At 48.9% G+C, this 72,089-nt stretch overlaps 1 long non-coding RNA gene across 2 annotated transcripts; it reads right to left on the bottom strand.

Moving 5' to 3' along the window:
- Positions 1-22,556: 22,556 nt before the first annotated feature.
- On the bottom strand, positions 22,557-66,220 carry LOC148137678 (uncharacterized). 2 transcript variants are annotated; one of them, XR_015754162.1, is made up of 4 exons: positions 66,099-66,220; positions 65,046-65,149; positions 32,743-33,013; positions 22,557-22,665 (listed from the first exon to the last, which is right to left on the bottom strand). It is a non-coding gene; the product is annotated as an uncharacterized LOC148137678 (long non-coding RNA). The 2 variants fall into 2 exon arrangements; XR_015754161.1 differs by lacking the exon at positions 22,557-22,665 and having other exon boundaries at positions 32,712-33,013.
- Positions 66,221-72,089: the final 5,869 nt, after the last annotated feature.

The following is a 72,089-nucleotide window of genomic DNA, read 5'->3' as shown; positions in this document are numbered from 1 at the left end:
AGTTAATGCATATTGACATATCCTTTCTAACAATGTCAATATGCTCCCGACTTACTATCAGGCTAACACTATTTGGTTTCAGACTGACAGCAGAAAGGGCTGTGGGAGTTCTTGTTTATCAATCTGAAAAAGGTAGCCCACAGGTTCAGCAGGTAATAAAGAAGGCAAATGAAATGCTGGCATTTATTACAGAGGGAATGGAGTCTAAAAATAGGCAGGTCTCGCTAAAACTATGCAAGGTACAAGTCAGACCACACCTCGAATATTATGAACAGTGTGAGTGCCCGAAGGAAAGATGTTGTCGCATTGGAGGCAGTCCAGAGAAGGGTCACTCGGCTGATCCTGGGAATGAAGGGATTTTCTAACGAGAAGAGGTGGAGTAGGTTGAGGTTGAACGCATTGAAGTTTAGATAATGAGAGAGAAATGGAATGAATCATCCAAGATTCTGAGGGTCTCTGATCGGGCAGATGCTGGGAAGTTAGAAAATAGAACAGTAGAGCACAGCAACAGGTCCTTCAGCCCACCACGTCTATGCTGTCCATGATGCTATTCTAAATCATACCATCTGCCTGCACATGGGTCCACAACCCTCTATTCTCTGCCCGTTCATGTCTAAATGCCACTTCAAAACTTTACTCACATTTCTGTTTCTATGACCTTGCTTGGCAACTTCCACTCTCTGTTAAAAAAAAACTTGCCTCACAAATATCATTTAAACTTTCTCTTTCTCACCTTAAATCTCTGCGCTCTAGTATTTGAAAGTTACACATTGGAAAAGAGATTCTGACTATCCACATTATCTATCCCTGTCCTAATGTTATATCCCTGTACCTGATCGCCTGTCTGCCTCTGATACTCTCACAAAGCAATCCAACTTTGTTTAATCTCCTCTTAACACCTAAGACACTCTTAAAAACATAACACAGGTAACGTGCTGATAAACCACTTTTGTATCCTGTCCAAAGACTCCACATCCTTCCTGTTTTGTGGAGATGAGAACTGCGCACAGTACTTCAAATGTGACCAAACAAGCATTTGATGCAATTACAGCATCAAATGCAAACGACTTCACCCAACGTTGTGACCGATGAAGGCCAGTGCTCCATTTGCTTTCCTTCCCATCTGAAACACTTCTGTTGCCATTTTCTGGGAATTACTGACTTGCACCAAGATCCTTCTGCATATCAATATCCCTCAGTATGCTAACTTTCTTCTTGAATTTGACATCAGCTCACACTTGTCCAGATTAAACTCAATTTGCTATTTCTGTCTACACTCCAACTGTTCTGTAAACTCCTGCTGATTTTAATGAATCAGGGAAACAAGGGTTTTGTGGAAAAGGCAGGAAAGTAGAGTTGAACAGTATCAGATCAGTCATGATCCGATTGAAGGGCAGAGCATACCCAATTGGCCAAATGGCCTCATTCCCTTCCTACATCTCATGGTCTGAAGCACAAACTCAATATGTCCTGCATAATATTATGGATCTCTGCTCACAAAACTCCTTTATAATGGGATTATTGGATATTTATTAGTACACAGCTTTTGATCTACAAATATGATATGATGTTACAGAAAACCATCTCACATACAATCCAGGATTCTATCCATTACAGCACTGATACTCATTGCTGTATCAGTCGGCATGGAGACCACTGTCACACACAGTTACTGTACTGCCCTTGTCATAAGTACATTCAGTGTCCTGACTGTAACCATATTGACATTCCCATCACTGGTTAGTGCCTACAAAAGAACTCCTGCTAATGGTTGCTGCTGCTTGTTTATTCTCAGCTCCACTTTTCATATTCAGTTTCATATGACTGTCTCATTAATGCATTAACCTCATCCTTCCTTCACAACTTGTTGGGTTTTTGCCTAGTCTGCCGATTGGAACTAGAATGGGTTGGGATATCTGCTCAGCATGGATGGGTTGGCTCGAAGGGTCGGTTTCCATGCTGCACATCTCTCTGACTCTATGGCTCTATCCCAACAAACCTTCAGCATTCACTCCCAGCATGGTCATTCAGCAGCTAACAGATAGTTCCATCATATCTGTTCACTGTCATTCCATCTGCCTTATGGCGAATACCGGGAGTCATTCCTCAGTAGTGGGGAGTTTGAACAGATGCGTAGAGGTTACAGAGATAGGGAGGCTTATAGGGACTCGAGGATGTTAGAGTTAAACAGAGTTACATCTGGTCAAGAATGTCAGCGGGACAAAGGGGTTTGGGGATTGGAGGAATTTACAGAGATAGAGGGAGCTAGATTAGATTCTGGAGATAGGGAATAGGGATGGAGAAAGGAAGAGGTAGGCAGGCTGAGAGGGACAGATAGGGTGCTGTTTCATCTAGGAGAGTATTGTGTATACTAACAGAGATATGGAAGGTTGTCGTGACTGAAGATGTTTACAGATATAAGGCGGTTTCTAGGCTCTGGAGGCTACATAGATCGGAAGGCAATGGAGAATGCCAGGTTACTGGGTTGGAGACAGTTACACAAATGGGGGCGTTGCACAAACTGAAAGAGGTTCCTGTGGTCGCGAGGGGTATGGTGTCGGGAATGAGGGTGAAATTTAACAAGATAAAGATCAAAGAATTGGAGAAGGATAAGCAGATTATAAATGTTTTCACAGCTGAGGAAGTGTTGTAGGAACTGGAGAAGATTACCTCGGTAGGGACCGATGGAGAGGTTAAAGTCAAATACAGTGACATGGAGGGTGGTATTGGTGGGAGATGCTTACAGGGATAGACAGGACTGTCAGGGTTTACAGGCATGAAGGAATTTAGTATCGACTGCAGAAGTTTAGGAATTAGGGTGTTAGGGATTGGAGAACCTGACAGAGACAGAGATAGAGAGAATGGTGTGGAGATTCCAAACAGAGGACGCATTATTGGGACTGGAGAATATTACAGAGATCACTAACACAGCATGGGCCAGGATTGATGCCTGCGATCCTCCTTGCTGTTGCATTGAGGACCAGTACAGCAAAGGTGAAAGCAGGACCCTCACAAGATGGTGGAAATGAAGCCTACAATGTTGCTGTTCCTTGCCCAGCTCTGTATCCATGTCCTGTCTTCCGTGTCTGAATATAGAAGTCTACTACTTCCACCCTGTACTGTTTACTGTGAGCGATCTTACCGGCTGTAGGATTTACTGAAGGCTCCAGATCTCCCTCTCCATCTCTCTCTGGCTAACTAACCAGCTTCAATGAGGCGATGGATGAGACAGGAGTTAGGAACATCCTGATTACCTGCACGAGACAGAAATAGCCAGAATGGGAAATTAGACTGATGTAGTGAGGATAACACATGCAGAGTGGCACTGAGTCCAGCAGAGATCTCGGAAATCCCAGTCTCCATCCCTTGCCTGAAGGCGCTGGAGGTGGTGAGGGCAAAGGCCTGAACAATGTTACAAAGCCAGTACTAATTGCTGCAACTAGAGCTGTTTGCTGAGGTCGGGATGGGCATCTGTATTTTCATTGATTCATTCATGGCCTGAGGATGTCAGCGAATGGACCAGCATACATTACCCCAGTGCTAATTGCCCAGAGGCAGCTCAGAGTCAGCCATATTGCTGTGGGTCTGGAGTCACATATAAGCCAGACCAGGCAAGAATGCCAGATGTGCCTCTCTAATGGACATACGTGAACAAGTTGGTTTTTACAAGATAATCAACAATGCTTATACGGTGGCCTCGCTAATATCCTGTACAGATACACCATGACATCCCAACTTCTACTCTCAATGCTCTGCCCAATGAAGGGTAACCATCTCAAACGCCTGCTTCACCAGCCTGTCTAGCTGTGACGCTACTTTCAAAAAACTGTGTACCTGCGTCCCTGGGTCATTGATTGACAACAGTACCCAGGGCCCAAACATTAATTGTACAAGTCTAGCCTGGTCTGCTTTACTACAATACAACATCTTGCATTTCTCCATCTGCTATTCCTAACCTCACTGGTCCAGCAGTAGTGTTGATTCCATTTTACTCTTCGATAACCCTCTTCACTGTCCACATTATCACCAATTTCAATCTCACACACAAACTTGCTAACCATGACTCCTGTATTATCATCCAAACTGTTTATATAAAGGATGCACAACAGTGACCCGGCACCGAACCCCATGGCACACCGTTGGTCACAGGCCTGCAGTTTGAGCAGCAACCCTCTATGAACACGCTCCGTCTCCTACCGTCAATCTGTTTTGTATCTAGTTAGTGAGCGCTCCCTGGCTATGTCTGATCTAAACTTACTATCCAGTCTGCCATGCAGAACCTTGTCAAAGGCCTTGATAAAGTTCATGTGGACATCATGTCCTGCTCTGCTTTGACCTCTCACTTGTCTATCTCCACACTCACATTTGAGGCATGATTTACCATGCACAAAGGCATGCTGACGATTGTTAATCTGTCCTTACCTTTCCAAAGGCATGATGATCGTTTCTCTCAAATCTCCGCCAACAACTTACCACCCCTGCATCAGTCTCACTGGTCTGTAGTGGCTGTTGATGATGCAAATATCTCTGTGAGGGGCCCTGCAATTTTCTCCCTCGCTTCTCACAAGGCGCTGGGATACATCTGATCATGTCCCAAGGTTTTATCTAACTTCTTGCATTTTAAGATATCCAGCATCTCCTGTTCTCCAATGTGCTCTCTTTTCAATCCCTATGTATTTTCCCAGGTTCCAGAGCTTCCATGTCTTTCTCCGTAGTAAATCCGAACACAAAATATTTGTTCAGTATCTCCCCCATTAGCAGTGATTCCACACAGACAGCCTCATTGACCTTTCAGGGGCCCTATTCTCTCTCAAGCTAATTTTTAGCCCTTTGTTGAAACTTGTCAAAATGCTTCTGAAGTGTCAAATATCCCTCTACCGCAACTAGCCTCCCCCACCCTTATCTATTCTGCCATTTAAGGTCACACCGAAATATAGAATCCAACAGATTGAAAAATATTCCTCTTTTATAAAATCATGCGTCTCCCATTGTTTCTAAGCATCCAGTTATCATTTATTGTCATATCCTTTATAAAACATTCCAGCACGTTCCCGACTTACTGTCAGGCTAACACTATTTGGTTTCAGACTGACAACAGAAAGGGTTGAGGGAGTTCTTGTTTATCAATCTGAAAAAAGGTAGCTCGCAGGGTCAGCAGGTAATAGAGAAGGCAAAGCAAATGCTGGCATTTATTACAGAGGGAATGGAGTTTAAAAATAAGGAGGTCTTGCTGAAACGATGCCAGGTACAAGTCAGACCACACCGAGATTATAATGAACAGTATGCATGCCCTAAGTAAAGACATTCTTTTATTGGAGGCAGACCAGGGAAGCTTCACTCGGCTGATCCTGGAGATGGCGGGATATTCCAATGAGAAGAGGTGGAGTAGATTGACCTTGAACCCATTGGGGATTTGAAGAATGGGAGAGAAATTGAATGAAACATCCATGATTCGGAGGGGCTTTGACAGGCTAGATGTCGTTAAGTTAGAAACGAGAACAATACAGCACAGTAATAGGCCCTTCAGCCCACCATGGCTGTGCTGACCATGATGCAATTCTAAACTAATCCCATCTGCCTGCACATGGTTTATATCCGTCTTTCTCTGCCTGTTCATCTTTCTGTCTAAATGCCACTTCAAAACTTTGCTCTCGTTGCCACCTCTCCCTCCTCCTAAGCAGCTTCCACCCTCTCGGTAAAGAAAACTGGCCTCTTTCATCTCACTTAAAACTTCTCACACTCACCTTAAACCGAGGTGCACTAGTATTTGATATTTCTACATTGGAAGAAGGATTCCAACTATCCACACTATTCACGCCTCTCCTAATGCTATATACCTGTACCCGGTCACCCCTCAGTCTCCGATATTCTCGCAAAACAATCCAACTGTGTCCAACCTCCTTACAGTAAACACATTCTCGACCAGGCAACATTCTGCCAACCCTCTGTTGCAACCTCCTTCCTGTAGTGTGGCGATGAGAATGACATGCAACCTTCCAAACATGGCCGAATGAAGTTTCATTCAGTCACAACATGACATGCAAACGCCTGTACTCAATACTGTGACCAATGAAGGGAAACCTACCATACTCCTCCTTTACCACCACATCCTATTGTGTTGTTATTTTGAGGGAGCTACGGATTTGGATTCAAGGTCATCTGATTATCAATGTGTCCATATAGTCAATTAGTGCACTTCTCTCTTCTATTTGACTTCAGAAATGCATCACTTCACACCTGTCCCGATGAACTTCGATTTGCGATTTCTCTGCCCAGCGTTCCAGCTGATCTGCACACTGCTGCAACCTTTAACACTCTTCCTCACTGTCCACAATTCCCCTAACTATCCCTAATCATTACATGGCTTTCCAAATGTCGTCTGCAAAATACTAAGCAAACTGCTGACCTTTTCATCTGAATCTCAGATATAAATTACACACAGACACCGCAGCACTGATCCTTGTGAAACAGCATTGGCCACAGACGTCCAATCAGAATTGACCACTGCACATGCCTCTGCTTACTATCACCAAGAAAATATTGTATCCAACTTACCAACGGGCATGGATTGTGATTTGATCGTGCAGATCCCCCTTGCTATTTGGAAGCTGTCCATTCAAAATAACTCTATATTTTGATTCCCAGATTAAATCGACTGTCTCACTAATGCACTGACTGCATCCTTTCTTCCCAAAAAACGGGGCCTTGTTTGTTTTTTTGCTGACCCTGCCTAAATCCCTACAATCCCTCAATAATCACATTGCTGTCATGATCATTCTGCAGCCACCCCTCCACAATAACAGTTCAATCATATCTGTTCCCTTCAGTTAATGCTGTCATTCCATCTGCCTTGTTGCAAATGCATGGCGCGTGTCACCGAGAGAGGGCCTTTGAGGGATGGATAGAGGTCACAGAGTGGGAGAAATGTTTGGGGGTGCGACAATGTTGCAGGGTTCAACATAGTTACAGTTGCAACAGAATGTTCACAGGAGAAAGGTTTTTATTGTTTGGAGGAAGTTAGAGAGATAAAGCGTCTTTGATTAGATTCCAGAGATAGGGATGTGTGTCGGGTTGTGGATCATTACATGGTCTATGTTGATCAGGGTGTAGAAACATTCACACGATTCCAGGACGTCGTACACTTAACAATAGTTGTGGGATCTGGAGAATATCACAGTGATAGGGAGGCTGGTATGGACTGGAGAATATTACAGGGAAAGGGAGGGTGGTATGGACTGGAGAATGTTGCAATCACATGGAAGATGATATAGACTGGAGAATGTTGTACGGATAGGGAGGAAGTTGCAGATTGGATAAAGTTAGAAGGAGAGATGATTTTGTGCACTGAAAGGCATGTCAGAGAGTGGTGTGCATGCTGCAAGATCGACAGGGATAAGGAAGCTTGTCGAGATGGGAGGAGAGAGTCGTAGAGAGGCTTGTGAGAGACCAGATTCACTTATGAGCATAGGATGTGCTACAGTGAGTGGATCGTTTTGCAGATATAAACGAGGATACAATGGCCACAAAACAGTCACACCTATACATAGGTATATAGGAACTGAAGGAATTGAAGAGATTACACAGACTGGGAGTGTTGTATGCAGTGGAGGAGATTAAACTGATAGGGATGGTTTTAGAGACTCAACAACGTTAGGAAATAATGGGGGTTGCAATGCTGAGAGCGGGTTTCAGCACGGTGGAGGACACAGACCTGAAGGAGCTTTCACAGATAGCGATGGTTTCGGGTCTGGTGGGGGCTGCAAAGTAATGGGGATTGCAGTGGCTGGGGGCATTTACACAGACAGGGAGAGTATTAGTGGTCGGCAGAATTCACAAAAATGGGTCTGCAGGACACGACAGAAATCAGAAGGGTTGTATCAACTTGATGGTGTACAGGCAGGAAATGTTATGGGGGTTGGAGCAGCTCACCATGACTGAGAGACTCATGGAGACTGGAGATGTTGCAGAAAGATTCCTCTGTTTAATTGTATAGAACTCCACATAAGTCTGTCCTGCTTCTTTCTTTATGTTTCTGAACCGCTGTCGATACACTTCTGGTACTAATCCATAAGCACTTACAATAGCCTTTTTGACATGTGCATAATCTCCTGGCCACTCATGAGACAGCACTGCAAATACCTCATTGGCTCTGCCTAACAGCTTAAACTGAACTAACTTAACCCAGAAGACCTCAGGCCACTCCATCTGTCTATCCAATTTTTCAAATGAATTACAGAGGTCCTTGAATGTACAGTCACAGGTAGATAAGATAGCAAAGAAGGCACTTGGTATGCATTCCTTTATTGGGCAGAGTATTGAGCACAGGAGTTGGGAGGTCATGTTGCGGCTGCACATGACATTGTTAGGCCACTTTTGGAATACCGTGTGCAAGTCTGGTCTCCTTCCTATCAGAACGATATTATGGAACTTGAAAGGGTTCAGAAAAGATTTACAAGAATGTTGCCAGAGTTGAAGTATTTGAGCTGCAGGGAGAGGCTGAATGGGCTAGGGCTGTTTTCCCTGGAGCATCAGAGGTTGAGGGTGACCTTATAGAGGTTTATAAAATTATGAGGGGCGACCTTACAGAGATTTATAAAATCATGAGTGGCATGTATAGGATAAATAAGCAAAGTCTTTTCCCTGGGGTCAAGTGTCCAGAACTAGAGGGCATAGGTTTAGGCTGAGAGGGGAAATATATAAAAGAGACCTAAGGGGCAACTTTTTCACACAGGGGGTGGTACGTGTTTGGAATGAGCTGCCAGAGGAAGTGGTTGAGTCTAGTACAAGTGCAAAACTTAAAAGGCATATGGATGGGTACATGAATAGGAAGGGTTTAGAGGGAGATGGGCTGGGTGCTGATTGGTGCGACTGGATTGTCATGGACAAGTTGGACCAAAGGGTGTGTTTCCATAATGTACATCTCTATGATTCTCTGACTTTAATTGCCAAAGTTTCAAATCACTCCAGGCAGTTAGAGACTGAGATAGAATTGTAAGGTCTTTTGGAGGTTCCACAGATCGGGAGGTTTGTAGGGACTTGATGATGTTGTACATGGAAGTAGAGTTCTCGGGAGTGAAGCTGGGAACAGAGATAGAGAGACACGCAGGGGATTACAGACATATGGTGGCCAGTGGTCTCTGGTGGAAGTTCCATGTAGAGGGATGGTTTTTGGAACTGTTGGACTTTGGAAAGATAGGTAGATTTGGAGTGGCTGGAGGGGTTTACAGATGCATGCAGAAATGTAGTGACTGGAGCATACGGAGATGGTGAGGGCTGGAGGAGATGCAATAATTTGGATAGACTGCAGAAGCTGGAGGTGTTCTCACAGAAAAGGAGAATTGTAGGTATGTAAGGAGTTTACAGAGATAGGGGGTTGGAGCATTCTCAGTAATTAGTGGTTTGGAGCACTGTCCAGACTGGGGGAGGCTTCAGAATAATGGAGGGACAGAGCAAAACGAAGTGGTCCCAAAAATTATAGAACATAAACAGGTCACTTCAGTGCTGTGACACTGAGGGTCATCAGGAGGACAACTGTCTTCATTAAAATGTACAGATCCTCAGGGGAATGGACAGGGTGGATGCAGAAAGGATGCTCAGACAAGGAGACTCTGTTTGACAAAGGTGGAGAAGAGGGAGTTGTCTTTTTCTTCCAATGGCCCAAACCTACTTCAGGTTTGTTCCCACACAGCTGAAAGGAAAGCAATGCGATAACAAAGAGCAAGGTCGGTTGGGACTGCAGGAGATATGAGGTTGGAAGGGCTGGAGGGAGTGAGAGAGAAGGGAGATGTTCAACAGCAAGAAGGGTTTACAGGGAGAGGACACTGTCAGGACTGGAGAACATGACACGCTCTCTCATGAGAGGGAGATAACGATATGGCACAAGGTCAAACACAGCAGGAGGATCCCAAGCTCCATACCTGTCATTTACTCAGGGAGCTGCTCTCACCCAGTCTGGTGCCAAGCTCCACATGCAAACAGCATGAGGTTTCCCAGTTCCTGGTGCTCAGAGCCCAATGCACTCATCCCTGAACCAGTCGGTGAAGTATTTACGCAGTTATATATTCTCCAGCAACACTGTATCCTAGCCGACATAAACTGGTAAATACACATTCTACCAGGCAAAGACCATCTGCACTCAGATTCCCTGGTGATACAATCCTCTGAGTGACAGTCTGCAGAGAACAACAGAATCCACAAATCCCCATTGCATGGGTCAGGGTCAATGACAAAAGTTTCATTCTTACAAAAATGACAACTCCTCAATTCCTGCATCTCACAAAACTGCCATTTAAAAATATTAAAATAAAGAACATTCCAAATGAAGGTTTTGATGAGGTGAGCTCTGGTCAGTAACATAGATCTGGATGTTACGGAGAGTGTTTTCTACCAGAGCACCACCAGGTCAGTGTCAGGCACACAGACAGAACAGGCAAATAGATTCACAACGGAATTCACATCTCCCAGCCTGGCAATTTGAAGCTGTGTTCACCCATTCCGGTAAAGATCTATAGAAACAGGACATCAGAACCAGAAGACTGGAGGTTGGCTATCGTGTTGCTACTATTGAAGGAAGGCAGTAAAGAAAATCCAGGAAACTATAGGCTGTTGAGCCTGACATCGGTGGGCAAGTTGTTGGAGGGAATCGTAAGGGACAGGATGTACATGTATTTGGAAAGGCAAGGACTGATTAGGGATAGTCAACATTGCTTTGTGAGTTGGAAATCTTGTCTCACAAACTTGATTGAGATTTTATAGAGGATTGATGAGGGCAGAGCGGTGGATGTGATCTATATGGACTTCAGTAAGGTGTTCAACAAGATTCCCGATGGGAGACTGGTTAGCAAGGTTAGATCTCACGGAATACAGGGAGAACTAGCCAATTGGTACAGAACTGGCTCAAAGGTAGAAGACAGAGTGTGGTGGGGGAGGGTTGGTTTTCAAACTGGAGGCCTGCGACCAATGGAGTGACAGAAGGATTGGTGCTGGGTCCAATACTTTGCATTATTTACGTAAATAATTTGGATGTGAGCAGAAGAGGTATTGTTTGTAAGTGTTCAGTTGACAACAAAATTGGTGGTGTAATGGTCAGCGAAAGAGGTTACTTCCGATTACAATGGTATCTTGATCAGATGGGCCAATGGGCTGAGAAGTGGCAGATGGAGATTAATTCAGATAAATGCGAGGTGCTGCATTTTACAAAAGCAAATCTTTGCTGGACTTATACACTTAGTGGTAAAGTCTGACGAAGTGTTGCTGAACATAGGGAAATTAGAGTGCAGGTTCATAGCTCCTTGAAAGCAGAGTCGCAGGTAGGTAGGATAGTGAAGAAGGTTTTTGGTATGCTTTCTTTTATTGGTCTGAGTATTGAGTACAGGTGTTGGGAGGTCATGTTGTGGGGGCTGTACAGGACATTGGTTAGGTCACTTTTGGAATATTGTGCCCAATTCTGGTCTCCTTCCTTTCGGAAAGATGTTGTGAAACTTGAAAGCGTTCAGAAAATATTTACAAGGATTTTGCCAGGATTGGAGGGTTTGAGAGATTGAATACGCTGGGGCTGTTTTTCCCGGAGCCTCGAAGGCTGAGGGGTGACCTTATAGATGTTTATAAAATCATGAGGGGCATGGAGAGGGTAAAGAAGCAAAGTCTTTACCCTTGGGTGTGGCAGTCCAGAACTGGGGGGCATCGGTTTATGGTTAGAGGGGAAAGATATAAAAGAGACTAAAAGAGCTTTTTTACCCCCGCAGAGGGTGCTACGTGTATGGAATGAGCTGCCAGAGGAAGTGGTGGAGGCTGATATAAAGACATCTGAATGGGTATATGAATAGGAAGGGTTTGCAAGAATGTTGACCAGAGATGCTGGTAGGTGGGACTAGATTGGATTGGTATATCTGTTCGGCATGGACGGGTTGGACCAAAGGGTCTCTGTGACTCTAAGAGGGGCTGAATGGTCCAATCAAAAATGATCTGTGGTCAAATCATAACTTCCTTCAGGTTCCACAATCTATTCTTGGTTCCATCTCGCAGGCTCTATGAATCCCGCTCCCTCTACACTCCTACAGGGCCCACGTCCATTCCCATGTTTGTACCATCCTCCAGGTTCTGCAGCCCTTCCTGCCTCTGTAACATGGCCCGGACACGACAACTCTTCCTTCTTCTTCAATGTTCCCCAGAAGAGTACGAGAGGCCGGTGGCATTTACAGAGTTCGGGAGGGATATCGGGACTGGAGGATTTTGCAGGCTTTAGAAATATAGGGACTTGAGGAGGTTTCACAGTTTATGAGTGTTATAGGGATTGGAGGAAGTTACAAAGATAGGGATGGTTTCAGATTGGAGGATTCTGCAGAAAAAGAACTTTACATGGTTAAAGGCAGGATACTTAGCAGTGTGCACGAACAGAGGGTTCCTGTGTCCCTGCAGTTACTCCCCAAGTTGAGAGGATGTTAAAAAGGCATACGGTGTGTTGGCTTTCATTCGCGGGGGATTGAGTTTAAGAGTTCCAGGGTTTTGCTGCAGCTCTATAGAGCCCGAGTAACACCACACTTGGAATACTGTGAACAGTTCTGTTCTCCTCATTATAGGAAGGATGTGGAAGCTTTAAAGACAGTGCAGAGGATACTTAACAAGATGCTGCCTGGGATCTTGATCAGATGGACCAATGGGCTGAGAAGTGGCAGATGGAGATTAATTCGGATAAATGCGAGGTGCTGCATTTCGCAAAAGCAAATCTTTGCTGGACTTATACACTTAGTGGTAAGGTCTGACGAAGTGTTGCTGAACATAGGGAAATTGGAGTGCAGGTTCATAGCTCCTTGAAAGCAGAGTCGCAGGTAGGTAGGATAGTGAAGAAGGTGTTTGGTATGCTTTCTTTTTTTGGTCTGAGTATTGAGTACAGATGTTAGGAGGTCATGTTGTGGCATGCCCATTGAAGGTAGGTTGTGGAAGGTCGGGCCTTTCTGATCGGAGTGAAGAAAGAAGAATGGTGACATGATAGAGGTGTACTAGGTAAAGAGAGGCTGAAAATGTGTTGCTGGAAAAGCGCAGCAGGTCAGGCAGCATCCAAGGAGCAGGAGAATCGACGTTTCGGGCGTGAGCCCTTCTTCAGGAATCTTCAGGAAAGAGAGGCATCAATTGCGTGGATAACCAGAGACAACTTCCATTGGCAAAATGGCTATCACAAGGGGACATTTTTTAAGGTAATTGGCGGAAGATTTAGCTCAGATATCAGAGGTAAGTTATTTACACAGAGTGTGGTGGGTGCGTGGAATGGATTGCCAGCCGTGGTAGTAGATTCAGACATATTACGGACATCTAAGCAACTCTTGCATAGGCACAGCGATTATAGCAAAATGTAGGGTATGTAGGTTTGTTTCGTCTTAAGAGTAGGATAAAAGGTCAGCACAATATCGCGCGCTGAAGGGCTTGTACAGGGCTGTCCTATTCTATGTTCTAAATAGCGAGGGTTATGATGGCAGGAAGCGGTTTCGTGAAGCTGTAGAGGATGGGGTCTGAATGAAGAGACACAAAGAGGAGGCGTTGCTGAGGTTGTATGAGGTAACAGAGACAGAGGGTTGTGGAGACTGGAGGTGGTTTCACAGGGAGGGAGGAGCACAGAGCCACAGCAGGTTACAGAAATGTGGAGAGCTGTAGGGCCTACAGGGGTTTCATGGAGCTGGGGAGGTTGGGAGGAATGGATCAGTTTACAGGGATAAGGATGTTGGTAGGATGGGGTGTTTTACACAGACAGGAATGTTTCAGGTGAATGGAGCTGAGTACAGAGATAAAGTGGGTTGTGTAGATTGGAAAAACAAACAGACGTATGGAGGGTAGTCGTGACTGAAGATGTTTATAGATACAGGAAAGCGTAGGTTCTGCAGGTTATTTAGACATGGAGGGTGTGGAATCATACAGATTTTCCAAGTGATAAAGCCAGCAATTTTGGTTGGAGATAGTTTCACAGATTAGGGAGCATTAGTAACCTCCTCCAGTTTGGTCAAAGTGGGAAGGATTGTAGGGGAGCGTGATGTTTACACATGTAACAGCTAGAGAAGATTATGGAAATGAGTAGATGGATGGAGACACTGGAGGAGTTTACATTGACAGGGTGGGTGCTGTCAATGAAAAGATATCACATAGATGGTGGGTCTTGTAGGAGCTGGACTGGAAGAGTCACAGGTATTGGAATGACTTCTGCAGATTGGGATTGTTACAGGGACTGAGAAGATCGTAGTGTCTCCACAGATTGATCGTGTCTTTAAGAATAGAAGAGTTCATGTAGATATGGAAAGCTTCAACCCAATGCATGCAGTCTTCATTTTAAGACCAGAGCCTTATTATCCCTCATCAGCCAAGGATCCCTAAACCTGCCAGGTTTTCCCTTTACCCCAATGGGGCATACTAGCCCTGGATTCTTGAGATCACACTTTGAAAAGCCTCCCATTTGCCAGTTGTTCCTTTTCCTTCAAACAGACCCACCCGATCGATTGGAATCATAATATGGAGGTGCCGGTGTCGGACTGGGGGTGGACAAAGTTAACAATCACCCGACACTCGGTTCCAGTCCAACCGATTTATTTGAAAGCACTAGCTGTCAGAGCACTGCTTTTTCATCAGGTGGTTGTGGAGCACAATCCTAAGGTACAGAATTTATAGCAACAGGATGGCAGTGTCATGGAATATAATATCAAACAAATTTAATTTAAGCCTTTCATCTGTTACAGTGATCACCAGCGCTTCCAAAACGAGTTGGATTATAACTGGGCGTTGTGCAATTTTAAATTCACGGCATTATCGCTGGCCAGATCCTTCAGAATGGCCCCAAACCTGGCCCTGTTCCAGTTTTCCTCTTCAATCTGTGGACCTGCTGATCTTTTTCCATAACTATTTTAAAACGAATACAGTTGTGGGCACTGGACCCAAAGTGCTCTCTGAATGACACTTCAGTCACTTGCCCGACCTCGTTTTCTGAGGGGAGGTCCAGTGTTGCACCTGCCTGAGTAGAGTAGGGCCCTCTGCATATTGAGTTAGGAATCTTCCTTGGACACAGTTGAAACATTGCTCTCCTTCCAGGTCTTTTATACTCGAGGTGGCCCAGTCAATACAGGGAATATTAAAATCTCCAGCCTGCACTCCTCTATTATTCCTATAGTTATCTGCAATCTCTCTACACATCTGCTCCTCTGCTATCTGTTGGGTCTACAACAGTCTACAATACAGTCCCAACAAAGTGACCACCCCTCTTCTTCTTTCTAACTTCTAACCATGTGGAATTTTAAATGAATATATGTTTTAAAAATTGGAATTAACAATCCATAAATAAGTATTGATAAAAATCCAAACACTTGGCCTTCAGAGAAAGACAACAGTTCACTCTCATGTGGTCTGCACGACATACCCACAGCAAAGTGTTTACCTCTCAATTACCCTGTGAAATGGGCGAGCCAGCTGCTTAGCTCAATGGCAGCAAGGGATGGGCAATAAAGGCTAGTCAGCCAGAGACACCCACATCCCATATCTGATTTTTAATAAAAAAACATTCAGATTGGTCCCAGCACAGTTCCAGTGGAACAATGTCCTGGCCAATCACGTTGGTAGATTTATGGACAGGGTTTTAAACTGACAGAGAGGATGCAGGGACAGGCTTCAGGTGAAAGGAGCTTTCCAAATCCTGAGAGAAAATGTGAAGCATCAGAGTAGCATGGGAATGTGACCGAAGACAATAGAAAGAAACAGGATGGGACAAAGTTTAATTAAAAGTGTAGATCAGCAAATCCATTTGTGACAGGAAATTATGGGAACGAGTAAATTATGTTTTTTATTAATGGACAAAGTCTCTGCAATGGGGTAGATGGATTTGTGACACAGAGATAAAAGGGATTTAGACACCAGAGAGATGTGGTTACAGGGCGAACAAAAGGTGGGACATAAATATTCATTGGTTCACAACCTTGTGCAAACTCAGGCAAAATGGACGACGCTAACAATAATGGGTAAGAAAGGCATTACAGAGAAAGCATTTGGTCTCAGATCATGAAATAGAGTCAGTCTGAATGTAAATTCTGGCTACTGCTTGCCAAAGACACAAGCAGCAGAACAGTTTTAGACCACCGAACAGCGTTTCATTGCTCGTCACTGCAATAAATAGGAATTCATTGGAATTTTTAATACAGGCATGGTGAACATTTAGTGAAACGTCAATATTGGCAAAGTCTGGGGCAATCACACTGACAACAGTGATATTGGAAGAGGAGTTCAGAGAATTTTTTTCAGTGTTCCTTAGGATAACACATTGTGCAACTGGCGAGGGTGGTAACTGTCTCAGAGAGACTGTTGCGTGATAAAACTTAGTGACTGAGTAATGTCACCTGGAGAGATCCTCTGGGAAATTGTGATAAAGTGCAGTTTAAAGAAATATAAAGTTTTAAAGTGAATCACAGAAAGGACAACTAGAAACAAAAATAGCCAATTACATGGGTTTGAGAGGAGAACTGACCAAGATAAACAGGCTAAACGGACTGAAATATGTGTCTGGAAATGAACAGTGGAAAACATTTGAAGGAACAGTGTAAAACCCTCAACAAAAGGACATTCCACTGAAACAGACAAAACCTCAGCAAGAAATCCCCACTAATCCCTCACTCAGGACAAAATGGATCATATTAGATTATGAGGCTGAGAAGATCACCACAAAGTACTTAAAATCCTGAAGTGAGAGAGTGTTTTAGGAGTAAGTTTTAAAGGGATTGCAATGGGTCTGCTAGCAGGAGGAGGGCAGTGGGAAGGGGAATCGTTGTCAGGGTTTATTGACATGATAGGAACAGGGAAAGATGACAGAGTTACAAAGAGTGGTCAGGGCCTGAACGGTGTTACAAAGCCAGTATGAATTGCTGCAGCTGTGAGGTGTGTCAGAGGTAAGGAGAGACATACGTATTTTTATTTATTCATTCATGGGATGTGGGTGTCACTGCCTGAACCAGCATTCTTTGATCCCATGCTAATTATCCAGAGATTGTTGGGGCCCTGGTGGATATATTTAATACTTTGCTGGACACAGGTGAAGTGCTGAATGACTGGAGGATTGCTAATGTGGTTCCTTTGTTCAAGAAGGGCAGCAGGGGTAGGCCAGGTAATTACAGAGCAGATAGTCTGACAGCAGAGGAGGGAAATTATTGGGAACAATTGTGAGGATGAATCAACACTTGCAAAGGTAAGGATCAACTCGGCTTAGTCATCACAGATTTGGCAGAGGAAGACGCTGTCTGAGGAATTCAGTTCAGTTTTAATTTTAAATGATGCTTAAGTATATTTATGAAGGCAGTGCAGATGATGTGGTTTACATGAACTTGAATAAGTCCTCTGACAAGATGCAAAATGGAAGGCTGGTCCAAAAGGACTGGGTTCCAAGGCAAGTTGGTAAATTGGATGCAAAATTGGTTGGTAGAATACTTTCTCCAGCGGGTGTACAACAGGGATCTGTGCAGGAACCATTGAACATTATTCACTCGGATGTGAAAGCAGAAGGTATCGTTCGTGGGTTTGCAGATGACATGAAAGATGAGGGTGTTGTTCACAGTGAGGAGGATGGTCTCCGTCTGCAGACCAATGTCGATCGGATGATAATCTAAGCAGAGTTTAGTTCTGATCGAAGTGAGGTAATACTCTGGGGGAGGTACGATAAGCGAAGGACAGATATAATGAACGGTAGGTACTTGCGGAGCACTGAGGAATACAGGGACCTTGGTGGACAAGTCCATATATCCCTGAAGGTGTCAGCACAGGGAGACAGGGTGGGAAAGGCACCTCAACTGGGAGCGGGAGAGGGACCCATATCCTGGTGGGGTGAATTGCTAGAGATGCTTGAGAGGATATAACCTAGCCTGGCAGGGTATTGGATCTTAAATAGACGTAAGGCCAGAAAGAAGATTGAGGCTGGTACACAAGTTAAAGACCGCAATTTCAGCAGACAAGGCATGCAAGAACACAGCAGGGAATGGGGGAAAACTGATTATTAAACTGCATTTATTTCAATGCAAGGGGCCAGACAGCTAAGGAGGAGAAAGTGAGGACTGCAGATGCTGGAGATCAGAGCTGAAAATGTGTTGCTGGAAAAGCACAGCAGGTCAGGCAGCATCCAAGGAACAGGAGAATAGACGTTTCGGGCATAAGCCCTTCTTCAGGCCTAAGCCCTACTTCTTTCCTGAAGAAGGGCTTATGCCCGAAACGCCGATTCTCCTGTTCCTTGGATGCTGCCTAACCTGCTGTGCTTTTCCAGCAACACATTTTAAGCCAGGAAAATGAACTCAAGGCATGGGACTGGGATATTATAGTTATTACAGAAACATAGCTGAAGGAGGGCCAGGACTGGCAGTTCATTGTTTCAAGGTAGAGATGCTACAGGAAGGGGGGGCAAGAGAGGACGTGTGGTGGTGGGTTTTGATTGCATGAATCATTGCAGCAGTACTTAGAGAGGATATTCCTGTGGTATCGCCCAGTGAAGTTATGTTAGTGGAACTGAGAAATAAGAACGGGTCATCTCTTTGATAGATCGGACTGCTGACCCTGAATAATCTGTGGCAGACTGAGGAACAAATATGTCGGGACATCTTAACTATCAACCATAATAATAGGGCTGATAAGGTTTTTAAACTTTCCAAACCTAGACTGGCACTGCCAGTGTTCAGCGTTTGCAAGGGAGAAATTTGGTAATTGTGTTCCAGAAAACTCCCAATCAATATGTAAATAGCCTGAAAAGTGAAAGGGGCAAAACCTGACCTCCAATTGGGAACAGGAGAATCTACAGGATTCCTGATGAAGGGCTTATGCCCGAAATGTCGATTCTCCTGTTCCTTGGATGCTGCCTGACCAGCTTTACCAGAAACACATTTTCAGCTCTGATCTCCAGCATCTGCAGACCTCACTTTCTCCTCCAATTGGGAATCAAGGTAGGGAAAGGGACTGAGATGTGTTTGGGAAAGCATTTTGCCCAAGGGACCACAGTTCTGGTAGTTTGAAAACAGCTTTGGAAAAGGACAGGCCTGGTCCACAAGTGCAAGTTATAAAATGGGGCCTGACCAATCTTGATCGTATTAGACAGGAACTTTCAAAATGGGATTGGGGAAGGGAATTATTTACAGGGAGAGGGAAGTTTGGCAAGTGAGAATATTTTAAACGTGAGATAAACTGATCGATCAGCGCCAGCATGTTCCTGTTTGTGTGCAGCTCAATGCTGAGAGCATTCGGAAACACTGACTGTCTACTGAGGGGCTGGTCAAGGAAAAGAGACACATGTCAGGTATAGCCAGCTGGATCAAGGGAATCCCTGAGGATATACAGGGGCTGTAAGAATACACTGAGTAGAAAACAGGAATGGAGAAAGGCTACATGAAATAGCCTCAGCAGAGAAGGAAAGGGGAATCCAAAAGTGATTGTATCAGCATATTAAGTAACTCGGGACAAAATAGTGTCAATTAAAGATCAATGAGGCCATCGATGTGTGGAACTGCAGGATATTTGCTAAGATCCTAAACATTTTTTTCATTCCAGAACTTACTGTGGAGAAAGACTGGGGAACTCAGGGAACAAGAGTAATACATTAGACCACAATTGGAGTACTCTGCAATTCCAGTCTCTCTGCTACAGGAAGGATGTTGTGAAACTTGAAAGGGCTCAGAAAAGATTAACCAGATATTGCCCGGGTTGTTGCTGAATAAGCTGGGGTTACTGTCACCGGAGAATCGGAGTCGGAGGGATGACCTGACAGAAGTTTATATAAACATGAGGGGTATGGATAGGGTAAGCATTCAAGGTCTTTTCCCAGAGGTGTGGAGTCCAAAACTAGAGGGCATAAGTTTAAGGTTAGAGGTGAATGGTTTACAGAGGGACTGAAGGGACAGCTTCTTCACACACATGGTGATATGTGTATGGAATGAGCTGAGAGAGAAAGTAAGGAGACTGATACAATTACAACATTGAAAAGGTATCTGGATGGGCATCTGAATAGTAAGGGTGTAGACGTATATGGGCCAAGTGCTGGAAAAGGGAATGGATTTATTTAGGTCTTCTGGTAAGCCTGGACGAGTTGGGGACCGAAGGGTCTGTTTCTATGCTGTATATCTCTATGATTTGAAAAGAGTGCATGTTATAGAAGAGGTGGTGCTAGAGGTTTTAAAACAAAAAGCTATGGCAAGTCCCAGAACTTGATCAAGTGTATCACAGGTCACTGTGGGATGCTAGGGAAGAAATTGTGGAGCCCCAAGCAAAGGTATGTGTACTACTGACAGCCATGTGTGATGGGCTGGCAGGCTGGAGAGTGGCATCATGGACAGTGAAGGATGTTTTCTGAGATTACAAAGGGATCTTGATGAAGTGAGTGAATGGGCTGAAAAACTAGAGATGGAATTTAATCTGAATAAATACGAGGTAATGCATTTTGTAAAACAAACAAGGGTAGAGCTCATACAATTAATGTTAAGGCTGCGGTTAGTGTTTTAGAGCAGAGGGACCTCCTAGTTCAGGTACATAAATCTTGAAGTTTGTATCACAGGATGGATAAGACAGTGCTTTGCATGCCTGATTATTGCTCAGTCCATTGAGTGTAGGATTTGGGACGTCACGTTGAGATTGCGCAGACATTTGTGAGGCCTGTTCTGCAATACTCTGTCCAGTTTTGGTCGCCCAGTTAACATGGAGGATATTATTAAGCTGCAGGGCGTTCAGAAGAGATTTACCAGGATATTGCTGGGTATGGAAGGCTTGAGTTCTGAAAAATGGCTGGATAGGCTTAATCTTTTTTCACTGCAGCCTGGAGGTTGAGACATGATGCTATAAAGGTTTATGAAAAAAAAATGAGGTATTTAGATCAATTTTATGGTAGTTGCCTTTTCCTCAGGATAGGGGAGTCTCAAGAGGAGGGGCCACATTTTTAAGGTTAGAGGAGAGAGAGATGTTAAAAAAAAAAGATATGGGGAAATTTGCTACACAGAGGGTGGTTTGAGTGTGGAATGAAATTCCTGAGAAAGGGGTTGATGTGGGTACAATTACAACATTTAAAAGATATTTGGATAAACAGGCGAATAGGGAAGGGTTAGAGTGATATGGGCCATCTTCAGACAGCTGGGAAGAGTTTAGTTTTAGATTATGGTGGGTATCAACTGAAGGGTCAGTTTGCATGCTGTATAGCTCTATGACAAGAATATGGTTTTATTCCATTATTGAAGAATGGATCAGGGCTGGGCCCACTGATGTGCATCATCTACATAAACAATTTGGTTGAAAATAGAGGAGTGATTGTGCGAAAGTTTGTTGATGATCAGATTAATGGTGTCGTGGGCAGTAAATACGGTTATCAAAGGGGATCTTGACCAACTGGGCCAGTGGATCAAGGAATGAAAGATGGAATTTAATTCAGGTGTTGGATTTTGTTAAGACAAACCAGGGAGGACTAATGCAGTTAATGGAAGGACTCTGGCCAGGGTTGTCGAACAGAGAGAGAGAGAGAGAGAGAACAGGGGGTACAAGTTACATTGCTCCTCGGAAGTGGCATACCAGGTGGACAGGGTGGGGAAAGCGACATTTGGCACATTTGCCGACATTGGCCAGCACTTTGTTACATACATTAGATATATTTGTAACATTGTCCTAAATATTTCCCTTGGGCAGAGAGGCCACGGGGTGACCCTAAGAATGGTGAATATCCAAGGGTAGGTGAGTCCAAAACTAGAGGGTATCAACGGGAGGTGAGAAAGCAAGGATTTAAAGAGGGAACTGAGGGGGAACATTATCCACAGAGGACGGTGAATAGACGGAACAGACTGCCTCAGGCACATGGGAGAAACAAGAGCAATTACAGCATGGAAAAGACATTTGAGAGGTACATGGAGAGGAGAAGGTTTGAAGAGCTCAGGGCCAAACGCAGGGAAATGAGACTCGTTCTGTTTAGGTAACATGGGCAGCATTGAGGAGTTGGACCACAGGTTCTGTTTCCGTGCTGTATCACTCTGTATCCAGTTAAAGAGGATTAGAGTGATTAGGATTAAAGCATGTTGTAGACACTGAAGTAAGTTACAGCGATAGGGATGGTAGTCAGGAATGCAGTACGTCTCAAATATGTGGAGGGACTATTGGGAATGGAGCAGGTTACACGGACAACTACTGTTATAGGAGTTAAAATTACTGAAGTAACAGGTGCACAAGCCATGCCATAGATACAGTGTTGCAGAGTAGTGAGTCTTAGTACAGTGTTGGAGGAAGAGAACAGAACAGAAAGATCCCAGGCAGCATTCCCAACCTCTCGTCGGAGGCCTGCTTTAACCTCTGTTGTTCTGATGCTCACTAAGACAGCGCAGGCCTAGATCGATAACTCTGAACTCCCGATGCTGTCTCAGTGCAACTTAAGTTAAAGTAGATGTGGTGATTGAGCATGGGGTGTGTCTATACTGTGCTTCCCATCCAGCACTGTATCTGTATCATGTATTGTTAGCCAATGTTTGCAGCCCTCCCATTGCTCCCTGCTCTGTGCACTGTGAGTGATCTTACCTCACTGCAGGATTTATTGAAAGCTCCAGATCTCCCTTCCCTTTGTCTCTCTGGCTGACCAACCATCTTCAATGAAGTGATGGATGAGACACACAGCAGTTGGGGAGTCTATTGAGTCAGCAACTTCCTGAGTACCTACAGGAGACAGAGAAATAGACAGAATGGGAAATTAGACTGATGCAGTGACGATTACACAAGGAGAATGGAAATGAGCCCAACAGATATCTGGAAAATCCCAAACTCCATCCCTGGCCTGTACTGAAGAGTCTCTCTGTAGTGGAGAATTCTGTTGGCCCAGGATCTGGAGTAGCTGCAAGAGTGAGAGACACAGACAGAGGCAGCAATTAGACCCACACAGTGAGGGATACCACATGGAGAGAGACTGAGTGATATCACTGGATGCTGGAAGACTTCAGGATCACATAATAATGTTGGAAGAATGTGTTTAGCTTCATGTATCAGTGCTCAGGGATGAGCAACCAGTGAGCATGTGAACTGATGGCCTAGTAACATTATTGTTAGGGCATTTATCCAAAACCTCAGCTAATGCTCAGGGGAGGCAGGTTTGAATCCTATCATAAGGTATGGTAGAATTTAAAATCAATAATTTTTAAAATAACAATTAACAATCCATAAACAAATACGAAACCATTGCTGATATACAAAAATCACAATCCCTTAGATTAGATTCCCTCCAGTGTGGAAACAGACCTTTCGACCCAACCAGTCCACGCCATCCCTCCAAAGAGTAACCCACTCAGATCTATCCCCCTCGACCTAATACACCTAACATTATGGGCAATTTAGCATGGCCAATTCGCCTGACCTGCACGTCTTTGGACTGTGGGAGGAAACCGGAGCATCCGGAGGCAATTCATGCAGACACGGGGAGAATGTGCAAACTCCACACAGTCGCCCGCGGCTGGAATCGAACCTGGGACCCTGGTGCTGTGAGGCAGAATTGCTAATCACTGAGCCACCGTGCCACCCACTTGTCCTTTCGACAACGAGGTCTGATCATCCTCACGTGGTCTGGAAGACACACCCACAGCAAAGTGTTTGTCTCTCAATTGCCCTCTGAAATGGCCAAGCAAGCTACTCAGCTCATGGGCAGCTAGGGCTGGGCAATAAAGGCTGGTCAGCCAGAGACACCCACATCCCCTACCTGATTTATAAAAAAATCCATTAGGATGGTCCTATGGAACTGTCCTGGGGACAGTGACCTGGCCAATCATGTCGGTAGGTTTATGGACAGGGCTTTAAACTGGGGCAGGATCCAGGTGAAAGGAGCTTTCCAAATACAAAGAGAAAAGGTGAAGTATGGGAGCAACATGGGAATGTGACTGAAGGCAATCAGAAAGGAACAGGATGGGACAGAGTTTAACTACATCACGGAATGTGCATCAGGGAATAGGCCTGTGACAGGAAATTGTGGGAAAGAGTAACTTATGTTTTTTTTTTGAATGCACGAAGTTTTATCAATAAGGTAGATTGATTTCTGACACCGAGATAAAAAAGATTTAGACACCAGAGCGACATGGTTACAGGGTGAACAAAAGTTGGACATAAATATTCAATGGATCACAAACTTACGGAAACTCAGGCAAAATGGATAATGCGAACAATAATGGGTAAGAAAGGCATCACAGAGAAAGCATTTGGTCTCAGATCATGAAGTAGAGTCAGTCTGAATGTAAATCCTGGCTACTTCTTGCCAAGGACACAAGCAGTAGAACAGTTTTAGCCACCGAACAGTATTCCCTTGCTCATCACTGCGTTACTCAGGAAATCATTGAAATATTTTTTAACAAACACATTGTGATAATTTTGGGAAACTTCAATATCCCCATAATCTGGGACAGTCACACTGACAACAGTGATATTGGAAGAGGATTTCAGAGAATTAGTTTTCAGTGTTTCTTTGAATAACAAATTGTGCAACTGGTGAGGGACATAACTATCTCAGAGCGACCATTGTGTGATAAAACTGTCTTACAAAGATAGGGAGGGTTGTGGAAGATGGAACAGGTGACAGATACAGGGTGGGTTTTAGGAATGGGAGGACTTTACATGGATTTGGAGGAATGCAGGGCATGGTAACAATCACAGGGAGGATTTTGGGAACTCGATCCGAGAGGGGTACGGCTGAGAACAGAAGTGAGCCAAACAGTCAGGACAGGCAGGGACAAGATGGGATTAATAAATTAAGCTTCATTTAAAGTTTGTGCGAAGATTTGTAGCTCGGGTGCTCGTTGTTGTGGTTCTGTTCGCCGAGCTGGAAGTTTTTGTTGCAAACGTTTCGTCCCCTGGCTAGGCGACATCATCAGTGCTTGGGAGCCTCCTGCGAAGCGCTTCTTTGATGTTTCCTCCGGTGTTTATAGTGGCCTGTCCCTGCCGCTTCCGGTTGTCAGTTTCAGCTGTCCGCTGTAGTGGTTGGTATATTGGGTCCAGTTCGATGTGTTTGTTGATAGGGCAAGCCAGACAGAGAACAGCCAGGGAATTCCTAGAGGCATGGCATTCATCCACAAACTCCATCAACAAACATATCGACCTGGACCCAATATACCAACAACTACAGCAGACAGCTGAAACTGACAACCGGAAGCGGCAGGGACAGACCACTATAAACACCGGAGGAAACATCAAAGAAGCGCTTCGCAGGAGGCTCCCAAGCACTGATGATGTCGCCTAGCCAGGGGACGAAACATTTGCAACAAAAACTTCCAGCTCGGCGAACAGAACCATAAGCTGAATTTATTTCAATGCAAGGGGCCTAACAGGGAAGGCAGATTAACTCAGGGCATGGTTAGGAACATGGGACTGGGATCGCATTGCAATTGCAGAAACATGGTTCAGGGATGGGCAGGACTGGCAGCTTAATGTTCCAGGATACAAATGCTACAGGAAGAATAGAAAGGGAGGCAAGAGAGGATAGGGAGTGGCTTTTTTGATAAGGGATAGCTTTACAGCTGTGCCGAGGGAGGATTTTCCCAGAAATACATCCAGGGAAGTTATATGGGTGGAACTGAGAAATAAGAAAGGGATGATCACCTTTCTAGGATTGTATTATGGACCCGCCAAAGTCAAAGGGAAATTGCCAAACAAACTTGTAAGGAGATCTCTGCTATCTGTAAGAATAATAGGGTAGGTATGGTAGGGGATTTGAACTTTCCAAATATTGACTGGGACTGCCATAGTGTTAAAGGTTTAGATGGAGAGGAATTTTTTTAAGAGTGTACAAGACAATTTCCTGATTCAGTATGTGGATGTACCTACTAGAGAAGGTGCAAAACTTGACCTATTCTTAGGAAATAAAACAGGGCAGGTGAGTGAGGTGTCAGTGGGGGAGCACTTTGGGGCCAGCGACCATAATTCTATTTGTTTTAAAATAGTGATGGGAAAGCATAGACCAGATCTAAAAGTTGATGTTCTAAATTGGAGAAAGGCCAATTTTGACGGTATTAGGCAAGAACTTTTGAAAGCTGATTGGAGGCAGATGTTCGCAGGTAAAGGGACGGCTGGAAATGGGAAGCCTTCAGAAATGAGATAACAAGAGTCCAGAGAAAGTATATTCCTGTCAGGGTGAAAGGGAAGGCTGGTAGGTATTGGGAATTCTGGATGATTAAATAAATTGAGTGTTTGGTTCAGAAAAAGAAGGAAGCATATGGCAGGTATAGACAGGATAGATCGAGTGAATCCTTCGAAGAGTATAAAGGAAGAGGGAAATCAGGAGGGCAAACGCGGACATGAGATAGGTCTGACAAATAGAATTAAGGAGAATGCAAAGGATTTTTACAAATATATTAAGGAAAACAGGGTAACAAGGGAGAGAATATGGCCCCACAAAGATCAGCAAGGCGGCCTTTGTGTGGAGCCACAGAAAATGGGGGAGATACTAAATGAATATTTTGCATCAGTATTTACTGTGGAAAAGCATATGGAAGATGTAGACTGTAGGGAAATAGATGGTGACATCTTGCAAAACGTCCAGATTACAGAGGAGGAAGTGCTGGATGTCTTGAAACGGTTAAAGTTGAATAAATCCCCAGGAACTGATCAAGTGTACCCTAGAACTCTGTTGGAAGCTAGAGAAGTGATTCCTGGGCCTCTTGCTGAGATATTTGTATCAATAGTCACAGGTGAGGTGCCAGAAGACTGGAGGTTGGCAAAAGTGGTGCCACTGTTTAAGAAGGGTAGTAAAGACAAGCCAGGGAACGACAGAGCCTGAACTCAGTGGTGGGCAAGTTGTTGGAGGGAATCCTGAGGGACAGGATGTACATGTATTTGGAAAGGCAAGGACTGATTAGGGATAGTCAACATGGCTTTGTACATGGGAAATCATGTCTCAAACTTGATTGAGTTTTTTGAAGAAGTAACAAAAAAGATTGAGGAGGGCAGAGTGATACATGTGATCTATATGGACTTCAGTAAGGCATTCGACTAGGTTCCCCATGGGAGACTGATTAGCAAGGTTAGATCTCACGGAATACAGGGAGAAATAGCCATTTCGATACAGAACTGGCTCAAAGATAAAAGACAGAGGGTGGTGGTGGAGGGTTGTTTTTCAGATGGAGGCCTGTGACCAGTGGAATGCCACAAGGATCGGTGCTGGGCCCTCTACTTTTTGTCATTTACATAAATGATTTGGATGCGAGCAAAAGAGGTATAGTTAGTAAGTTTACAGATGACACCAAAATTGGAGGTGTAGTGGACGGCGAAGAAGGTTACAACAGGATCTGGACCAGATGGGCCAATGCGCTAAGTGGCAGATGGAGTTTAATTCAGATTAATGCGATGTGCTGCATTTTGGGAAAGCAAATTTTAGCAGGACTTATACACGTAATGGTAATGTCCTAGGGAGTGTTGCTGACCAAAGAGACCTTGGAGTGCAAGTTCACAGCTCCTTGAAAGTAGAGTCGCAGGTAGATAGGATAGTGAAGCATACTAGGATTTAGTATGCTTTCCTTTATTGGTCAGAGTACTGAGTACAGGAGTTGGGAGGTCATGTTGCGGCTGTACAGGACATTGGTTAGGCCACTGTTGGAATGTTTTAAACAATTCCGGTCTCCTTCATATCAGAAAGATGTTGTGAAACCTGAAAGGGTTCAGAAAAGGATGTTGCCAGGGTTGAAGGATTTGAGCTACAGGGAGAGGCTGAACAGGCTGGGGCGGTTATCCCTGGAGCTTCGGAGGCTGAGGGGTGACCTTACAGAGGTTTACAAAATTATGAGGGGCATGGATAAGATAGGATAAATAGACAAAGTCTTTTCACTGGGGTCATGGAGTCCAAAACTCGAGGGCATAGATTGAATTTGAGAGGGGAAAGATAAAAAAGAGACCTCAGGGGTAACTTTTTCACGCAGAGGGTGGTACGTATATGGAACGAGCTGCCAGAGGATGTGATGGAGGATGGTACAATTGCAACATTTAAGAGGCATTTGGATGGGCATATGAATGGGAAGGGTTTGGAGGAATATGGGCTGGGTGCTGGCAGGTGGGACTAGATTGGGTTGGGATATCTGGTCGGCATGGATGGGTTGGACAGAAGGGTCTGTTTCTGTGCTGTACATCTCTATGACTCTATCACTCATGGAGGTTATAGAAATAAACTGTGTGGTCGCGTCTGGAAGCGATTAAAGGTATACAATTTTGTAGTTACCGAAGGAAATTACATCAGTCGGGACCAGCAGAGTTTACAAAGACTGAGTGCGTTTTAGAGACAGGAAGAGTTCATAGTCATCATTAGAAATGCAGAAACTAATTTATGAGAGAAGCAGGGTCACTCTGCTTTGTGCCCAGAGACAAGGAGGAGTCTAACAGCTGGTGGAGGTTACTAAGGTACAGAGCTTTTTTGTTGTCGTGACAGGAAGGTGACAGAGATCATGAAGGTAGCAGGAGTTCAAAAAAGTCACAAAGACAGGGAGGTTTTTCAGGTCTGGAAAGGACTACACTGACCAGGATGGCTTAAGAAACTGAAGAATTGTTTTTCTTCAGTTAAGGAGAGATGTGACAGAACCCAGGATTAAAGGCAAAGGCAGAAACTTGGAGAGTTTTACTGACATGAGGAGCTTACAGGGATAAGCAGGATTGTAGGGGCTGATAGAAATAAGGGAAATGGTATCGATGAAACAGACAATGGAGAAACTGACAGACATAGGGAGGGTTCTGTGGAACAGATGAATTTACAGACAAGATGGTGATAATGAAGCCTGAGAATTTTCTCATGTTCCTTGCCCAGCATTGTTCCTACATCATGCCCTCAGGGTCTGAATTAAAGTCCACTAACTCCTCCCTGTGCTGTTTACTGTGAGTGATCTTACCGGCTGCAGGATTTACTGAAGGCTCCAGATTTCACTCTCCATCTCTCTCTGGCTGACCAAATGTATTCAATGTGGTGATGGACGAGACAGGAATTGGGAATTCTGTTGAGTCAGGGACATCAGGAATACCAACAGGAGACAGAGAAATAGACAGAATGGGAAATTAGACTAATGCAATGAAGGTTACACATGGAGAATGGCACTGAGTCCCACAGAGATCTGGAAATTCCCAGTCTCCATCCATGGCCTGTGCAGTTGCTTCCCTCTGGAGTGGAGAATGCTGTTGGCTCATGATCTGGAGTAGCTGCAATAGCGAGAGACACTGATACAGACTGCAATTAGACCCACACAGTGAGGGATACCACATGGAGAGAGACAGTGATATCAGCAGAGTGCAGGAATGTATCAGGATCACACAATGGTATTATCAGAAGTAGTTCTGACCAGTGAGCACTGCTACCAGTACTCAGGGAAGACTGAGCTATTTTATTGGGATAGGCCCCTCCGGTACCAGATTATGCAGTGTGTTATAAATAGACACAGATAAGGAGGGGGACAGGTCACAGGTGAATGGAAATTCCCAAGTCCAAAGAGAAAGTTTGAAATATTGGAATACCATGGAGATGTGAATGAAGACCAACAGAAAGAAACAGTAAGGGACTGAGTTTAATTAAAATACGACAGTGTCAAACAGATTTGTGACAGGAAATTATTGGTTAAAATAAAGTAAATGCCATTTCCGCCCCTCACAATTCCTCATACACCGCAAGTGACATCACTTCCGCCCCTCACATCATCGCTGATGTCACACACCCAGTGACTTCCACGCCCCCTCCCCCCACTGCCATGTTTGCCACCACTTCCGCCCCCACCAACGCCACTCACCTGCATTCTGCTGACACCACCCCCCAGGTCCCACCGTCACCGTCCCCGCCCCCCAGAACTCTGAGGGGAACACCACCCCTGCTCATGGCTCCATCCCCATTCCCCCTAACACCACACCCACTCCAATTACAGGCTCCGTCGCCTCTCCCAGCTCCCAGTACTGCCGAGTTTTCACCATTCCCCCTGACCTCCCCCTCACTGAGGGCGAATGATCAGTACTCAACAAAGGCCTCACCTTTATCCCCCTCCGTCCACACATCAATGAATTTAATACACGCCATGACATCGAACACTTCTTCCACCGCCTCCGCCTCAGAGCTTACTTTTACAATGAAGACTCCCGCCTGTTTTCTGAGGACCCCTTTGCCGGCCTCCAATACACTCCACCCACCTGGACACCCCGCGCTGGCCTATTACCTGCCTTCGATTTCTTCATTTCCAACTTCCACCGAGACATTAACCGCCTCAACCTGTCGACCCCCCTCCCCAACTCCAACCTCTCACCCTCACAACGTGCAGCTCTCCACAACCTCTGCTCCAATACCGACCTCACCATCAAACCAGCAGATAAAGCGGGTGCAGTGGTAGTCTGGTGCACTGACCTTTACACCGCTGAAGCCATGATGCTAACTCAAAGACACCTCCTCCTACCACCCCCACAACCATGACCCACCTCCCATCACCAAACTGTCATCTCCCAGAGCATACAGAACCTCATCACCTCAGGAGGAGATCTCCCACCCACAGCTTCCAAACTCATTGTCTGGGATCCCCCACTGCCCGGTTCTACCTCCTTCCCAAGATCCACAAGCCTGACCACCCTGGCCGACCCATTGACTCAGCATGCTCCTACCCCACCGAACTCATGTCTGCCTACCTCGACATTGGCCTATCCCCCAGTGCTGGAACTACCTACATTCGTTCGAGACACCACTCACACCCTCCACTCCTCCAAGACTTCCATTTCCCTGGCCCCCAACGCCCCATTTTCACAATGGATATCCAATCCCTCTACACCTAATCCACCATGACAAGGACCTCCAAGCCCTCCGTTTCTTCATCTCCCGATGTCCACAATAGTACCCTTCCACCGATACACTCATTCGTTTGGCTGAACATGTCCTCACCCTTAACAATCTTTCCTTCAAATCCTCCCACTTCCTCCAGATCAAAGGGGTAGCCATGGGCACCTTTATGGGCCCCAGCTATGTCCGTCTCTTTGTTGGCTATGTAGAACAGTCCATCTTCCGTAGTTACAATGGCACCACTCCCGAAGTCTTCCTCCGCAACATTGAGGACTGCATTGGCACCACCTCGTGCTCCCGCTCCCTCGTCCTTCATCAACCTCACCAACACATTCCACCCTGACCTTAAATTTGCCTGGACCATCTCTGATACCTCCCTCCCCTTCCTAGACCTCTCCATCCCCATTAATGACAACTAACTTGACACCGACATTTTTTACAAACCTACCGACTCCCACAGCTACCTAGATTACATATCTTCCCACCCTACCGCATGCAACATTCCCAACCCCTATTCCCAATTCCTCCACCTCCGCCGTACCTGCTTCCAGGTGGGCCAGTTCCACCACAGAACACACCAGATAGCCTCCTTCTTTAGAGATCGAAATTTCCCTTCCCACGTGGTAAAATATGCCCTTCAACGCATCTCGTCCACATCCCGCACCTCCGCCTTCAAACCCCACCCCTCCAACCGTAACAACGACAGAACGCCCCTGGTGCTCACCTTCCACCCTACCAACCTTGGCATAAACCAAATTATCCGCCGCCATTTCCGCCACCTCCAAACAGACCCCACCACCAGGGATATATTTCCCTCCCCCACCCCTATCCGCCTTCCGCAAAGACCGTTCCCTCCGTGACTACCTGGTCAGTTCCACGCGCCCCCAAAACCCACCCTCCCTTCCTGGCACCTTCTCCTGCCACTGCAGGAATTGCAAAACTTGTGCCCACACCTCCCCCCTCACCACCATCCAAGGCCCCAAAGGAGCCTTCCACATCCAAAGTTTTACCTGCACATCCACCAATATCATTTATTGTATCCGTTGCTCCCAATGCGGTCTCCTCTACATTGGGGAGACTGGACACCTCCTAGCAGAGCACTTTAGGGAACATCTCTGGTACACTCGCACCAATCAACCACACCGCCCTGTGACCCAACATTTCAACTCCCCCTCCCACTCTGCCGAGGACATGCAGGTCCTGGGCTTCCTCCACCGCCACTTCCTCACCACCGACGCCTGGAGGAAGAACGCCTCACCTTCCGCCTCGGAACACTTCAACCCCAGGGCATCAGTGTGGACTTCACCAGTTTCCTCATTTCCTCTTCCCCCATCTTACCCCACCTCCAGCCTTCCAGCTCAGCACCGCCCTCATGACCTGTCCTAATGTCCTACCTCCCTTCCCACGTATCCATTCCACCCTCCTCTCTGACCTATCACCACCATCCCCACCCCCATTCACCCATTGTACTCTTTGCTACCTTCCCCCATCCTCCACTCTGACCTATCACCTTCTTCCTTACCCCATTCACCTATTGTACTCTATGCTGCTTTCTCCCCATCCCCACCCCCTTTCATTTATCTCCCCACTCTGCAGGCTCACGGCCTCTGTTCCTGATGAAGGGCTTTTGCCCAAAACGTCGATTTTCCTGCTCCTCGGATGCTACCTGACCTGCCGTGCTTTTCCAGCACCACTCTAATCTAGACTCAGGTTTCCAGCATCTGCAGTCCTTGTATTTACCTTATTGGAGGAGGGGACTACTGAGATAAGGCATGTTGTAGACGCTGAACCAAGTGACAGGGATAGGGATGGTAGTCTGGAATGCAATACATTTCAAATATGAAGAGGGACTATCGGGAAGGGAGGAGGTTACAGCGATAGGATCTGTTATAGGAATTAAAAATTATTGAAGACACTGGACCACAAGACATGCCATGGATACACTGTTGTATTGCAGCGAGTTTTAATATAACAGAACTTACGTTGGGGTGGTGATTGAGCCTGGGGTGTGTGTGTACTGTGCTCCCCTCCGGCACTGTATCTATGTCATGTTGTGTTAATAGATGTTTGGAGCCCTCTCATTGCTCTTTGCTCTGTGCACTGTGGGTGACCTTACTTCACTACAGGATTTATTGAAGGCTCCAGATCTCCTTTCCCTTTGTCTCTCTCTGGCAGACCAACTGCATTCAATGAGGTAATGGATGATCCACCCAGCAGCTGGGAAGGCTATTGAGTCAGGAGTTTCCTGAGTACCTACAGGAGACAGAGAAATAGACAGAATGGGAAGTTAAACAGATGCTGCGAGGGTTACACATGGAGAATGGCACTGAGTTCCACAGCGATCTGGAAAATGGAGCGATATTAATTAATTGTCCCAGATTGCTGGAAGATGTCAGGATCACACAATTGTGTCGGAAGAATGGGTTTAGCTTCATGATGCCCTGGTATGAGTGCTCACGGATGAACACCCAGTGAGCAGGTGAAGTAATGGCCGAGTGGTATTATTGCGAGAGAATGTATCCAAAACCTCTGCTAATGTTCAGGGGAGGCAGGATTGAATCCTGCCATCTGAAAAGGAGACATTTGAAATCAATAATTTTAAAAATAATAATTAACAATCCACAAATAAGTATGAAACAATTACTGATGTACAACAAATCCAAACACTTTAGAGAAGGACATCTGCCCATCCTGACATGGTCTGCACGACATACCCACAGCAAAGTGTTTGCCTCTCAATTACCCTCTGAAATGGCCGAGCAAGTTACTCAGTTCAAGGGCAGCTAGGGCTGGGCAAGAAAGGCTGGTCAGCCAGAGCTTCACACATCCTGTACCTGATTTAAAAATCTGTTAGGATGGTCCCCCTGGAATTGTGCTGGGAGCAGTGTCCTGGCCAATCATGTCGGTAGGTTTATGGACAGGGCATTAAACTGACAGAGAGGATGCAGGTGAAAGGAGCTTTCCAAATCCAAATAGAAAAGGTGAAGCAATGGAACAGCACGGGGATGTGGCTGAAGACAAGCAGAAAGGAACAGGAAGGGATAGAGTTTAACTAAAATTGTACATCAGCGAATAGATTTGTGACAGAAAATTGTGGTAGAGAGTATATAATGTTTTTTTTTGAATGGACAACGTTGCTGCAAAAAGGTCAATGGATTTGTGACACAGAGATAAAAGAGAGTTAGACACCAGGGAGACATGGATACAGGGTGAACAGAAATATTCAGTGGTTCAGTCTTGTGCAAACTCAGGCAAAATTGGTAACACTAACAATAATGGGTATCAGAGGCATTACAGAGAAAGCATTTGGCCTCAGATCATGAAGTAGAGTCAGTCTGAATGTAAATTCTGGCTACTACTTGCCAAGGACACAAGCAGCAGAACAGTTTTAGCCACCGAACAGCATTCCATTGCTCATCACTGCATTAAACAGGAACTCATTGGAATTTTTTAACAAAGGCAGTGTGATAATTTTGGAAAACTTCAATATTTGTATAATCTGGGACAATCACACGGTCAACATTGATGTTGAAAGGAGTTCGGAGAATTTTTTTTTCAGTGTTTCTTTGAAAAACACATTGTGCAACTGGCTCGGGACACAACTATCGCAGAGCGACCGTGTAATGAAACTTAGTGAATGAGTAATGTCACCTGCAGAGATCCTTCGGGAAATTGTGATAAAGTGCAGTTTAAATAAATATAAAGTTTTAAAGAAAGGACAAGCTACAACTAGAAACAAAAATAGCCAATGGCATGAGTTTAAGAGGAGAACTGACCAAGGGAAACAGGCGAAACAGACTGAAATATGTGCCTGTAAATGGACAGTGGAAAACATTTGAAGGGACAATGCAAAATACTCAACAAAAAGACATTCGATTGAAACAGTAAAAACCTCAGCAAGAAATTCCCACTGATCCCTCACTCAGGACAAAAGGAATCATACTAGATTATGAGGCTGAGAAGATCACCAAAAAGTACTTAAAATCCTGAAGTGAGAGAATGTTTTAGGAGTAAATGTTAATGCATTGCAATGGGTCTGCTCGCAGGAGGAGGGCTGTGGGAAGGGGAGCCACGGTCAGCGTTCATTGACACGATAGGAACAGGGAGATGTGAAGGTGCTGGAGGTGGTGAGAGTGTTACAGAGAGTGGTCAGGGTGTTACAAAGACAGGACGGTTTGCTGCAGCTGGAGGGGTTTGCAGAGGTATGGAGGGACATAGGTATTTTTATTTATTCATTCATGGGATGTGGGTGTCACTGCCTGGAACAACGTTCTTTGACACCACTGCTAATTACCCAGAGGGCAGCTCAGAGTCAGCCATATTGCTGTGGGTCTGGAGTCACATGTCTGCCAGACCAGGTTAGAATATTTGATGTCCTTCCCGAAAGGAAGTTAGTGAACTAGATGAGTTCTTCCTACTGCTCAACAATGTTTTTATGGTGGCCCCACCAATGTCTTTTACAGCCACAACATGACATCCCAACTCTTACTCTTAATGCTCTCCCCAATGAAGGTAACCATCCTAAACGCCTGCTGCACCAGCCTGTTTACCTGTGACACCACATTAAAAGAACTGTGTACCTGGGTCACTGGGTCACTGACTGACAACACGACCCAGGGCCCGAACATTAACAGTACAAGTCCCACCCTGGTTTGTTTCACCAAAATGGAACACTTCACATTTATCTAATTAAGCTCCATCTGCTATTCTTCAGCCCACTATCCCAGCAGTACTGTTCATCCTGTTGTATCATATATAACCTTCTTCACTGTCCACTTTACTACCAATTTCAGTGTCACCCAAAACAATTACTTACCAGGAAACCAATATTTCCATCCAAACCATTTATCCAAATGACAAACACCAGTGGACCAACTACACCGCTGGTCACATGCCTCCAGTCAGAAAAACAACATGTCTCTCATCACTCTCTGTCTACAACCATCAAGCAAATTTTGTATCCAGTTCACTAGCTCCTCCTGAATGCCATATCCTTTTTACACTGATCTGAGCTTATTACCCAGTTTACCAGACAGAACGTAGAACACAGAACAGTTCAGCCCAAGACCCTTCGGCCATGATGCTATGCCAACCTTTTATCCGGCTATAAGATCAAACTAACTTACATACCCTTCGTTGTACTATTATCCATGTGTCTGTCCAAGAGTCTATTAAATGTCCCAAATGTATCTAATTTTACTACCACCATTGGCAGTCCATCCAACCACCTACCATTCTCTATCCTCTGATCCATCCTCCATTCACCTTAAAATTACACCCCCTTGTAATAGCCATTTATGCCATAGGAGGAAAAGTCTCTGACTATTCACTCACTCTGTGCCTCTCATCATCTTGTTCACCTCCACAAAGTCACCCCACCCCCTTCTTCACTCCAATGAAAAAAGCTTTAGCTCCCTTCACCTTTCTTCGTAAGAACTGCCCTCCATTCCAGGCAGCATCTTGGTAACTCTCCTGTGTACGCTCTCTAAAACTTGCACACCCTTCCTGTAAACAGGGGACCAGAACTGAACACAATATTCCAAGTGTGGTCTCAGCAGGACGCTATAAAGATGCAGTAAAACCTCACGGCTCTTACAGTCAATCCCCTTCTAAGGGGAGCCAATGCAACATATGCCTTTTTAACAACCCGACCAACGTGCGTGGTGATTTTGAGGGATCTATGGAGACGGACCCCATGGTCTCTCTGTTCCTCCGCACTGCCAAGTATTCTGCCTTTCACCCTGTATTCTGTATTCAAATTCGACCTTCCAGAATGAATCACTTCACACTTTTCCAGATTGGACTCCATCTGCCACTTCCAGCCCAGCTCTGCGTTCTGTCAATGTCCCATTGCAACCTACAACAGCCCTCCACATTCCCCACCACTCCACCAACCTTCATGTTATTGACAAACTTACTAACCCACTCTCCAACATCCACATCCAAGTCATTTACAAAAATCACAAAGAGCAGAGTCCCAGAGCCGATTGTTACAGAACACCACTGGTCACTGAGCCCCAGGCTCAATACTGTCCATCTGCTGCCACCCTCTGTCTTCTCTAGGCCATCCAATCCTGTATCCAGACAGAAAGATTCCCCTGTATCCCAATCATCCTTCTTTTCTGAATGAGCCATCAACGTATTCTGCCATATCCTCAAAGAATTCAATAAGGTTTGTGAGGCATGACCTGACCCCTCACAAACCCATGCTGACTGTGGCTAATGTAACTATGGTTTTCCAAGTAGTCATAAATCCTGTCTTTAGAGTCCTCGCAAATAATCTGCACACCACAGACATTCGACCAAATCTGTAATTCCAAGAATTCTACCTCCGTAACATGGCTCGGACTTCACAAATCTTCCCTCCTCTGCCATGTTCCCCAGAAGGACACTGGAGGGTGGAGGGGGTTACAGAGACAGAGATGATATCAGGACTGGAGGATTTTGCAGACATTAGGAGGGTTGCAGTGCCAAAAGGAGGCTTCAGTAATTGTGTGGTTTGATGGTGATGAAGGCATTTGAGGAGGGAGGGAGGGAGGATTGTAGGGAAATGAGAGGTTTCACAGTTTAGGTGTTTTGTTAGGGCTGCAAGTGGTTTCTGAGTTGGGAAGGGTGTAAGCACTGGTGGATATTACATAAACATGTGGTTTTGGTTGCAATGCAGGAAGAGGATTCAGGAAGCTGGAGGGTATGGGGTCTGAACGAGGTTACACAAATGGAAAGAGTTGTCAGGAGTGGAGGTGTTTACAGAAACAGCAATGGTCTGATCTGGAGCAGACGACCCAGATTGGGAGGGATGTGGGGACTGGAGGTAGTTTCACAGGGAGGGAGGACCATAGACCCACAGGAGGTTACAGAAATGTAGAGAGCTGTAGGGCTGATGTGCTCATGGAGATGGGAATGTTGGGAGGGATGGAGAAGTTTACAGGGATCACGATGTTTGTAGGCCAGGGCTGGATCACAGACAGCGACTGTTTTAGGGAGCTGAGCAGATTACAGAGATAAAGTTGTTTGTATCGACTGGAAGAACAAACAGAGATATGCAGGGTAGTCATGACTGAAGATGTTTATAGACATAGGAAGGCTTAGGTTCTGGGGGTTATGGAGGCTGTGGAATCTGGATTACTTTTCAGAGACTGGGATAACAATTTTGGTCAGAAACAGTTTCACAGATAAGGGAGCATAGCACAAACAGGAGGAAGTTGAAGGGAGGGTGACGTTTAAACAGATAGTGGTGTAAGAGCTGGACAAGGTTATGAAGATGGGTAGATGATGGAGACACAGGAGGAGCTTACATTGACATGGGGATGATAGTGACAGGAGGGTGTTAAATAGATAGTGGGTTTTGTAGGGACTGGATTGGGAGAGGCACAGGCATGGAGTGAGTTCGACAGATCAGGAATACTGCGGAGAACTGAGAGGATTACACTGATAGGGATGGTGGTCGGGTCTCCACAGACTGTTGGTGTTTAGGGACTGGAAGAGACTTGGTAGATAGGGAGGGATGTAAGAGTTTATGGAGAGTGGAAGAGTTGGAGCAATTTGCAGAGGTAGGTTTCTCAGACAGGAGTAGGTTACAGATAGTGAGGGTTGTGTGGTCTGAGTAAGTCAAAAAGAGAAGAGTTTTCGCGTCTGGAAGAGGTTACACTGACAGGGACAGTTGAAGAGACTGAAGCAAAAATGCATGGAGAAGGTTACACAGATAGGGAGGTGAGTAGGGACTGAAGGTGAATACACAGACATGGAGGGTTGTATTGTTAGACGGAGCTGAGAGGGACAGGGACCGGTGTAGGGATTTACACAGATAGAGAAGGTTGTGTTTTTGGAGAAGGTTACACTGATACAGACAGTGTTAGGGAGTGTTTAATGGACTACAGAGGAGCTCAGAGACAATGTATTATGGGGAGTGGAGGAGATTACAGACACAGAGATGGCTGTCGGGTTGAAAAGAGCTTCTACATATCCTCAGTGCTGTTCGGCTGGAGGGAGGTTATAACAGTGAGTGTTGCCAAGACTTAATTACTTCACTGATATAGAGCAGGTCTCAGAACGTAACTGTCAAAGGGAAGTTTTAGATTACTTACAGTGTGGAAACAGGCCCTTCGGTCCAACAAGTCCACACCGCCCCACCGAAGCGCAACCTACCCATGCCCCTACATTTACCCCTTACCTAACACTATGGGCAATTTAGCACGGCCAATTCACCTGACCTGCACATCTTTGGACTGTGGGAGGAAACCGGAGCACCCGGAGGAAACCCACGCAGATACGGGGAGAACGTGCAAACTCCACACAGTCAGTCGCCTGAGGTGGGTATTGAACCCGGGTCTCTGGCGCTGAGGGAGCAGTGCTAACCACTGTGCCAACGTGCCGCCCATAAAGTTGAGACAGTCCAGATGAGTTTTCAGAGATACAAATGTTTATGGGAGTTTCAAGAAGGAACAATGATTGGGAGTGCTGTACCAAATGGTAATAGTTATAGGGAGGGTTCTAAACGCAGGAAGAGGTGACAGACATATCGATCTTTGCAAGGACTGGAGAAGCTTACATCGCCAAGGAGTGTTTTAGAGTCTGGAGGAGATGACAGTGTTAAGGAGAATATTGGGGATAAGGCAAGGTGTAAGAGACGGGGATGGTTGACAGGGCTGGACAATAACCTGAACAGAATCGCCATAGTGTGCAACCAGGCCAGTTGGCCCAACCAGTCCATTCCAAACCTCTGAAGAGCATCCTACCCAGACCACCCCTTGACCTTTACATTAAACCCTGCATTTCCCGTGGTGCACTTACTTAAACCACACATTCCTGAATACCACAGTCAATTTATGATCGCCAATCCACTGATGGTGCAAATATTGGACACACACACACACACACACAGAGAGCAAGGGAGCGACGCGACACACAAACACATACAGTGAGGGAGATACCCATAGACACACAGCGAGGAAAGGACATGCACTCACACACAGTGAGGGGGATACACGCAGACACACAGAGGGAGGGACACATACACGCAAATCGAGGGAGGGGCTCACGCAGTGAGGGAGGGACACGCACACATGTAGCAAGGGAGGGACACGCATACACGCAGCAAGGCTGGGACACACACAGCGAGGGAGGGACAGGGACACACACACACACACACACACACACACACAGAGCGAGGGAGGGACACGCACTCACACAGCGAGGGAGGGACACGCACTCTCACAGCGAGGGAGGGACACACACACACTCACAGCGAGGGAGGGACACGCACTCACACAGCGAGGGAGGGACACAGACACACACAGCAAAGGGGGGGCATGCATACGCACACAGTGAGGGGGATACACGCAGACACACAGCGAGAGAAGGACATGCGCACACACACACACAGCGAGGGAGGGACACACACACAGCGAGGGAGGGACACGCACACACACACAGCGAGGGAGGGACACGCACACACACAACGAGGAAGGGACACGCACAGACACGCAACGAAGGGGAACACGCAGACAACGAGGAAGGGACACACACAGCGAGGGACACACACACACACACACACAGCAAGGGAGGGACACGCATAGACATGCAGTGAAGGGACACACACAGCGAGGGAGGGACACGCACAGACACGCAGCGAAGGGACACACACACACAGACACAGTGAGGGAAGGACATGCACACACAGCGAGGGAGGGACAAACACACACACTTACGGTGAGGGGAATACACGCAGACACACAGTGAGGGAGGGACACGCACATACACTGCGAGGGAGGGACATGTACACACTGCGAAGGAGGGACGAACACACACATGTCGAGGGGGAGGGCATGTGTACAGAAATTGAGAGGCGACACACACACACAGCGAGAGGGGACACACAGACATGGCAAGGGTGGGACACACGCACCCAGCAAGGTGGTCACGCAATCACACACTCAAGGGACGGACACACACACACAGCGAGGGAGGGATATACACAAACACACAGAGCGAGAGAGGGCCACGCACATAAACAGCAAGGGAGGGATATGTACACACACAGGGAAGGAGAGACACGCAGACACACGGCGAGGGGGAGGGCATGTGCACCGAAATTGAGAGGGGGCATGCACACACAGCGAGAGTTAACGCACAGACATGGCGAGGGAGGGGCACACGCACACACAGCAAGGGGGGACAGGCACTCACACAGCGAGGGGCGATGCGGACACACAATGGTGGGGATATGCACAAAGAGTAAGGGAGGGACACACACACACACAAGGTACGGACACACTCACAGAGCGACGGAGTGACACACGCACACACAGCAAGAGGCGCACACACACGCACACAGCAAGGGAGGGACACACACAGTGTGGGAGTGACACACATATACACACACACGCAGCGAAGGAAGGACACTCACATACACTGTAAAAGGGTCACACAAACTCACAGCAAGAGGGGACACGCACACACAGCGAGAGATGGACACGCGCATGCTCAAGCACACAAACACAGACACAGACACACAGCTAAAGAGGGACACGCACACACATAGCCAGGGAGGGACATGGACACACGCAAAACACACACACACACAGCAAGAGAGGGACACGCGCAGAAACAGCGAGAGGGAGACACATGCACACACAGCGAGGGAGGACCACACACACACACGCACAGCAAGACTAGCACACATACACACACACACATACAGGGAAGGAAACTGACACATAAACAGTGAGGGAGGGACACACATGCATACACACACACACACACACACCGCGAAGGAAGGATACTCACATACACTGCAAGAGGGACACACATTCACAGCAAGAGGGGGACACGTACACACAGCGAGAGAAGCACACGCACATGCGCAAGCACACAAACACAGACACACAGCGAGAGAGGGGCATGCACACACACAGCCAGTGAGGGACATGGACACACACAAACACACACACAGACAGCAAGACAGGGACACGCACACACACAGCCAGTGAGGGACATGGACACACACAAACACACACACAGACAGCAAGACAGGGACACGGGCACACACAGCGAGGGAGGGCCACACACACACGCACAGCAAGAGACACACACACACAGAACAAGGGGGTAACTCACACATACACAGCGAGGGACGAACACGCACACACACACAGTGAGGGTGGGACCACACACAAAACAGAGTGAGGGAGGGACACACATGCACAGACACAGTGAGGGAGGGACACACATGCACAGACACAGAGTGAGAGAGGGACACACACACGCACAGAGCGAGGGAAGGACATACATACACACACACAGAGCGAGGGAAGGACACACATGCACACACACAGAGCGAGGGAAGGACACACATACACACACACAGAGCGAGGGAAGGACACACATACACACACACAGAGTGAGGGAGGGACACACATGCACACACACAGAGTGAGGGAGGGACACACACACACACAACAGAGCGAGGGATGGACACACATGCACACACACACACACACACAGAGTGAGGGAGGGACACACATATACACACACAGAGCGAGGGAGGGACACACATGCACACACACACACACGCACACACACACACACAGAGTGAGGGAGGGACACACATATACACACACAGAGCGAGGGAGGGACACACATGCACACACACAGTGAGGGAGGGACACATACACACACAGAGCAAGAGAGGGACACACGTACACACACAGAGCGAGAGAGAGATACACATACACACACACACAGCGAGGGAGGGACACACACACACACAGAGCGAGGGAGGGACACACATACACACACAGAGCGAGGGAGGGACACACATGCACACACACAGAGCGAGGGAGGGACACACATGCACACACACAGAGCGAGGGAGGGACACACATACACACACAGAGCGAGGGAGGGACACACATACACACACAGAGCGAGGGAGGGACACACATGCACACACACAGAGCGAGGGAGGGACACACATACACAGAGCGAGGGAGGGACACACATACACACACCGACAGCGTGGGAGGGACACGCACACACAGTGATGGAGTGACACGCGCATGAGGAAGCACACAAACATAGACACACACAGTGAGAGGGACACACACACACACACACACAGCAAGAGAGGGACACGCGCACACACAGCGAGGAGGAGGCACATGCACACACAGCGAGGGAGGGCCACACACACAAATGCACAGCAAGAGGGGGACACACACAGCGATGGAGGGACACGCGCACATACACACACACACACACACACACACACACACATACAGCGAGGAAGGGACACACACACGCACAGCGAGCGAGAGACACACACAGCAAGGGAGGTACACGCGCGCGCACACCCACATTGACCCACACATACAAACACTCAGAGCGAGGGAGGGACACGCAAACACAACGAGGGAAGGACATGCACACACAGCAAGGGAGGAACATACACAAACACACAAAGCGAGGGAGGGACACGCTCATACACAGCAAGGGAGGGACACACACACACACACACACACACACAGAAGGAGGGACAAGCACACACACGGCGAGGGGGAGGGCATGTATACAGGAATTGAGAGGGGGCACGCACACACAGCGAGAGGGGACATGCACTCACACAGTGAGGAGGATATACACAATGGAGGGACACACACACATACACAAGAGATGCACACTCACACAAAGACCGAGGGAGTGACACGCGCGCACACAGCCAGAGGGACACACACACACAAAGCGAGGGTGGGACATGAGCATACACTTCAAGAGGGACACACACACACACAGAGCAAGGGAGTGACACGCACATGCGCAGGCACACAAACAGAAACACACACAGCGAGGGAGGGACACACACACACACAGAGCAAGAGAGGGACACTCACAAACACAGCGAGGGTGAGACACATGCACACACAGCCAGGGAGGGCCACGCACGCATGCGCACAGCAAGGAGGAGACACACAGACACATACACACACACACAGCAAGAGAGGGACACGCGCACACACAGCCAGGGAGGGACATGCACACACAGCGAGGGAGAGTTAGACACAAACACGCACACAGAGCAAGAGAGGGCTACGCGCACACACAACGAGGTGGAGACACATGCACACGCAGCGAGGGAGGGCCACGCACAGCAAGAGGGACACACACCCACCCACACACAGCAAGTAGGGGAAACTCATACATACACAGCGAGGGAGGGACACACACACACACAGATACAGTGAGGGGGGAGCACATACACACACACACAGTGAGGGAGGGACGGACACACACACAGATACAGCAAAGGGGCATACGCACACACACAGTGAGGAGGACGCGCACACTCACAGCGTGAGAGGGAGACACACTTTTACACACACCCACACACACACACACACACACACACACACACGGAAGGAGGGACAAGCACACACACGGCGAGGGAGAGCGCATGTATACAGGAATTGAGAGGGGACACGCACACACAGCGAGAGGGGACATGCACTCACACAGTGAGGGAGGGACACGCACACACAGCGAGGGGGGACATGCAATCATACAGTGAGGGGGATATACACAAAGTGCAATAGAGGGACACACACATACACAAGGGATGCACACACACACAAAGAGCGATGGAGTGACGCGCGCATACACAGCCAGACGGATACACACACACAAAGCGAGGGTGGGACATGCGATTACACTGCAAGACACACACACACAGAGCGAGGGAGGGACGAACACACACACACACAGATACAGTGAGGGGGGGATACACACACACAGCGAGGAGGAGACGCACACTCTCAGTTTGGGAGGGAAACACACTTTTACACACACACACACACACAGAGGGAGGGATGAAGACACACACACACACTCACAGCGAGGGAGGGAGACGCACACACAGAGCGAGAGAGAGACACATACACACAACGTGAGGGAGTGACACACGCAACCAGCGAGTGAGGGACACGCAGCGAAGGGGGACACACACAAACACATACTGTGAGGGTGTGACACATACACAAACACAATGAGGAAGGGACATACACACAGCGAGACACACACACACACAGCGAGCGAGGGGCACTCACAGCAAGGGAGGGACTTGCTGAGATATGCAGAGAGTGAGGAACACGCACACGCAGAGTGAGGGAGGGACAAGCGCACACACAGCGAGGGATGGACACGCCCACACAGCGAGGGAGGGACACACACACAGCGAGGGAGTGAAACGTACACACAGCGAGGGAAAGACATGCACACGCACAACGAGGGAGGGACATACACAAACACACACAGCGAGGGAGGGGCAGTCACATACACTGCAAGAGGGACACACATACTCACAGCAAGAGGGGGACACGCACACACAGCGAGGGAGGGACACGCGCATGCGCAAGCACACAAACACAGGCACACAGCGAGAGAGGGACACACAAATACACGGCAAGGGAGGGACACGCACACATACAGACAGCGAGGGTGGGACCACACACACACAGAGACCGAGGGAGAGACACACACACACATAGCAAGACGAACACACACACACACACAGCGAGGGAGGGCCACGCACACAGGGCAAGGGGGGAAACTCACACATACACAGTGAGGGAGGGACACGCACATACACAGACAGCGAGGGTGGGACCACACAAACACACACACACACACACACAAAGTGAAGGAGGGGGACACACAGAGCGAGGGGGCGACACATGCACACACTGCAAGGGAAGGCCACAGACACGCACGCACAGCAAGCGGTACACACACACACACACAGCGAGGGAGGGACACACACACACACACAGCGAGGGAGGGACACACACTCACAGCGAGGGAGGGACACACACACACAGCGAGGGAGGGACACACACACACAGCAAGGGAGGGACACACACACACACAGCGAGGGAGGGACACACACACACACAGCGAGGGAGGGTCACACACAGCGAGGGAGGGACACACACTCACAGCTAGGGAGGGACACACACACACACAGCGAGGGAGGGACACACACACACACAGCGAGGGAGGGACACACACACACACACAGCGAGGGAGGGACACACACACAGCGAGGGAGGGACACACACACACACACAGCGAGGGAGGGACACACAAACACACAGCGAAGGAGGAACACACACACACAGCGAGGGAGGGACACACACACACAGCGAGGGAGGGACACACACACACAGCGAGGGAGGGACACACACACACAGCGAGGGAGGGACACACACACACACAACGAGGGAGGGACACACACACACAGCGAGGGAGGGACACACACACACAGCGAGGGAGGGACACACACACACACACAGCGAGGGAGGGACACACACACACTCACAGCGAGGGAGGGACACACACACACAGCGAGGGAGGGACACACACACAGCGAGGGAGGGACACACACACACACACAGCGAGGGAGGGACACACACACACACAGCGAGGGAGGGACACACACACACTCACAGCGAGGGAGGGACACACACACACACAGCGAGGGAGGGACACACACACACAGCGAGGGAGGGACACACACACACACACAGCGAGGAAGGGACACACACAGCGAGGGAGGGACACACACACACACAGCGAGGGAGGGACACACACACACACAGCGAGGGAGGGACACACACACACACACAGCGAGGGAGGGACACACACACTCACAGCGAGGGAGGGACACACACACTCACAGCGTGGGAGGGACACGCACACACAGTGAGGCAGGGACACGCACACACACACAGTGAGGGAGGGACACGCACACACACAGCGAGGGAGGGACACGCACACACACACAGTGAGGGAGGGACACACACAGTGAGGGAGGGACACACACACACACAGTGAGGGAGCGACACGCACACACACAGCGAGGGAGGGACACGCACACACACACAGTGAGGGAGCGACACGCACACACACAGTGAGGGAGGGACACACACACACACAGTGAGGGAGCGACACGCAGAAACACAGCGAGGGAGGGACACACACACACAGCGAGGGAGGGACACGCACACACACAGTGAGGGAGGGACACGCACACACAGTGAGGGAGGGACACACACACACACACACACACACACACAGTGAGGGAGGGACACGCACACACACACAGTGAGGGAGGGACACGCACACACAGCGAGGGAGGGACACACACACACACACAGTGAGGGAGGGACACGCACACACAGTGAGGGAGGGACACACACACACACACACAGTGAGGGAGGGACACGCACACACACAGCGAGGGAGGGACACGCACACACACAGTGAGGGAGGGACACGCACACACACAGCGAGGGAGGGACACGCACACACACACAGTGAGGGAGGGACACGCACACACACAGCGAGGGAGGGACACACACACACACACACAGTGAGGGAGCGACACGCACATACACAGCGAGGGAGGGACACGCACACACACACAGTGAGGGAGCGACACGCACACACACAGCGAGGGAGGGACACACACACACACACAGTGAGGGAGCGACACGCACACACACAGCGAGGGAGGGACATACACACACACACAGCGAGGGAGGGACACGCATACACACAGCGAGGGAGGGACACACACACACACATAGCGAGGGAGGGACACACACACACACACAGCGAGGGAGGGACACGCACACACAGCAAGGGAGGGACACGCACGCACAGCGAGGGAGGGACACGCAAGCACAGCGAGGGAGGGACACGCACACACAGCGAGGGAGGGACACGCACACACAGAGCGAGGGAGGGACGAACACTCACACACAGTGAGGGAGGGACACGCACATATAGTGGGAGAGCGACATGCGCATGAGGAAGCACACAAACACAGATATATACAGCGAGAGGGGGACATGCGCACACAGCCAGGGAGGTACACATGCACACAGAGAGGGAGGGCCACGCACACACACCAAGAAGGACACACACACACACACACACACACACACACACAGAGCAAGGGGGGGAAACTCACACATACACAGTGAGGGAGGGACACGCACATACACAGCAAGGGAAGGATACGCGCGCACACATACACAGTGAGGGGCGGCACGCACACTCACACCGAGGGAGGAAGACACACACAGACACACAGAGCAAGATAGGGACACTCTCAAACACAGCGAGGGGGAGACACATGCACACATAGCAAGGGAGGGCCAAGCACACACACGCACAGCAAGAGGGACACACGCACACAGCGATGGATGGACACGCACATGCACACAGTGAGGGGGATACACGCAGACACACAGCGAGGGAGGGCCACGCGCACACACGCACAGCAAGATGGACACACACATACACATAGAGCAAGGGAGGGATACGCGCACACACAGCCAGAGCGGGACATGCACACACAGCGAGGGAGGGTCACATGCAAACACACACACACACACAAACACAAACACAGAGCAAGAGGGGTATACGCACACACAGCGAGGTGGAGACACATGCACACTCAGCAAGGGAGGGCCACGCACAGCAAGAGGGACACACGCACACAGTGATGGATGGACACGCACATACACACAGTGAGGGGGATACACGCAGACACACAGCGAGGGAGGGATACACACACACACTGCGAGAGACGGGGACACACACACGCAAAGCGAAGGAGAGACACACACACACACACATACGAGGGAGGGACAAACACACACACTTACGGTGAGGGGAATACACGCACATACACTGCAAGGGAGGGACACGCACATACACTGCAAGGGAGGGACACGCACATACACTGCAAGGGAGGGACACGCACACACCGCGAAGGAGGGACAAGCACACACCGCGAAGGAGGGACAAGCACACACATGTCGAGGGGGAGGGCATGTGCACAGAAATTGAGAGGAGGCACACACACACAGCGAGAGAGGACATACACAGACACGGCAAGAGTGAGAACGCACACAGCAAGCTGGTCACATACTCACACACACAAGGGATGGACTCACACACAAAGCGAGGGAGTGATGCGCATACATACATACACACAGAAACACAGAGCAAGGGAGAGACATGCACACACGCACACAAGGGACGGACACACACACGCAAAGCGAGGGAGGGACACGCACAGATACACATACACCCACATAAACACAGAGCAAGGGACGGACGCGTGCACACACAGCGAGGAAGGGACACAAACACACAGCGAGGGAGCGACATACAAACACACACAGTGAGGGGGTTACCCGCAGACACACAAAAACACACACACACAGAGTGAGGGAGGGACACTCACACACATACAGCGAAAGAAGGGACACACACATGTCGAGGGGGTGGGCATGTACACAGAAATTGAGAGGGGGCACGCAGACACGGCAAGGGTGGGACACGCGCACACAGCAAGGGGGGACACGCACTCACACACACAAGGGACGGACACACAAAGCGAGAGGGGTACATACACACACAGAAACACAGAGCAAGGGAGGGACATGCACGCGCGCGCGCACACACGCACACACACACACACACACACACGACGGAAACACACACCCAAAGCGAGGAAGAGACACGCACAGATACACACACGCACAAACACAGAGCAAGGGAGGGACACGTGCACACACAGCGACTGTGGGATACACACAGCGAGGGAGCGACATGCAAACACACAGAGTGAGGGGATTACCCGCAGACACACAGCGAGTGAGAGACACACACAGCAAGGGAGGGACACGCGCGTGCACACACACACACAAACACTCAGAGGGAGGGACACGCAAACACAGCGAGGGAAGGACATGCACACACAGCAAGGGAAGAGGGACACATGCACACACACACACACACGGAAGGAGGGACAAGCACACACACGGCGAGGGGGAGGGCATGTATACAGGAATTGAGAGGGGACACGCACACACAGCGAGAGGGGACATGCACTCACACAGTGAGGGAGGGACACGCACACACAACGAGGGGGGACATGCAATCACACAGTGAGGGGGATATAAACAAAGTGCAATGGAGGGACACACACACACACACACACACACATACACAAGGGATGCACACACACACACAAAGAGCGAGGGAGTGACACGCGCACACACAGCCAGACGGATACACACACATACAAAGCGAGGGTGGGACATGCGCATGCGCAAGCACACAGACAGAAACACACACAGCGAGAGAGAGAGAGACACACACAGCGAGAGAGGGACATGCGCACACACAGCCAGGGAGGGACACACACACGCACACAGCGAGGGAGGGACGAACACTCACACACAGATACAGTGAGGGGGGGCACGTACACACACACAGCGAGGAGGACCCACACACTCACAGCGTGGGAGGGAGACACACTTTTACACACACACACACACACACACTCACGGAGGAACACGCACGTAAACACACATACAGAGCGAGGGAGGGATACGCACACACACAGCGAGAGAGAAATATACATACAACGCGATGGAGTGACACACACTCAAACAGCGAGTGAGGGACACGCAGTGAAGGGGGGACACACAAACAGATACAATGAGGATGTGATACGTACACACACACAGCGAGGAAGGGACACACACACATACACGCACAGCGAGCGAGGGACTTGCTGAGACATGCAGCGAGGGAGGGATGCGCGCACACACAGCGAGGGAGGGACAAGCACACACAGCGAGGGAGGGACAAGCACACACAGCGAGGGAGGGACAAGCACACACATACACGCACAGCGAGAGATGGACTTGCTGAGACATGCAGCGAGGGAGGGATGCGCGCACACACAGCGAGGGAGGGACAAGCGCACACAGCGAGGGAGTGACACACACATACACAGCGAGGGAGGGACACACACACACACTCACAGCGAGGGAGGGAGACGCACACACAGAGCGAGAGAGAGACACATACACACGTGAGGGAGTGACACACGCAACCAGCGAGTGAGGGACACGCAGCGAAGGGGGACACACACAAACACATACTGTGAGGGTGTGACACATACACAAACACAATGAGGAAGGGACATACACACAGCGAGACACACACACACACAGCGAGCGAGGGGCACTCACAGCAAGGGAGGGACTTGCTGAGACATGCAGAGAGCGAGGAACACGCACACACAGAGTGAGGGAGGGACAAGCGCACACACGGCGAGGGATGGACACGCCACACAGCGAGGGAGGGAACACATGCGCGCACACACACACACACACACACACAAACAGAGCGAGGGAGGGAACGACATGCACACACACACAGCGAGGGAGGGACATGCACACACACAAGGGAGGGTTATACACAAATGCACACAGCGAGGGAGGGGCAGTCACATGCACTGCAATAGTGACACACATACTCACAGCAAGAGGGGACATGCACACACAGCGAGGGAGGGACACGCGCATGCGTAAGCACACAAACACAGGCACACAGCGAGAGAGGGACACACAAATACACGGCAAGGGAGGGACACGCACACACACAGAGACCGAGGGAGAGACACACACACATACACATAGCGAGGGGGCGACACATGCACACACAGCGAGGGAGGGCCACGTGCACACACGCACAGCAAGACGAACACACACACACACACACACACACACAGCGAGAGAGGGCCACACACACACAGGGCAAGGGGGGAAACTCACACATACAGATAGCGAGGGTGGGACCACACAAACACACACACACACACAAAGCGAAGGAGGGAGACACACACGCACACACACAGAGCGAGGGAGGGACACACACGCACACACACACAGACAGCGAGGGAGCCACACGTGCATGTGGAAGCACACAAACACAGACACACACTGCAAGAGGGGGACATGCACACACACAGCGAGGGAGGGACACGCACACACACAGCGAGGGAGGGACACACACACACACAGCGAGGGAGGGACACGCACACACACAGCGAGGGAGGGACACGCACACACACAGCGAGGGAGGGACACACACTCACACAGCGCGGGAGGGACACGCACACACACACAGCGAGGGAGGGACACACACACACACAGCGAGGGAGGGACACACACACAGCGAGGGAGGGACACACACACACACAGCGAGGGAGGGACACACACACACACAGCGAGGGAGGGACACACACACAGCGAGGGAGGGACACACACACACACAGCGAGGGAGGGACACACACACACACAGCGAGGGAGGGACACAAACAGCGAGGGAGGGACACACACACATACAGCGAGGGAGGGACACACACACACACAGCGAGGGAGGGACACACACACACACAGCGAGGGAGGGACACACACACACACAGCGAGGGAGGAACACACACACTCACAGCGAGGGAGGGACACACACACTCACAGCGAGGGAGGGACACGCACACACAGTGAGGGAGGGACACGCACACACACACAGTGAGGGAGGGACACGCACACACACAGCGAGGGAGGGACACGCACACACACACAGTGAGGGAGGGACACACACAGTGAGGGAGGGACACACACACACACAGTGAGGGAGCGACACGCACACACACAGCGAGGGAGGGACACGCACACACACACAGTGAGGGAGCGACACGCACACACACAGTGAGGGAGGGACACACACACACACAGTGAGGGAGCGACACGCAGACACACAGCGAGGGAGGGACACACACACACAGCGAGGGAGGGACACGCACACACACAGTGAGGGAGGGACACGCACACACAGTGAGGGAGGGACACACACACACACACACACACACACACACACAGTGAGGGAGGGACACGCACACACACACAGTGAGGGAGGGACACGCACACACACAGCGAGGGAGGGACACACACACACACACAGTGAGGGAGGGACACGCACACACAGTGAGGGAGGGACACACACACACACACACAGTGAGGGAGGGACACGCACACACACAGCGAGGGAGGGACACGCACACACACAGTGAGGGAGGGACACGCACACACACAGCGAGGGAGGGACACGCACACACACACAATGAGGGAGGGACACGCATACACACAGCGAGGGAGGGACACGCACACACACAGTGAGGGAGGGACACGCACACACAGCGAGAGGGGACATGCACTCACACAGTGAGGGAGGGACACGCACACACAACGAGGGGGGACATGCAATCACACAGTGAGGGGGATATAAACAAAGTGCAATGGAGGGACACACACACCCACACACACATACACAAGGGATGCACACACACACACACAAAGAGCGAGGGAGTGACACGCGCACACACAGCCAGACGGATACACACACATACAAAGCGAGGGTGGGACATGCGCATGCGCAAGCACACAGACAGAAACACACACAGCGAGAGAGAGAGACACACACACAGCGAGAGAGGGACATGCGCACACACAGCCAGGGAGGGACACACACACGCACACAGCGAGGGAGGGACGAACACTCACACACAGATACAGTGAGGGGGGGCACGTACACACACACAGCGAGGAGGACCCACATACTCACAGCGTGGGAGGGAGACACACTTTTACACACACACACACACACACTCACGGAGGAACACGCACGTAAACACACATACAGAGCGAGGGAGGGATACGCACACACACAGCGAGAGAGAAATATACATACAACGCGATGGAGTGACACACACTCAAACAGCGAGTGAGGGACACGCAGTGAAGGGGGGACACACAAACAGATACAATGAGGATGTGATACGTACACACACACAGCGAGGAAGGGACACACACACATACACGCACAGCGAGCGAGGGACTTGCTGAGACATGCAGCGAGGGAGGGATGCGCGCACACACAGCGAGGGAGGGACAAGCACACACAGCGAGGGAGGGACAAGCACACACAGCGAGGGAGGGACAAGCACACACATACACGCACAGCGAGAGATGGACTTGCTGAGACATGCAGCGAGGGAGGGATGCGCGCACACACAGCGAGGGAGGGACAAGCGCACACAGCGAGGGAGTGACACACACATACACAGCGAGGGAGGGACACACACACACACTCACAGCGAGGGAGGGAGACGCACACACAGAGCGAGAGAGAGACACATACACACGTGAGGGAGTGACACACGCAACCAACGAGTGAGGGACACGCAGCGAAGGGGGACACACACAAACACATACTGTGAGGGTGTGACACATACACAAACACAATGAGGAAGGGACATACACACAGCGAGACACACACACACACAGCGAGCGAGGGGCACTCACAGCAAGGGAGGGACTTGCTGAGACATGCAGAGAGCGAGGAACACACACACGCAGAGTGAGGGAGGGACAAGCGCACACACGGCGAGGGATGGACACGCCACACAGCGAGGGAGGGAACACATGCGCGCACACACACACACACACACACACACAAACAGAGCGAGGGAGGGAACGACATGCACACACACACAGCGAGGGAGGGACATGCACACACACAAGGGAGGGTTATACACAAATGCACACAGCGAGGGAGGGGCAGTCACATGCACTGCAATAGTGACACACATACTCACAGCAAGAGGGGACATGCACACACAGCAAGGGAGGGACACGCGCATGCGTAAGCACACAAACATAGGCACACAGCGAGAGAGGGACACACAAATACATGGCAAGGGAGGGACACGCACACACACAGAGACCGAGGGAGAGACACACACACATACACATAGCGAGGGGGCGACACATGCACACACAGCGAGGGAGGGCCACGTGCACACACGCACAGCAAGACGAACACACACACACACACACACAGCGAGAGAGGGCCACACACACACAGGGCAAGGGGGGAAACTCACACATACAGATAGCGAGGGTGGGACCACACAAACACACACACACACACAAAGCGAAGGAGGGAGACACACACGCACACACACAGAGCGAGGGAGGGACACACACGCACACACACACAGACAGCGAGGGAGCCACACGTGCATGTGGAAGCATACAAACACAGACACACACTGCAAGAGGGGGACATGCACACACACAGCGAGGGAGGGACACGCACACACACAGCGAGGGAGGGACACACACACACACAGCGAGGGAGGGACACACACACACACAGCGAGGGAGGGACACGCACACACACAGAGAGGGAGGGACACACACTCACACAGCGCGGGAGGGACACGCACACACACACAGCGAGGGAGGGACACACACACACACAGCGAGGGAGGGACACACACACAGCGAGGGAGGGACACACACACACACAGCGAGGGAGGGACACACACACACACAGCGAGGGAGGGACACACACAGCGAGGGAGGGACACACACACACACAGCGAGGGAGGGACACACACACACACAGCGAGGGAGGGACACACACACACACAGCGAGGGAGGGACACACACACACACAGCGAGGGAGGAACACACACACACTCACAGCGAGGGAGGGACACACACACTCACAGCGAGGGAGGGACACGCACACACAGTGAGGGAGGGACACGCACACACACACAGTGAGGGAGGGACACGCACACACACAGCGAGGGAGGGACACGCACACACACACAGTGAGGGAGGGACACACACAGTGAGGGAGGGACACACACACACACAGTGAGGGAGCGACACGCACACACACAGCGAGGGAGGGACACGCACACACACACAGTGAGGGAGCGACACGCACACACACAGTGAGGGAGGGACACACACACACACAGTGAGGGAGCGACACGCAGACACACAGCGAGGGAGGGACACACACACACAGCGAGGGAGGGACACGCACACACACAGTGAGGGAGGGACACGCACACACAGTGAGGGAGGGACACACACACACACACACACACACACACACACACAGTGAGGGAGGGACACGCACACACACACAGTGATGGAGGGACACGCACACACACAGCGAGGGAGGGACACACACACACACACAGTGAGGGAGGGACACGCACACACAGTGAGGGAGGGACACACACACACACACACAGTGAGGGAGGGACACGCACACACACAGCGAGGGAGGGACACGCACACACACAGTGAGGGAGGGACACGCACACACACAGCGAGGGAGGGACACGCACACACACACAATGAGGGAGGGACACGCATACACACAGCGAGGGAGGGACACGCACACACACAGTGAGGGAGGGACACGCACACACAGCGAGAGGGGACATGCACTCACACAGTGAGGGAGGGACACGCACACACAACGAGGGGGGACATGCAATCACACAGTGAGGGGAATATAAACAAAGTGCAATGGAGGGACACACACACACACACACACACAAACAGAGCGAGGGAGGGAACGACATGCACACACACACAGCGAGGGAGGGACATGCACACACACAAGGGAGGGTTATACACAAATGTACACAGCGAGGGAGGGGCAGTCACATGCACTGCAATAGTGACACACATACTCACAGCAAGAGGGGACATGCACACACAACGAGGGAGGGACACGCGCATGCGTAAGCACACAAACACAGGCACACAGCGAGAGAGGGACACACAAATACACGGCAAGGGAGGGACACGCACACACACAGAGACCGAGGGAGAGACACACACACATACACATAGCGAGGGGGCGACACATGCACACACAGCGAGGGAGGGCCACGTGCACACACGCACAGCAAGACGAACACACACACACACACACACAGCGAGAGAGGGCCACACACACACAGGGCAAGGGGGGAAACTCACACATACAGATAGCGAGGGTGGGACCACACAAACACACACACACACACAAAGCGAAGGAGGGAGACACACACGCACACACACAGAGCGAGGGAGGGACACACACGCACACACACACAGACAGCGAGGGAGCCACACGTGCATGTGGAAGCACACAAACACAGACACACACTGCAAGAGGGGGACATGCACACACACAGCGAGGGAGGGACACGCACACAGCGAGGGAGGGACACACACACACACAGCGAGGGAGGGACACACACACACACAGCGAGGGAGGGACACGCACACACACAGCGAGGGAGGGACACACACTCACACAGCGCGGGAGGGACACGCACACACACACAGCGAGGGAGGGACACACACACACACAGCGAGGGAGGGACACACACACAGCGAGGGAGGGACACACACACACACAGCGAGGGAGGGACACACACACACACACAGCGAGGGAGGGACACACACACACACAGCGAGGGAGGGACACACACACACACAGCGAGGGAGGGACACACGCACACACAGCGAGGGAGGGACACGCACACACACAGCGAGGGAGGGACACGCACACACACACAGTGAGGGAGAGACACACACAGTGAGGGAGGGACACACACACACACAGTGAGGGAGCGACACGCACACACACAGCGAGGGAGGGACACGCACACACACACAGTGAGGGAGCGACACGCACACACACAGTGAGGGAGGGACACACACACACACAGTGATGGAGCGACACGCAGACACACAGCGAGGGAGGGACACACACACACAGCGAGTGAGGTACACGCACACACACAGTGAGGGAGGGACACGCACACACAGCGAGGGAGGGACATGCACACACACAAGGGAGGGTTATACACAAATGCACACAGCGAGGGAGGGGCAGTCACATGCACTGCAATAGTGACACACATGCTCACAGCAAGAGGGGACATGCACACACAGCGAGGGAGGGACACGCGCATGCGTAAGCACACAAACACAGGCACACAGCGAGAGAGGGACACACAAATACACGGCAAGGGAGGGACACGCACACACACAGAGACCGAGGGAGAGACACACACACATACACATAGCGAGGGGGCGACACATGCACACACAGCGAGGGAGGGCCACGTGCACACACGCACAGCAAGACGAACACACACACACACACACAGCGAGAGAGGGCCACACACACACAGGGCAAGGGGGGAAACTCACACATACAGATAGCGAGGGTGGGACCACACAAACACACACACACACACAAAGCGAAGGAGGGAGACACACACGCACACACACAGAGCGAGGGAGGGACACACACGCACACACACACAGACAGCGAGGGAGCCACACGTGCATGTGGAAGCACACAAACACAGACACACACTGCAAGAGGGGGACATGCACACACACAGCGAGGGAGGGACACACACACACACAGCGAGGGAGGGACACACACACACACAGCGAGGGAGGGACACACACACACACAGCGAGGGAGGGACACGCACACACACAGCGAGGGAGGGACACACACTCACACAGCGCGGGAGGGACACGCACACACACAGCGAGGGAGGGACACGCACACTCACAGCGCGGGAGGGTCACGCACACACACACAGCGAGGGAGGGACACACACACACACAGCGAGGGAGGGACACGCACACACACAGCGAGGGAGGGACACGCACACACACAGCGAGGGAGGGACACGCACATATTGTGGGGGAGCGACATGCGCATGAGGAAGCACACAAACACAGGTATATACAGCGAGAGGGGGACACGCACACACACAGCGAGGGAGGGCCACGCACACACACGCACACCTAGAGGGACACACATACACAGAGCAAGGGGGGGGGAACTCACACATACACAGTGAGGGAGGGACACGCGCACACACATACACAATGAGGGGGGACACGCACACTCACACCGAGGGAGGGACACACACACACACAGCGAGGGAGGGACACACACACACACAGCGAGGGAGGGACACACACACACAGGATGAGGGACACACACAGCAAGAGCGACACGCACACAGTGAGAGAGGGACATGCACACACACATCCTCACACAGCGCGGGGGGGACACACAGTGAGTGAGTGATAGGCATACACACACATACAGAGCGAGGGGAGGACACCCTCACACACAGCAAGAGGGTCACACACACACACACACAGAGCGAGGTTGAGACACGCACACACAGCGAGGATGGGACATGTGCTCAGAAAGCGAGAGGACACACACACACGAGGGGACACACACACAAAGTGAGGGAGGGAGACATGCAGACATACGCACACATAAACACACATACACACACACACACACACACACAAACACAGAACAATGGAGGGGCACGTGCACACACAGTGATGTGTCTCCTCGGACGTGTAATCGTCCAGCTCTCACTCCAGTCTGCTCCCTCACAGGGTCACCGTCTCTGTGACTCCCAGGTACAGCTAGGCCTCCATCCTCAGTGCTGATTTATATTCTCCCAGGTGTGAGTCAGCCTCAAGCTCCTGCTCCAAGTTGCTCCCTCACACGGTCACTCCCTCTGTGACTCGGTGCTGATTTCGAGCCTCCTGCTCTGCTTTTTATCCAACACCAAGTCCCAGTCGGCCTTGATCCTCGCTGCTGATTTATATTCTCCCGCTTTGTGCTGCACTCACTCAGGTTCTCTCCCCTTGTGACTCCCAGGTAATGGTCGGCATCAAACCTCAGCTGAGATTTACAACATCCCATTCCGCACTGCTCTCTTACAGGATCGCTGCTGTGCCTGGAAGACAATGGGAAAGAGGAGGCTTAGACAGAGAAGAGGGTGTTACCGTGATTGAGGGAGCTGTAGGGGATGAAACAGGTTATCTGGGGAGCTAGGCAGACCTGCAGTCACTAAAGAACGTAACTGGAAGATACAGCGAGAGTTGCAGACACTGAAGAAGGCAAAGGAAACAGAGAGATGGTGGCTTGTTGTTCATGACGGAGCTTTGTACAGTCTAAAGGGCTTCAACGTTTGTGAGAAGATTTGTGGCACGGGTGCTCATTTTTGTGGTTCTGTTCGCCGAGTTGGGAATTTGTGTTGCAGACGTTTCGTCCCCTGTCTAGGTGACATCCTCAGGGAGCCTCCTGTGAAGCGCTTCTGTGATCTTTCCTCCGGCATTTATCGTGGTTTGTACCTGCCGCTTCCGTTCCAGCTGTCCGTTGCAGTGGCCAGTATATTGGGTCCAGGTCGATGTGCTTATTGATTGAAACTGTGGATGAGTGCCATGCCTCTAGGAATTCCCTGGCTGTTCTCTGTTTGGCTTGTCCTATAATAGTAGTGTTGTCCTAGTCGAACTCATGTTGCTTGTCATCTGCGTGTGTGGCTACTAAGGATAGCTGGTCGTGTCGTTTCGTGGCTCGTTGGTGTTCATGGATGTGGATCGTTAGCTGTCTTCCTGTATGTCCTATGTAGTGTTTTGTGCAGTCCTTGAATGGGATTTTGTACACTACATTGGTTTTGCTCATGCTGGGTGTCAGGTCCTTCGTCCTGGTGAGTTGTTGTCTGAGAGTGGCTGTTGGTTTGTGTGCTGTTATGAGTCCTAGTGGTCACAGTAGTCTGGCTGTCAGTTCAGAAATGTTCTTGATGTATGGTAGTGTGGCTAGTCCTTTGGGTTGTGGCATGTCCTCGTTCCATTGTCTTTCCCTGAGGCATCTGTGGATGAAATTGCGTGGAGTTCGACCCCACCCCACAGCTCACCAATAGGATAAACAACACACTGAGAAATCTACAAAAAACGGAGAGATAACCAGGTTTGACCTACAGAGAATGAAACCTGAAAGCAACAGCACTCCCAGATTCTATGGACTACCTAAAGTGCACAAACCAGACATCCCACTCAGATCCATAGTATCACTACCAGGGACACCATCACACAAACTGGCTAAAGAACTACAGCAGAAACTGAAACACCTAATCAGCGGATCCAGACACTCTGTACAATCAACACAGGAATTCTTGGACATCATCAGAAATATACACATAGACAAGAAAAAAACTATGATCTCATTCGATGTCACGGCACTGTTCACCTCTATCAACAAAATCCTAGCCAGAGAAACAATAGCCAACCTGCTGAACATACAGAACAGACAACAGGACGGTGAACCTATCAACAAAGACGGCATACTCAAACTACTGGACCTGTGCCTCACAACACACTTCACATTCAACAACCAAATATATGAACAAATCAACGGCACACCCATGGGCTCACCCATCTCTGGACTTATAGCAGAAGTGGTAATGCAAAGATTAGAACAAACAGTCTTACCGCAAATTCAACCCGCACTCTGGGTCAGATATGTGGATGACACCTTTGTAATCATTAAAAACACAGAAATAGAGAACACACACCGGATCATCAACGCCACACTCACAGGAATCCGATTCACTAGAGAGGAAGGAAAGGACACCCAACTCCCATTCCTAGACGTGACGGTACAGAGAACACCAAACGGAGAATTCACCACAAAGGTATACAGGAAAGCCACACACACAGAACGAGTCCTGAACTACAAAAGCAACCACCCCAACACACACAAAGGAAGTTGCATCAAGACACTGTTCAAAAGGGTCATGACACACTGCAGTACACCAGAACTGCAAAAAGAGGAAGAAAAACACCTATACAATGTATTCGCCAAAAACGGATAACCCCGCAATTTTTAAAGTAGATCTGGGGAGGCTATTTGCAGATAAAGGGAAGTCTGGCAAGTAGGAATATTTTAAAACCGAGATAAAAGGAGCGTTAAGCGCCAGCGTGTTCCTGTTAGTGTGCAGCTCAATGCTGACTGAATTAGGAAACACTGGCTGAGTTTCGAGGCTGTGGTCAAGAAAAAAGGGGTCACATGTCAGATATAACTGGCTGACTCAAGGGAATCCCTTCAGGAGCATCGGGGCTGTAGAAATACACTTAGGATGGAAATCAGGAATGTAAAAAGGAGACACGAGATGGCTTTGGCAGAGAAAGTTAAGGAGAATCCAAAGAGACTCTAAAAGTGTATTAAGAGCAAAAGAAGAGCTCGGGACAAACCCGGTATCCTTAATGATCAATGAAGCCAACGATGTGTGAAAGTACAAGATCCGAAACAAATATTTCACTTTGGAACTTACTGTGGATAAAGACTGGGGCGATCAGGGAACTAAACAGTGTTTGGCCTGACTACTATTGGAATACTGTGTGCAATTCTGGTCTCAATGTCATCGGGAGGATGTCGTGGAACATGAAAGGGTTCAGAAGAAATAACCAAAGATGTTGCCAGGGTTGGACGGTTTGCGCTTCAGGGAAAAGCCTGAATAGGCTGGGGCTGTTTTCACTTGAACATGGGAAGCTGAGGAGTTAACCGATAAAAGGTGTTTAAAATCATGATGGTCATCGACAGGGTCAATAGACAAGGTCATTTCCCCAGGCGAGGGAAACTTTTCAAAGGGATCTAAAGGACAACTGGCTCCCGCAGAGTGGATGGAATAAGCTGCCAGAGCAAATAGTGAAGGCTGATAGAAATACATTTAAAAGGCACGTGGATGGGTGTATGAATAGCAAGGGTTTAGAGGAATATTGGCAAAATTGTGGCAAATGTGACGAGAAACATCATGCAGGAGTTAGTCCGAAGGGCCTGTTTCTGTGTTGTACATCTCTATGACTCAATGTCTTGAAATGAGTCCACATTATAGAAAAGGAGGTGCTGGAGGGTTTAAAACACAAAGGTAGATAAATCCCCAGGACCTGATCAAATGTACCTCAGGACATTGTGGGAAGCTGGTGAAGAAATTGTAGGGCCCCCAGCAGAGATATTTGTACCATAGAGAGCGATGTGTGATAGGCTGTTAGACTGGAGGGTGGCATTGTGGACAGTGAAGAAGGTTTTCTGAGATTACAAAGGAATGCTGATGAAATGTGTGAATGGCTGAAAAACTGTAGATGGAGTTCAATCTGAATAAATGCGAGGTAATGCATTTGGTACAACAAACACGGGCAGGACTTATACAATTAATGGCAAGACCTTCGGTAGTATTGTAGAACAGAGGGAACTCAGGGTTCAGCTACATAGTTCTTTGATGTTGGCAACATGGAGAGACAGGATAGTTTAAAAAAAAAGCGGGCTTGCCTCACTTGCTTTCATTGCTCAGTCCTTTGGATATAGGAGTTGGGAAGTCATATTGAGATTGTACAGGCCATTGGCGAGTCCTCTTCTGGAATACTGTGTCCAGTTCTGGTCGCCCAGTTATAGGAAGGATATTATTGAGCTCGAAAGGGTTGGGAGGAGATTTACTGGGATGTGGCTGGGTACGAAAGGCTTCAGTATAAAGAAAGGCTGAATAGGTTGGTATTTTTCACTGAAACCTGAATGTTGACAGATGACCTCACAGAAGTTTATAAAATCATGAGGGGGATAGATAGACTTAATGGGAGTTGTCTTTTCCCATGGACAGGGGAGTTTCAAGACAAGGCACTATGTTTTTAAGTTAGAGGAGAGACATTAAAAAAAACATGAGAGGCACATTGTTACACAGAGGGTGGGTTGTGTGTGGAATGAACTTCCCAAGGAAGGGGTGAATGTGGGGACAATTACAATGTTTAAAAGACATTTGGATTAGTACAGGAATAGGAAAGGTTTGAAGGGATATGATCCAGGAACAAGCAGGTGGGATGAGATCCGTTTTAGAGTGCGGTTAGCGTTAACCGAACAGTGCGGTATGACTCTCTGACTATGATTATAATGTTGTGTCATCAGTTAACAAAGGCTGCAAGAGAAAGCCAGGGAACTACAGACTGATGAGCGAGACATCAGGGTGGGTCAGTTGTTGGAGGGCATTCTGAGAGGTAGGCCTTACATGCATTTGGAAAGATAAGGCCTGATTACAGACAGCCAGCATGGCTTTGTGCGTGGGATAACATGTCCCACAAACTTGACTGGAGTTTGTTCAAGAGGTGACCAAAAAGATAGACAAATGCAGAGCAACAGACGTTGCTTCTGGCCTCCGCAAACCCTTGTTCAGGGTGTAGCATGAGACATTGGTTAGTAAGGGTAGATCGTAAAGGTAGATCACAAGGGATCAGGGAAAGCTAGCCAACTAGATACAAAATGGAATGACAGTGGGAGACAGAGGGTGGTGGGAGAGGGTTGTTGTTCAGATTGGAGGCCTCTGACCAGCAGTGTGCTGCAAGGATTGGTGCTGGGACCACTGTTGTGCACCATTTACATTAACAATTTGAGTGAAAATATAGGAGTCCCTGTTAGTATGTTTATGGATACCAAGATTAGTGGAAGAGTGGGCAGGGAATATAGTTATTGAAGAAGATGTTAATCAAATGGGCCAGGGGGCCAATGAATGAAAGATGGAGTTTCATTTCAGTGTTGGATTTAGTTCAGACAAACCAGGGAGGACTAACACGGGTAATGGTTGGGCCCTGGACAGTGTTGTAGAAAAGAGAGAGACCAAGGGGTGCAGTTACATTATTCCTTGGACTGGCATCACAGGGTGACAGGGTGTTGAAAGCGGCAATTGGCACACTTGTCTTCATTGGTCAGAGCATTCAGTACATGAGTTGGAGATATTGGTAACACTGTCGTTAATATTTATCTTGGGCAGAGGAGGCCACGCGGTGACCTGATAAAAGTTGATGCAACTATGTAGTGTCTAAGTAAGGTGAATTGCCAAAGGTAGGTGAGTCCAAAGCTAGAGGCATAAACGTAAGGTGAGAGAGCAAGGATTTAAAGAGGGAGCTAAGGGGCAACATTATCCACAGAGGATGGTGCATAGAGGGAATGGACTGCCAGAGGAAATGGAAAAAACAAGTACAATTACAACATGGAAAAGACACTTGGGCAGGTACATGGAGAGGAGAAGGTTTGAAGGGATATGAGCCAAACATAGGCAAACGCGACTCATTCCATTTGGGAAACCTCAGCCGAAGAGTCATGCCGCACAGAAACAGACCCTATGTCTCCAGTTGTTGGAGGAGGAGATTATCGAGACAAGGCATGCTGTAGAGACTGAAGCAAGGTACAGCGATAAGGATGGTCACTGGAGGTTTCAAATACGTGAAATAATTGGTGAGAGCGGAGGAGATGACAGAGATAGGAACTGTGAAAGGAATGAGAATGATTGAAGACACTGGTCCTCAATACAAGCCATAGATACAGTGTTGGAGAGGGAATAGGGAACAGAAAGACCCCAGGCAGCATTACCACCCTCTCGTGGGAGGCCTGCTTTCCCCTCAGTTGTTCTGATGCTCCCTAAGAAAGCACATGCATGGACTGATAACTGACAACTCCCGACGCTGTCTCATTACAACAAAACTTGCAGCAGGCGTGGTGATTGAGCCTGGGGTGTGTCTGTACTGTGCTCCCCCTCCAGCACTTTCTTATGTCATGTCTTGTTAGCTGATGTTTGGATCACCCTTGTTACTTTCTGCTTTGTGCACTGGAATGATCTTACCTGGCAGCAGGATTTATTGAAGACTCCCGACCTCCCTGACTTTGACTAATCATCGTCCCAACCAGCAGATGGCAAGTCTATTGAGTCAGGAACTCCATGAGTACCTGTAGAAGACACAGAAATAGGCAGAATGGGAAATTAGACTAATGCTTTGAGGGTTACACAAATAGAATGGCACTGAGCCCACAGAGATCTGGAAAATCCCAGTCTACATTCCTGACCTGTGCTGCCTCATCTCTCTGGAGTGGAGAATTCTGTTGGCTCAGGATCTGGAGTAGCTTCAAAGGTGAGAGACGCTGACAGAGGCAGCAATTAGACCCACACAGTCAGGGATACCACATGGAGAGGCACTGAGTCACATCACCAAAGTGCCAGGTCAAACAATTGTGCAGGAAGAAAGGGTTTTGATTCATGTTGCTCTGGGATACACAACTGTGAGCAGGCGAAGTGATAGCCTAGTGGCATTATTGTGTGACAATTTATCCAGAAACTCAGCAAGTGCTCTCTGGACACAGGTTCAAATCCCACCATTGCAAATGATGGAATGTGAAGTAAATGCTTCAAAAACGATGTAATTAAAAACGTGTAAGTGAGTATTAAACAATTGTTGATGTTAAGAAAAATCCTTCGGGTGCATTCCTGTCTTTAGTGAAGTAACCTAAGATGGGACAGGAATATTACAGAAACACAGCTGAGGGAGGGACAGGACAGGCAGCTCAATGTTCCAGGGACAGATGCTGCAGGAAGGACAGAGCTACTGGTTCTGACTGGGTGAACCATCCCAGCAGGACTGAGAGAGGATATTCCTACGGGACCGCCCAGTGACGCTTTGTTCGTGGGATTAATCAGGAACAATGGGTCTTCCCTTTCCTCTGATTGTTCTACAGACCCCGAGAGCCCCGCCCTCCTGCACCTTGACCTTCTCAAGATGGCGGCCCTGAGCGCTTCCTCTTCCCTCAAACAAATGGCGGCCGTGATCCTGGGCCGCTTCCCTGATCAGAGACCGCCTCCTCCTTACCCGGGCCTGGAGGGTCTTTTTCGGTTTTTGTTTACCTCTATCCAGGACTTGTGAAATCTCTCCGCTCCTTTCTCCCAGCGAGGCTCACACACACCGGCCCCTAGCGCCGCTCTCTGAAGCCGATCGCAGCCGCTGCCGGAGAAAGCAGCTCCATGTCTCTCTCTCTCTCACACACATGATCAATGCGACACTGCGCATGCTCTACATAGAAACCAAACTGCGCGTGCGTCTGAGATTAGCGGTGAGTTTATAGAGAATATTCAAAACTGCACAGGATCATGGGTGAAATATTAGTCATTAACAATTGGTCTGTCGAGTTACAGTCATTGAGATGATTACTATGTAAATAAATTATTCGGTCCAATTTAACCATATTAGCCAGGTTATGTAAATTACCAATCATTCTGGGAGTTTGAAAATAAATTTCTTACTCGAGTTGTGTAAACCGACCTGTGAATTATTCACGCCGATCTGTGAATTATTCTCAGCTCGTCCCCTACACTATTGCAAAATCACCCATGTGTTTATCTAAGGATTGTTTAAATCTCCCTAATGTACGTTATCAGATTTACATCTCAACTATTTCTTAAATATCTCACATTGATTCATGGGAGAGGTTTAATGCTCCACTATGTAGTGAAAATGATCAATCCTGCAAAATAGTTTGCTTTCTGACCAATCCTGAAGCGTTCACTCCCCGAGAATGCTTTGCCCCTCTCCTCGCTCACTCTGGTTAGACGACCGGCCGCTGCTCGGTCCTCCTGTTCCGCCCCTTCCTCTCAATTGCGGAGTTGATTCAGACGCGACTCAGCAGGCTAAGGGACAAGGGAAGTTAGAGTCGATGCCTTGTCATGTGGTGAAAGTATCCCGAATCTTGGATCGAGAGGCCTGAGTTTATTTCACATCTTGTTCAGGTGTGTGTAATAACAACTTTATTAAGAAAAAACAAGGGAAGGCAGGAACAGAGTAAAAACAATAGAACATGCAAACAATGTGGTGGGGCTCTCAGTGCTCTGGTGATTTTAGTCTTTACCATGTGTTTCAGGGCCCCAGGGCATCCCAGTACAGACTGTGCCACTCCTCCTTGTGCACAGCCAGATACCACGATTGTGGGGCAAAGTGATGTGGTGGGGTACAGATTCTGGATTAGTGATGCTGGAAGAGCACAGCAGTTCAGGCAGCATCCGAGGAGCAGTAAAATCGACGTTTCGGGCAAAAACCCTTCATCCGGAATAAAGGCAGAGAGCCTGAAGCGTGGAGAGATAAGCTAGAGGAGGGTGGGGGTGGGGAGAACGTAGCATAGAGTACAATAGGTGAGTGGGGGAGGGGATGTAGGTGATAGGTCGGGAGTGGTCGGAGGGTGGGGTGGACAGTTGGAAAAGAAAATAGGCAGACAGGACAAGTCAGGACAAGTCACAGGGACAGTGTTGAGTTTGGAACTGGGATGAGGCGGGGGAAGGCGAGATGAGGGGACTGTTGAAGTCCCCAATGATGCCCTTGGGTTGAAGTGTTGCGAGGCGGAAGATGAGGCGTTCTTCCTCCAGGGGTCTGGTGGTGAGGGAGCGGCGGTGAAGGAGGCCCAGGACCTCCATGTCCTCGGCAGAGTGGGAGGGAGAGTTGAAATGTTGGGCCACAGGGCGGTGGGGTTGATTGGTGTGGGTGTCCCGGAGATGTTCCCTAAAGCGCTCTGCTAGGAGGTGTCCAGTCTCCCCAATGTAGAGGAGACACCATCGGGAGCAACAGATACAATAAATGATATTAGTGGATGTGCAGGTAAAACTTTGGATGTCGAAGGCTCCTTTAGGGGCTTGGATAGAGGTGAGAGAGGAGGTGTGGGTGCAGGTTTTGCAATACCTGCGGTGGCAGGGGAAGGTGCCAGGTTGGGAGGGTGGGTTGTGATGGATGTGGACCTGACCAGGTAGTCACGGAGGGAACGGTCTTTGCGGAACGCAGAAAGGGGTGGGGAGGGAAATATATCCCTGGTGGTGGGGTCTGTTTGGAGGTGGCAGAAATGTCGGCGGATGATTTGGTTTATGCAAAGATTAGTGGGGTGGAAGGTGAGCACCAGGGACGTTCTGTCCTTGTTACGGTTGGAGAGGTGGGGTTTGAGTGCGGAGGTGCGTGATGTGGACGAGATGCGTTGGAGGAGGGCATCTTTAACCACGTGGGAAGGGAAATTGCGGTCTCTAAAGAAGGAGGCCACCTGGTGTGTTCTGTGGTGGAACTGATCCTCCTGGGAGCAGATACGGCGGAGGCGGAGGAATTGGAATACGGGATGGCATTTTTGCAAGACGTAGGGTCGGAAGAGGTGTAATCCAGGTAGCTGTGGGAGACGGTGGGTTTGTAAAAATGTCAGTGTGAAGTCGGTCGTCGTTAATGGAGATGGAGCGGTCCAGGAAGGGGAGGGTGGTGTCAGAAATGGTCCAGGTAAATTTAAGGTTAGGGTGGAATGTGTTGGTGAAGTTGATGAATTGCTCAATCTACTCGCGGGAGCACGAGATGGCGCCAATGCAGTCACCAATGTAGCGGAGGAAGAGGTGAGGAGTGGTGCCGGTGTAATTACGGAAGATCAACTGTTCTACGTAGCCAACAAAGAGACAGGCATAGCTGGGGCCCATACGTGTTCCCATGGCTACTCCTTTGGTCTGGAGGAAGTGGGAGGATTCGAAGGAGAAATTGTTAAGGTTGAGGACCAGTTCGGCCAAACGAATGAGAGTGTCGGTGGAAAGGTACTGTTGGGGACATCGGGAGAGGAAAGAACGGAGGGCTTGGAAGCCCTGGTCATGGTGGATGGAGGTGTAGAGGGATTGGATATCCATGGTGAAGATGAGGCGTTGGGGGCCGGGGAAACAGAAGTCTTGGAGGAGGTGGAGGGTGGGGGTGGTGTCTCGAACGTATGTGGGGAGTTCCTGGACTGGTGGGATAGGACAGTGTCATGGTAGGTAGAGATGAGTTCAGTGGCACAGGAGCATGCTGAGACAATGGGTCGGCCAGGGTGGTCAGGCTTGTGGATCTTGGGAAGGAGGTAGAACCGGGCAGTGTGGGGTTCCCAGACTGTGAAGTTGCAAGCTGTGGGTGGGAGATATCCTGAGGTGATGAGGTTCTGCATGGTGTGAGAGATTATGGTTTGGGGATGGGGGGTGTGGTCATGGTCGAGGGGACAGTAGGAAGAGGTGTCCTCGAGTTGGCGTTTGGCTTCAGTGGTGTTCGGTCAGTGCGCCAGACTACCACTGCGCCCCCTTTATCTGCTGGTGAAATGGTGAGGTTAGGATTGGAGCAGAGGGATTGGAGGGCTGTCTCCTTACTTGCTCAAGGATGCACCGGCACTAGAGGGGGTGCAGAGGAGGTTAACTAGGTTGATTCTGGAGTTGAGGGGGTTGGCTTAACAGAGAATGGGAAATATTTATTGGAAATCAGAAGAATGGGAAATATATAAAATAATGAATGGAATGGATAAAATAGAAGTGAAGAGAATGTTTGCACTGGCAGGTGAAGCCAGGACCAGAGGACATCACCTGAAGATGAGAGGCAGCAAATTTAGGACTGAATTGAGAAGGAACTTCTTGACCTCTATGGAATTCATTGGCCAGGGAAGTAGTTGATGCTAGTTCAGTAAATGTTTTTAAAGCTAAGGTAACTTTTTTAAAAGGAATAACTAATTAATTAAGGGATATGGTGAGAACGTTGGTAAATGGTTCTGCGTCCAAAAATGATCAGCCATGATTTTAATGAATGGCAGAGCAAGCTCAACAGGTTTATTTGGAAGCACTCGCTTTGCAGCTTCTTCATCAAGTGGTTGTGTGGTTTTAACTTTGTGCCTCACTCTTGTAACTGATAAACAGCAACAAAAGCCACGAAGCAGTGCGCATTCTCCAGGTAACAATGGGCCCCTGGTGGGTGATGTCAGCGGAAGACCATTGGAAAGGCAGGGGCAGAGCTGGAGGACCTGGCGGGGCATTTGGTCCTCCGACCAATCAGAATAAAGAGGGATGGGACTAGACTATACCGCATGATCAACCTCACGGTGGGCGCGGATGTGCGGGACGTGTGGATGGAGAGCTGTTGGTAAGGAAAGAAATAAACAGCAGGTAGTGGGAGGGAAATGGTGTTGGTATGGGCTGAGATGTTTTACAAACATTTGGTTCACATCGGAAAATACAATTTGAAACTTACAGTCCCGTTTTTGCAGTAAACTGGAAAATAACCTGATCATGTGATCGCCGCCATCTTTATTTGGGGCAAAGATTCACTGGACATGTGCGCGGCCGCCAGCTTTGTCGGGGGCAAAGTTCAGAGGTGTGCATGTGCAGCCCTCCCTGGTAGAGAGTCATAGGGCAGGATATACCCAGAGCACATTCAAACCCAGAGAAACTGATTTTTTTTTCTGGATTTGTTTCTTCATCCATTTAAATGATTTGGATGTGAATAGAGCCGGTACGGTTCGTAAGTTTGCAGATGACACCAAAATTGGAGGTATTGTAGACAGTGATAAAGGTTGTCTCAGAATACAATGGGATAATGATCAGATGGGCCAATGGGCTGTGGAGTGGCATATAGGGTTTAATTTAGATAAATGTGAGTTGCTGCATTTTAGAAAAGCAAATCAGAGCAGGACTCACACTGAATTGTAAGGTCTTGGAGAGTCTTACTGAACAAAGAGACCTTGGAATGCATGTTCATGGTACCTTGAAAGTAGAGTCACAGGTAGATACGACAGTGAAGAAATTGTTTGGTATTCTTCCCTTCGTTGATCAGAGCATTGAGTAAAGGAGCTGTACAGGACATTGGTTGGGCCACTTTTGGAATATGGTGCGCAATTCTGATCTCCCTCTTATCAGAAAGAGGCACTGAAACATGGAAGGTTTGAGAATTGATTTTTTAATAGATATTTTTATTAGAAATTTAACATTTTTACAAGTTTACAAAAATAAACAAAACTCTCAGATATAAACATTGATATACAATTAGCTCAAATATACAATAGCCAAAATTTAACAAAAAAAACACAACAACAAAAAAAAAACGAAAAAAATAAAAAAAACTAAACAAAACTCAACTATCTACTAATCTAACCTACAACTAACCAGAGTGTATATTTAAGTCTCTTACATGCTCGGGATGTGAAAGCATCAGATATAATAAAACAAGTATTCTTGCGGGATTCCTCCCCCGAGGGGCCCCGGACCAGCCAGTTTTGTAATCTCAATTAAATAAAAGCCCTTGTTAGGATAGCCGAAATATCTGTATTTATGTAATTCAAAAAGGGCTGCCATATTTTATAAAATAATTCGGTCTTTCGGTGCACCATATTTGTAAGGAAGGCAAGGGGAATACATTCCATAATTAGTCTGTGCCAATTTGAAAGTCCAGGGGGGCCCTCAGCCGCCCAGTTCACCAAAATATTTTTCCTTGCACAGAAAGAAAGAATAGAAAATAGTCTCTTCCCGTACGTGTCCAGGGAGGGAAAGTTCGAAAAGCCCAAGAGGAGAGATACAGGGTCCACTTTAATTTCCGTTCCTAAAATTTCTGTCAGGGTACTTGCTACTTTAGTCCAATATCTACGGATCTTATGACAGGTCCATAAGCAATGTACAAGAGTGCCCACCTCTATTTTGCATTGGGGACACATTGGAGATGCTCCTGCCTTAAATTTTGCCAATCGAACCGGTGCTATATGGGCCCTATGAAGTATCTTCAGCTGGATAGCCTGGGTTCTGTTACAAATAGTAATTCTTCTAGCATTTTTCCAAATATCATTCCACGTTTCTGTGGAGATTTCTAGTCCCAGATCCTGATCCCATGTTTTAAGCAGATTATCCATATCTCCCGATACTTCATCATGTAGTAAATGATAAATAGTACTGATGGAAGATACCTCCACTGGTCGTAGGACACTGCATTCTCTATCGGATTTATAAAGACTATCTAATAACATAGTCTTCTTCTGTATATAATCTCGAATTTGGAAGTATCGAAAGAGGTCTCCATTGGGTAATCCGAATTTCTGACGCAGCTGTTCGAAAGAC

The sequence above is a fragment of the Chiloscyllium plagiosum genome, unplaced genomic scaffold, assembly GCF_037043375.1.
Source record: "Chiloscyllium plagiosum isolate Xiang-an unplaced genomic scaffold, Cpla_swu_hap1 HiC_scaffold_42, whole genome shotgun sequence".
In the NCBI taxonomy this organism is placed as follows: Eukaryota; Metazoa; Chordata; class Chondrichthyes; order Orectolobiformes; family Hemiscylliidae; genus Chiloscyllium; species Chiloscyllium plagiosum.
Note: the sequence above shows the minus strand (reverse complement) of the source record. Positions and strands in the feature narration are given on the sequence as shown.